Source organism: Mesocricetus auratus, unplaced genomic scaffold, assembly GCF_017639785.1.
Source record: "Mesocricetus auratus isolate SY011 unplaced genomic scaffold, BCM_Maur_2.0 Super-Scaffold_100022, whole genome shotgun sequence".
In the NCBI taxonomy this organism is placed as follows: domain Eukaryota; kingdom Metazoa; phylum Chordata; class Mammalia; order Rodentia; family Cricetidae; genus Mesocricetus; species Mesocricetus auratus.
Window position 1 is genome coordinate 18,267,181 of NW_024429203.1, and position 70,472 is coordinate 18,337,652.

At 38.5% G+C, this 70,472-nt stretch overlaps 3 protein-coding genes and 1 pseudogene across 4 annotated transcripts; 2 read left to right on the plus strand and 2 right to left on the minus strand.

The window, feature by feature from the left end:
• Window positions 1-13,847: 13,847 nt before the first annotated feature.
• On the minus strand, window positions 13,848-14,783 carry LOC101839012 (olfactory receptor 149-like). The gene has a single exon (XM_005069375.2). It carries the CDS (start codon window positions 14,781-14,783, stop codon window positions 13,848-13,850), a length of 936 nt encoding a protein of 311 aa, XP_005069432.1.
• An 11,657-nt stretch (window positions 14,784-26,440) lies between these two features.
• Window positions 26,441-47,322, minus strand: LOC101823366 (von Willebrand factor A domain-containing protein 5A). Of its 2 annotated transcripts, none has more exons than XM_013113021.3 (20): window positions 47,196-47,322; window positions 46,050-46,125; window positions 42,303-42,358; window positions 41,986-42,188; window positions 41,490-41,712; window positions 41,199-41,374; window positions 40,859-40,973; window positions 37,045-37,214; window positions 36,698-36,786; window positions 36,149-36,293; window positions 35,698-35,777; window positions 34,583-34,697; window positions 33,756-33,920; window positions 33,378-33,478; window positions 32,870-33,123; window positions 31,502-31,600; window positions 31,292-31,396; window positions 30,688-30,818; window positions 27,920-28,046; window positions 26,441-27,399 (listed from the first exon to the last, which is right to left on the minus strand). In XM_013113021.3, exons 3-20 carry the CDS (start codon window positions 42,343-42,345, stop codon window positions 27,314-27,316), a joined length of 2,427 nt encoding a protein of 808 aa, XP_012968475.1. In that variant the 5' UTR covers window positions 42,346-42,358; window positions 46,050-46,125; window positions 47,196-47,322; the 3' UTR covers window positions 26,441-27,313. The 2 variants fall into 2 exon arrangements, with proteins under 2 accessions (XP_012968475.1, XP_005069312.1); XM_005069255.4 differs by lacking the exon at window positions 47,196-47,322 and adding an exon at window positions 46,366-46,484.
• An 11,505-nt stretch (window positions 47,323-58,827) lies between these two features.
• LOC101839278 (olfactory receptor 148) lies at window positions 58,828-59,760 on the plus strand. The gene has a single exon (XM_005069376.3). It carries the CDS (start codon window positions 58,828-58,830, stop codon window positions 59,758-59,760), a length of 933 nt encoding a protein of 310 aa, XP_005069433.2.
• A 5,670-nt stretch (window positions 59,761-65,430) lies between these two features.
• Window positions 65,431-66,366, plus strand: LOC101839550 (annotated as a pseudogene).
• The last annotated feature ends 4,106 nt before the right edge of the window (window positions 66,367-70,472 follow it).

Consider the following 70,472-nt stretch of genomic DNA (forward strand, 5'->3'; position numbering starts at 1 on the left):
AGGATTGGTTCTTTGAGAAAATCAACTGGAAAGATAAACCCTTATCCAAACTAAAAGATGAAAAGAGAATATCCAAATGAACAAAATCATAAACAAAAGGGATACATAAAAACAGATGCCAAAGAAATCCAGAAAAATCATAGACATACTTTAAAAATCTGTACTCTACCAAACTTGAAAACTAAAAGAAATGGATAATGTTCTTAAACAGGTTCCACTTACCAAAGACAAATCAAGACCAGACAAATAATTTAAATAGACATATAACCCCAGAGAAATAGAAGCACTCATTAAAAGTCTCTCAACCAGGGAAGCCCAGGGTCAGATGGTTTAAGTACAGAACTCTACCAGACTTTCAAATAGGAGCAAATGACAATACTCCTAAAATTATTCCGCAAAATAGAAACAGAAGGAGCATTGCCCAATTCACTTGCTGAGGCCCCAGTTACCCTGATACCCAAGCAACATTAAGATTCAACAAAGAGAATTACAGACCAGTTCTCTTACGAGCATAGATGCAAAACACTCAATAAAATACTTGCAGATTGAATTCAAGTACTTATAAAAAAGACCATCCATCATGATCAAGTAGGCTTTACCCCCAGAGTTTCAGGGATAGTTTAATATAGCACTATAAGCCAATGTAGTCGATCATAGACTCAAACTGAAAGGAAGAAATCAACAAACATCCCAATAGATGCAGTAAAAAGCCTTTGACAAAATTCAACACCCCATCATGATGAAGATGCTGGAGAAGGTAGGGACAAAACTGACATACCTAAACATAATAGAGGCAATTTACAGCAAATCAATAGCCAATATCAACATAAATGGAAAGAAACTCAAAGAAATTCCATTAAAATCAGGAATAAGACAAGTTTGTTTACTCTTTCCATAACTATTCAGTGTAGAATGAAGTTTTGGCTAGCACATTAAGACAAATGAATTAGATCAAGATGATACAAATTGGAAAAGAAGAAGTCAAATTATCATAATATAATACATATATAATTTAAAATAAATACAAAATAATATAATTCCTCAAGGCTTTATAAAAGAACCTTGGTGTTATTAGTACCCAACCCTCTCTCTCCTTTTGTAGTTAAACTCTCTAGAAGTAAAATTTTAGGAATCTGCTATCATTTCAAAGAACCCTCACCTCTAGCCCTAGGTACCTACTGACATACAACGTCTTTATGAGTGTTCTTTTCCTAATGTTCATACAAGCAACATATTTTGTGTCAAATTACTTTGCATTAGCATTCTTTTCTGGTTTATCCATTTTGTGGCACCTATCAATTGTCTATTCCATCTGACGATGAATAATATCACATCAAATTGGTACAGTGCTTTGATAATTTATTCATTACTCACAAAGTTAAGGACTCATAAATGGATTGTAATCTTTGGCTATGAATAGCATTTGTAAAAAAATCTATGTGCACATGCTGCCTATGTCTATTCTCTTGGATATACATCCAGAAGTAAAATGCTGCATCTACACTACCCATATATAGCTGGGAGTTTGGCTCAGAAATATAGTGCTTGCTGAACATGCCTAATGCTCTGAGACTGAACCTAAGTCTGAAACAAAGAACAAACTGTGCTGGATGACTAGGTTTATGTCAAATTGACAAAAATGCCTCCATAAAACTGGACTGCAGGCAAGACTCCATGGTCTTTCCTTAATTAGCTATTGATATAGGAGGGCCCAGCCCATTGTGGGTGGTGTCACCCCTAGGATGTTGGCTCTGAGTGATCTAAGAAAGCAGTCTGAGCAAGCTACCAGGAACAAGCCAAGAAGCAGCAGTCCTCCAAGGTTTCTGCACCAGCTCCTGCCTCCAGGTCCCTCCTGGGTTTGTCTTCCTGCCCTAAATTCCCTCAAAGAATTGTGATTCAGGATATGTAAACCAAATAGATCCTATGTTCCACAAGTTACTTTTGAACATGGTGTTTCATATCAGCAATAGTGACCCTTAATAAGACAACAGCAACCAACAACAATGAGAACTATGGACATTTGAATAATATCAAAAGGGAAAACAGGGTGACATGGATTTTCTTACCTGTTATTGTTCTCAGAGGAAACTGAATTTAAGTAAGTCTTGCTCATAACATCTCTTCCATAATAAAACAAAATAAATTAATGAATAAAAAACAACTACAGAACAAATGAAACTCTAATAAAGCACTAATTTGATTGAACAAATTACATTGTTTATAAAAAATCAAATTATACTTGGTAATAAAAGTAGATATTAAATTGAAAGATGTAATAAAATACTTGTGAAGCTTATGTTTTAATTTAAAATTGCCTTTTAAATTTAAAAGGTGTTTTACTGGATATTTAAATTTTGAAGTAAATGCATTCAATTTTGAAGAAGAGCCGTCAATTCAAAATGAGACTATGAGGAGAAAATGCTCCATTGGAGAACGTGGAGACCAGAACAGAGATAGATTAGTCTCAGAAGCCACGGAGGTAGATATGGATGGTATACATTAAATGTGGCTACCTAAGAGTTACAACAGTGCTATCAGTTTCACTACCAGACATCTCTCTGAACCCAGAACATTATTGGGTACTACACAGGAGGAGAATTATGGCTGCCTTAATTATCTTTAATGAACTTGGACAATGATCTGGCCATTGCATTTTTCACTGGCCACATTTCAGCTGACCCCATCTATCCCCTCACGTCTCCTTTCACAAGGCGCCGTGAACCAGCTTTCATCTGCTGCTGATTTACCAGGTCTTCTCAGAAAAGGTATCCATGGAAACCAAATGCACAGACAAAGGGAAGCACACACAGAAATGGATTAACATTAATTTTAAGCCTATCATGTCCTCTTCTTTGGACCTTAACAAGGATTCTAGCACTGCCAATACCAAAGACTTACAAATCTCTCATGTGCTGTAATTTAGGTAAATGATAGAAATATCGTTCCATGATAATATAATAAAGAAAAATTAACACACAGTCACGTGGCATTTCAAAATGAGACATGACCCAGAAAACATAATGAGAGAATTATGTTACTGTGGAAAATCACAGGGTATATTTGTACAAACCTAGATGCAACTCAAAGAAACCATAAACACAAGATGAGTCAGGGCCGTCATCAGCAGAATAGAACATTCTGCTTTACAGAAAATCTCTGTTTTTATAAGTAGAATTGTACTCTGACATATCCATAAATTATATAGTTCTGTAGATATATAAACCAGTAGCACAACTGTTCATGATCAAGGATTATTCACCAAATAATATTGTTTGTGCTGTACATTTATATGAATAGCAAGTAGAGTAGGCTTGTTTACACATGCCCCAATCACAAATGTAACAAAAATATTGTCAGCAGGTGGTGGGAATTTTCCAAACTTTATTATTATCACTTGAAACAGCTTGTAAATTAGTTTTTGTTTCAGGATTTATTCATTTTTATTTTATGTTATGAGTGTTTGTGTGCATGTATGTGTGTGTACCACATGCGCGTCTGGTGCCTGCAGTGGCCCTAAGAGGGTGCCAGGTCCCCTGAAAGTTGATTACTGATGGTTGTGAGCCATCATGTGGGTACTAGGAATGGAACCCAGGTTCTCTAAGAAGGCATCAAGTGCTCCTAACCTCTAAGTAATTGTCTCTCCAGTGCCCCATTATTATCTTATGAAGCCAGCATCAAGTATGATCTGTCATTGACTGAGAATAGTGTATGTGGTATAATATTAAATAGTCTGTATTACAGATTTTAATTATTATACTTTACTTGTTTTTATTCACATATGTGTATGTGCATGCACATGTCACTGAATAATATAAATTTTGGACAACAACTTAGAAGAGATACTTCCTTTCTTACATTACATGGATCCTGGGAATTAAAATCAGACTATCAAGCTACTTGGCAGGTTTCCCTACTTGCTAAAGCATCTTGCTGACTCAGTTTTATGTTTTTGTTTTTGTTTGGTTTGATTTGGCTTTTATTTTTTAATTTGAAGGAAAGAAAAAGGAAACTGAGATGGTTTTGGGGGGTTGTTTTTTTTTTGGTTCTCAATTTCTTATTGATTTATCTGCCTTTACCTCTCCTACATTTGCTCAATTCTCCTCTATTCCTAACTTTTCCAAAATTTCAAATCTTCTCAGCTAATAAACAATGGTTTATATGCCATTCCATTTTTAAGACTTACCTGGCATTCCAGGTCAAATTAATTTCTCTCATGGAGGATCACTTATGTGTAATTTGTTTCATAATTAGCTTCAATGAGACTCTGTCTGAAACATCTTTTTTATTCTCTGTAGTTTTCCACACATTCTTATTAAATCATCAGTAAAAGTGTGCTAGATTAATGTATTAGCTCACTAATATAAGGAGAAATATTCTTAATCTTGAGGCCCCAGGTGAGACACAGAAGTCCTTCACTGTGTAATGGGTTTATGTACAGTCATTTCACTGTGTAATGGGTTTATGTACAGTCATTTCACTGTGTAATGGGTTTATGTACAGTCATTTCACTGTGTAATGGGTTTATGTACAGTCATTTCATTGTGCACATGGACTTATGCACAATCATTTCACTGTGTACACACACAGTCATTTCATTGTGTACATAGGCTTATGCACAGTCATTTCACTGTGTACATGGGTTTATGCACAGTCATTTCACTGTGTACACACACAGTCATTTCACTGTATACATGGGTTTATGCACAGTCATTTCACTGTATACATGGGCTAATGCACAGTCATTTCACTGTGAGGTAATTTCTCCTCATCATTAGAAAGTGTTTTATCACTAGCCATAATGGAGATCCTGTCTAATTGAAATTCCTATTTAAGAGTCAAGAATTAGCCAGGCTGTTGTGGTGCATGCCTTTAATCCCAACACTTGGGAGGCAGAAGCAGGCGGATCTCTGTGAGTTTGAGGCCAGTCTGGTCTACAAAGTGAGTTCAAGGACAGCCTCCAAAGACACAGAGAAACCAGGTCTGGAAAAGCCAAAAAAAAAAAAAAAAAAGAGTCAAGAATTAAAAAGACAATTACAGTGCAGCCATGAGGGTCTGGCCTAAATGTTTCTGTCCAGTTCTGATCACCATTAAATTTCAAGCTCTTAGACATCACTCTAAAATAGTATAATTGGCAAAAGCTGTGGAGCAGCTACACAGAGATATCCAGCTGCATATTACAAATAGCTAAAGACTCTCAACTATGATCAACCTTTCCCCTGAGCCACAGTAGAAAATTGAAGATGGAATTGGCGGCATTAAATGCATGGAGATATGCAGTCCATGTATATTGGATATTTCAATAGATGCAGCAAAAAGATGAACAAGATAATGCAAATTATTTTTCTAAAGCAGGCAGTATACATCTACAGTCATCTAGAGTACTACACTTAAATTCTGAATTTTATAACAAGCCATTCCTCATTTTGCTTTGACTTTTTCTATATTATGTATATTGTTGGACCTCTCAGACTCCTGTTGGATTAGAACATATAAAGTAATGGCTTTACATGATAATTAAAATGCTATTTGTCTCTAAACACTTACTTTAAAAAGGACATAGTGTTCATAAGTCTATCATAATACAAGTTTTTATTATAGATTCTGAATGATTTTACAATGTCATTCAACAATTTCTATTGGGTGTCATGGCTATTATTATAATTAACATTGATTATATTGGTTATATATATATGTTGTATTTATTTCCCTTATTTCCATGAAAATGTCTAAGAACATGAACTAGATCTAAATGTGGATTTTTGGGAGTGGATAATGATATGATATACCTTAAAAGCATGCAGTATTTGAAATAATCAACAACTAGTTACTGAATTCAAACCATGTAAAATGCCATGGTTTTTAGGTTGGGCCTTCTATGAATTCCCTTGAAATTCACCAAGTCAAGTTGCTTACCCTGGTCCTGTTGCTCATTTAAACTGCTTAGTGTTAAATTTGCTTTACGTTATGTGCTGGCCAAAGTCAGTTCTGTCCACTGAAATGTGATTGATAAGTTCCACTGACTTTTTTTCTTAGAGGTGAGAGGAGTCTGCATGGAGAATACTCAACTATTAGGAGCTTTGCTAAAAATTCTGAATGTTCACTATTCTTTTAATTCCAGAAAAACCTATTCAGTGGCACAGTAAGTGGCAAAAGGGAACCTTTATCATTAGTTCCCCTAAAGGAAAGATGTAGTGATCCCTTTGAATGCAGTAGTTTAGAAACAACCAGCATCATTAGAGAAATGCTGACAAAACAATGAACTCATTTGTGAACATGTGGGGGGAGGAAGCTGTGTGTTAGGATATGTGTGTTACATCAAAGAAGGTTTCCTTAGAGAAACATTCCAGACAGAGTCTAAGACATAAACACTTTAACAAGCATTTGTGTTACTTAAGCCAATCCCCAGACCTATTAATGTACCTTGCCTCATGACTCCCTCACACATGAGAATCAAAAACTAGTGGGGGGAAAATCATAGTCATAATGAGCATTAGATGTATCTCACAGGAATGACTCTTGAGATTAATTATTTTTAAAAAGTTCTGTGATCCCTTTTGAGAGACATTACAGGTTTGATGTAAGTGGTAAGAGTAATTTCTGTGTGTTTTCTACTATGAATTTTCAGTTACCTAATTAAAAATAAGGCCTATTATTTCAAGACATGATGGTAACAGACATTATCACAGAGCACACACGTCATCCACTGTACAGGAGAGGCAAGAGAAGAGAGGGAGCATTGGGACTAATACAAACTCATGCTTAATGAGAGCAGGACCATATGAGTAATTCTGAGAAGGATGCCTAGACTGTCAGTCAAAACTTCTAAACTGGGAAACAGGGATAAAGCAGTAGGCACTTATTTCACAGGCTAAGTGTTACAATAAATAAAATATGCATAAAAGAACTCATTACAGCACCTACTTCATTGTAATATTAGCAAAATAATAACAAAATTACCATTTTTATTATCTAAGGATTGTTTATGGCAGCTTTACTCTGATCTATTCTATATAGAGTTAAAATGTTTAACAAGCATGTGGCTTTCTCACCTTATTCAAAAACAATTAATCTTAATATACATTTTAATCTTACAGTTTTGCTACAAGTAGATCACTTTGAGAGATTCTTATTTTCTAAGAGCAGTTACCAGTGAGACTATTTCTTTTTCTGGTATTTAATGAGAATTTGGGGCATATGAAAACAAGGTCCTTTTCTCTAACTTTTGGTTTTTTCAATTAAGCATTTCTATATATCTACTTATAACTTGTTACTTGCTGGTATGACACAAATTTATGCCCTGTGACATAAAAACACAATTTCAAAATTAATTTTTATTACTTTATTGGGTCATGTTTCTGGGTTTGGCCTTTCAGTATCCTTACAGGAAGTAAAAGTAGTAGAATTATAATAGGAAATGTTAGTCCAATTTTTCTTCAATCTAATATATATAAGTACGGACATAATGTATAAAATATTTTATGATTAAGTTTAAATGCTTTATTATATGCAGTTGTAATTAGGATAGTTGATTGTGTGTGTCAGTTGACTGGGTAAACACTATTCTGAATGTAATAGTGAAAGTGTTTTCAATGAGGTTGACATTTCAACCAGTGAACTAAGTAAAAAAGATTGCCCACTCGATGTGGGTAGTTATTCTCAAATTAGTCGAAGGTCTACAGAACAGAAGCACTAGGTAGAAGAAAACTTTGAGGGTATGATTGGCTGAACATGGCCACTTCCCCTGTTCTCAAATTGGAATCTACACACTTGATTTTTCTTGTTCTTAGGCCTTCAAAGTCAAATTCAAATGAGTTTTTAATTATACCTTCAGGCTTACAGCAGCAGACACAGTTTTGTCTGTGAGGAATAGGCCTGAAATGTAAACAGAGAACAGTTGATTACCACTTTAGCAGTCTTGTCACTGTGTACAGTGGACACGTGGTACCTTAAATGATGGAATTGCAGATTGCATAACTCCATGTAACTAATGTCATGAATCCCATCTTCAGTTTTCTACTGTAGGTGAGCACAGAAGGCTGAGAACAGCTAAGAGTCTTTAGTTATTTGTAATAGGAGGGTGGATATCTCATTGTAAGTGATATCCTTGTGGAAATGTCCCACAGCCTTTACCAATTATAGTACTTTGTGATAAATTTCAGCTGTCTTGATGTTGTACAAGTCAACTGTGTTGTTTTGAGTGTAAAAGCCTTGTCATGTCTAGAAGAATGAATTTCACAGAATTCTCCCAGGTCTTGCATCTCTACATCTTTGATGTTTCCTAATCATTGTTGGTAGTAGAATATATTAAAAAAGTTACCTCATTTAGGGCTAAGGACTCAGTCTCTTATTCATAGTATTTAATGATTTGTGCCTCTAAGCATTGACTTCTGTTCCCTAAAATAAGAAGCTTCTCTGGCCCATGTTAATAGATATATAAACACACATCTTGAGAAGACAGTTTGGCAACATGGTCATTTCACAAAATAACAATACCAGATCCTACTTAAAGATCTATGATCTAACAACTCATGAGCTTTTGACTAGGATTACAGACACAAAATTCCCTCCTATGAATTCCAATGAGAAAGAGGTCAGTTTATGTAGTGTTTTCAGTAAGAATTATCTTCTACATGTTATGTATTTGAACACTTGGTTCCATGTTGGTGGTTTGGGAAAGTTAAGGAACTTGTGGAGCCTTGCTGAAGGAAGTATCTCACTAGGAAAGGGTTTCTGAGAGTTTAGAGCCTTGCCTCAGTTCCAGTTCATTCTGTTTTCTGGGTGTTGTTGAAGATGTGACCTCTCAGCTTCTTGCTCCTTCTGCCATGTCTGTTCCTTGCTAATATGCCTCAGCCATAATGGACTAGTCACTCTAGAACCCTACGCCAAAAATAAACTCTTTCTCCTGTAAGTTGTTTTCAGTTACAAAAAGTAACTAACATAGAAGGAGGCACCAGCAGAATGGGGTGTGCTGTGAAGGAACTATTTGTGTTGCTTTTTTTTATAGGAAAGTGGAAGATCTTGAAACTTTAGAAAAGTAATTTAATACTATAAAAATATAAAAAGCTGTTCTAATAAATGCCTGGAAGACCGCAGAGAACAGGGATCTAGCTGAGGGAGGAGGCAGTGTAAAGTTCTCTATTAGGAGCTGCGGAAAAGGCAACTCCTGTGAAATTTTGGCAAGGATTCTGATACCTTCTTCCCATGTTCTAAGAACTGCTTGAGGATAAATTAAAAAGTAGTTGACTCTTTTTTGGTTATGGTAGAAGAAAGTTCAAGACAGCATAAGATTGAGTCTGGGAAAGAGTAACTACAATGGAAAAAAGTAGGACAAAAGAAAATATATTTGTGCAGTTTGGAAAGAGAAAGAGAACTAAGAAAGTCAATGCTGAGCCAGGGGTGGCAATGCATGCCTTTAATCCCAGCACTTGGGAGGCAGCTCTGAGTTCAAGGTCAGCGTGATCCACAGATAGTTCCAAGATGGCCAGGAGTACACCAAAGAAATCCTGTTTCAGAAAAAAAGAAGAAGAAGATGAAGAAGAAGATGATGAACAAGAGGAACAAGAAAAAGAACAAGTTGTTCAAGGCTGGAACCAAGGATATGCTGAAAGAGAAGCTGTAATTATTAAGGAGATTAGCACCATCAATGCCTCCTGCTCTGAGTTGGAACCATGGGAAGGTGAGTTCAAGGTGAGACCCCCACCCAGATAATCTTCCATCTTGTAAAAGGAGAAAGCCTAAGAGGTTGTTGAGTCCTAACAAGCCATTGCACTAAAGTATGAAAGTTGCTGTGACTGTTGTTGAAGGTAACCAGCGTCCATCTAAGGTGGCAGCTGAATTTGGTATTATGTCCTCATAGCAGTGGCTTTGAAGACATGGAAAATGCAATAGTCAGTGGAAGAGTGGGAGGGTCTTCGTTTCTTTCTCTGAGGTTCCCAAGAGATGCTAAGGACAGACATTATATGCCAGTGTTTCAGTTGCTTCAATAAGAAGTCCCTGAAAGGAAATTGTGTGAAACTGTAAAAAAAAAAACCTGGGTTGTGGTGGGGACCTCAAAAACCAGAACACATCCACCAATTGGAGTTATATACAGGAAGTCGAACCAAATCAAATAGTATCTATATGTTGCAGGACTCAAAGCTGAAAAAAAAAGTACAATAATCTAAGCCTTTTGAAGCTAAAATCTCAGACAAGAGACAAGCAGCTTTAGCATTTACCTTATTGATTTTCATTTTATTTTGATCCAGCATTTCCTCATTATGCCAATATTTCTCTTCCTTTGAGAAAGGAAATGTATATTCTGCACTACATATGTTGGAAGCAAATTATTTAATTTGTGATTTTTAACAGAAGCTCAGGGTTAACAGATTGCTTTGAGCCTTAAAAAAAAACCTTTGGATCATGAAGCAGTATTGAGATTGCAAAAGACTGTGGGGACTTTTAAAGTGTGTTTTGCATTTTCATATGGCCATGATCTTTGGAAGACAGGGAATGGTAAGTACTAGCTTGAATGAAACTGTCCCATAGGCTCACATATTCCAACACTTGGCTTCCTGATGGTGATGATTGGAAAGGTTATGTAACCTTTGGACTGTGGAGCTTTGCTGGAAGATGTGTACCAACTGGGTCAGGCATCTTGCCTCACATTTCATTCTCTCTGGTTTCTACATATGGCTGAAAAATATGATTTCCATGTTTTCAGCTTCTTGCTCCTGCAGCCACGCTTTTTTGTCACATGTCACTGTGCATTTCTAGCATAATGGACTCTTATCCCATTGCTGTCACCTCTTCCATAGGTTAATTTTGATCACGGTGCTTTATCACAGCAACAAAATGTAACTAATACATCTAACCCATATTTGTAATGCCACGCTTGAATTAGTGAACACCTCACTAGAATATATCTGCATTACTTTAGCCTATTTCCAAGTTTCTGTTCATAGAGTGTCTGAATACTGAGGAACGTCCATACCCTATACGTGAGAATAATTTCTGACAATAAGAGTCTTCAGTCAACATACACATAAAATAGTTTAAAATGTCAGATGATTATCACTCCAATATGCACTCACTAAAAATTTGGGGAAGTAGAGCAGCTTGCTGATTATTTTCAACCGTCTCCCAGCAGATCCCTAATGAGGTTGAGATGCAGTTTCCCACATAGTTAAGTCACAGACATTTGCTTAAGTGACTATCCCCTCTTATCTTAATTTTCTGCTTCCTTACTCTGCGTCCTGGGTGAATCTTCCAAATGAACTCCCTATACCTAAATTCCATGTCAGTGTAAGTTATTGGAAAATTTAAATGAAATAAAATGATAAATTTTCCTTCTTCCTAGTGAAAGCAATTCTGTAAGAAGAGGTTGAAGATGGATTTTTCATGGCTTGTGTGTACACAGGAAAAGCATTAATAACTTACCAAAATAGTATGGCAATTCCAAACAAAGGACTCTTTAGATTTTCAAACTTTATGCATATTTATTTATGAGTAATATGAACAAATACTGATATAGTCATATAATGGTATATCACACAGAAACAAAGTTGGAATAACTTTGAGCTATCACATTTTGGTAATAGAAAGTAATTTCAGACATATACAAATACATAGGAATTAAAACAGGAACACTATATAAAAAAAGAAATTTTCAATAGAATTATAACAAAGCCTTGTAATATTACATTTAGGGACACAAACATATATGATAAAACTAAAAATATTAGAGTGAGAATGATAACTTCCAGAGAAAATTAAGGTTATGAGTGAAATTCACTAGAATTACATTCATTTACCTTTGTAGGTAGAGGACTACATATGTTATAATAGTTCTTTATACTTAACATACTTTTCATTGACATTATTTCCTGTATTTTTAGTATCTGAAAAAATATAGTTTGGAAAGATGTCTATCAGGGTAGTGACTTGATTACATTTAGAGGCAGCTTACATTCTCCATGGAGACATGAGAGCTTCAGGCAAGTTTCAGAACAACTGAGCTAAAGAGAATTTGGGTTGCTTAAGGAGGCAGTCATCTTGGAAAATCCTTTCCTCCAATCCTACAAAAAGAGACTGAGTTGCATATGAGCTTAGCAAACAGAAGGTATATAATGGAGTTCATCTTCTTGTAGAAGATACTCTGTTTTAGGTAACAAACAGTTAAGGTATGCCAACTCAAGGAATTAACTCTAATTTACACTCCAAAACATGTTGGTGCTCAGTGCATAGAATTTTTAGCCATTACTCACTTGTGGCAAGCAAACAAAGTGTAACCATTAGCTCCCTTTCTTTGAAACTATTTCCTCTTCCCCACCCTCCCCCTAGGGGAGCTGGAGGGATTTATTTCTTTGGCTTTATTTTCTACCCAGGTCACAATATTATTCTTGGACTTTTTGTTAGTTGCATGTATGTTTTTACTTTTTAACTTGCAGATTTTTACTACCAGCAGGCAGAATTAGAATCCTCACCTCTGCATCTCCATGTCTTAGCAGAATCACTTGTGACATGGAATTCAAATGAGTGAAAACAAAAAGTGAACAGGACTCCATTTTTTTTATCCCGACAGACAGCCCTGCCTCTCTAAGAAACTCTAGCCAGAAAATGAGGAAAGGGAAGGATGGATCCCCAACAAGTCTGGGAAGGGTTTGACATGCAGTGAACATGAAATAATCTAACACGTATATCCAGATTGTTCTTTTAAAAATTATTTTAGTTATATGTGTGAGTGTGTGTCTATGTGGGTGTATGTGCACCTGATTGCAGGCTCCCTTAAAGACCAGAGTCACTGAATCTCCCTAGAGCTGGAGTTACAGGAGGTTATGATCCGCCTGAAGTAGGTTCTGGAAACTGAAAGGGTCCTAAATGAACCCTAAGTGGTGACAATCTATATTAACTTCTGAGCAATCTCATGAGCTGCTCCAGATTCCTTGTTGGGCTCTCTTTTCTGTTTTTTATTTAAACTTCTCATTCATATGCCAAATGTTCTAGTCAATACCACTTTCCAGGCTTCAAGCCACCTAGCATGGTTTGCTAAGTCATAAGTCACCCTAACATGCTTGGCTAGATCCATCTTCAGGACATGGCCAGAAGCTTTTCTCTATATAGAATTTTATATGGTTCATAAATAACAAGATGATATCTGAAGCCACAAGAATGTGCCTCTTTTCATTAACTAGAAATTTTAAGATAGTTTATCTAGCCGGGCATTGGTGGCACACACCTTTAATCCCAGCATTCGGGAGGCAGAGGCAGGCCAACCTGGTCTACAAAGCAAGTTCCAGGACAGCCTCCAAGATAATACAGAGAAACCCTGTCTCGACAAAACAAAAAACAAACAAATAAAAAGATGTTTTATCTAATGCAGAGACTTGAGGAAATCATTCACTACACCATCGTTGAAAAAAATCATCACACAAAGAGGACAATAGAAAGGAGGAGGGGTAGAAAAAAGAAAATTAAGATGGACAAACATAGAATAGAGTCAGGAGGAAGATATGGGGGGGCTGAAAGGAAGAAAAGGAAAGTTTTGTGATTCAAATACAACTCAAAAATAAAAAGAAACAACAGAGAAAATATGGACAATCAGAAGGCACAGGCTACTCTGCTTGCTGAATGGGGTACCCTTCCACCTTTATCAATAGTGTAATATCCATGAGAGTACGGTTTTTAGAGACACAAACCCTGAAGTCTCCCTTCTGTTTATTCCCTTGTCATCCTTTGAAAACTCATTTCAGGCCCGTCACTTAGTCCTTCACATAGTAAAATTGGGATAATTTCAAAAATATTTGTGAAACCAAATAAAAACATTACATCTCCCAGGATGTAAGAATAAACTCTTCATGACTGGTCTTTCTTTACAGCTGCTCAGGAAGGAAGTCAGGGTTATGTAGGAACTTCCACAGAGAAGATTTCACCTCCTTATTCCTAAGGCTGTAGATCAATGGGTTTAGCATAGGGGTGACCAGATTATTTAAGACCTGAACAGTTGCATCCAGCCAAGGACTTGGTGTTGGTCTTAAGTATATGAGGACGACTGGCATGTAGAAAAGCAAGATGGCCGTGAGGTGGGCACTGCAGGTGGAGAAGGCTCTACGGCGTCCCTCGGCAGAGCGGATCTGCAGAATAGCGCAGACTATGAAGCTGTAGGAGGTGAGGATGAGGAGGAAGCAGCTGAGGGGCATCAGGCCCACACTGATGAATCCCACCATCTCCAAGGCTGATGTGTCTGCACAGGCCAGCTTCAGCATCACAGGAATATCACAGAAGTAATAGTCCACCTCATTGGGACCACAGTAGGGCAACTGGAAGGTGAGAGTAGTTAGAAAAGTAGCCTGGATACAGCCAAAAAATGATGTCCCTGTGGCCAGGATGGCACATACTCTATGACTCATGATGACTGAGTAACGTAAAGGGTAGCATATTGCCACAAAGCGGTCATAGGCCATGACTGTGTACAGGAAACACTCTGTAAAACCCAGGAAATGGTAGAAGAAGAGCTGGCACACACAGCCTGCATAGGAGATGGCTCGGCTGTTTCCTGAGAGGTAGAACAGCATCTTGGGAGAACTCACTGAAGGGAAAAATATGTCAAAAATAGACAGCTTACATAGGAAGAAGTACATGGGGGTGTGAAGACGAGTGGAGGAGATAATGGCCAGTAAGATTAACAAGTTTCCCATCAGGGTGAAGATGTAGAAAGACAAAAACAGGACGAAGAGCATGGTCTCCAGACCCTCTGTGTTCGGGATGCCCAGCAGGATGAACTGAGTCACTGCAGAGAGATTCCTCATTGCTTTAGAACTTTTGCTGAGAGCCTTGAGTGTGCTTAATACAGGCCAGTTTTCTTTCCTAACAATAGATAGACAGCAACCTGATCTATGTACACATATCAAATGTTACAATTGCCTCACTTGTTCTACTTTCTTCTCAGAAGGAATACTCTCTGTGGCGAAATGATTATCTTCTTTGCCAAGAGCAGCAGTTTAGAGACATATTAAAAACTTTTTCAGGTTAGAAATATTTTTGATGACATTTACTCTGACCATATTTATATTTTGAGACATGATGCTATCTTTAAGTAACATACTCTTACTTTGCATTTCTTTCTGCAAAATAACAAAAAGGAGTATATTATAAATCACAACAACTAAAGCCAATCCTAACTCCAGTTCTTATTAGTTTTATTAGTTGAAACGATTTATACAATACCTCATGGACATCTGTAAAGTAAACTTCCCAATTTTTTTATGGAATCAGTATCAAACAAACTCTGTCACTACAATAGTGTTATTTAACACCTGTGAATGTACCTAGAAAAACTGTAAATTCTAATTAAAATCTTTTATCATTTTATATATCTGAAACCTACTTCCATAAGTGCCTTAACTTGATATTAGTATTTTGTGATTTCTTGCAAATAAATATTTGTTAAATAACATTATTAAGAACATTTATTTATATATTCATATATTTATCTTAAAGCCAAGGAAAATTGTTTTAACTTTTATTCTTCTCTCATAGATTATATCCAGCAGTTTCCTCTCCCTCCACTGCTCCCAGTCCCTCCTCGCAACCATCTCTCTCCCCAAGACGAACTCCTCCTGTTTCTCTTTAAACAAACAAAAAGAGCGGGCTTCCCAAGGACAGCTACCTAACATGCATTAACAAAATAGAATAAGGCTGGGCACAAACCCTCATATTACTGCTGGACACGGAAACCCAGTAGGAGAAAAGGGAACCTAAGCACAGCCAATAGAGCAGAGACATTGTTGGGAGTTCCATAAAAACATCAGGCTACACAACCATAATGTATATGCAGGAGACCTAGCTCAGACCAACACACTTATTAGATAACATTTTAAAGTCAATTAGTACCTCATCTCTTCAAATTACATCCCTTTAGAATTGAGAGTGTCCAAATGCCCAGGTCTGTCATAGCTATGTCTCTGATTATTCTGACCATTTAATTCTAAGTGGACAGAGTCAACTCAGAAACATTAGCCAAGACAAACAGCAGCAAAAAAGACATCAAATACAGGTTACCATGACAAAGTGACAAAAATGTTTAAAGTGACCCACATAGAAGCAGAATAACAGCAAGAAACACAACTACTGAGGTTAATTATACTCTAAGTGGAGTATCTGATGTCTGAGGATACAGAGGCCTCTTTTCTTGATTCACCTACTATTAGTTACATTAACAATAATACCAGCAGGACGATGCCTGCCTTCTTTCTTCCCTTCCTTCTTTTCTTCCCTTCTTTCCTTCCTACCTTCTCTTCCTTCTTTCCTCCTCTTCCTTCCTTCTCTTCCTTCCTTCTCTTCCCTCTCTTCCTTCCTTCTTTTCCTTCCTTCCCTCTCTTCCTTCTTTCCTTCATTTATTTACACAAAAATTAATGAATACTTATTTTGTTCCAAAGATAGAAATATCATGTAAAAATATGATTATTTTCAAAAATACACCTATGGAAGTAGCAATTTATATCATTAATCAGACCTACAGATTATAAATTGAAATCCAGGTACATTAGTATATGGCAGACCTATTGTGTTCCATCTTTTGTACCCATAAACTTTTGAGAAATCTCTTCTCTGTCCTACACCTCTCTCTCTCAAAGAACTTGATCCAGTGCTAGACAACAACCTTGAAAGTGGATTCTCACAGTTGCTTTACTTGAATGTTGGAACAATTTCATGCATTACTTCTTCCAGGTTAATTACACTTATTTAAAATCTCATCTGGTTTTAGAAACCATACAACAGCCTTTTTTATACTTTTAAAGACTAAATTTAGTATTATCTCTAAGACAGGAACTTTTTGGTCTTAGGCAAACAAGATAGTTGTTTCCCCACAAAAAATATTCATTCTGAGAACTAAGTAGACTTACCCTTATGTAGGCCATTGTAGAATTTGACATATGTACATAGGACAGGCTGCTGCCTATACTATGAAAGATTAAAAGCACACTCAAAGATTTCCTTGCCAAGTTTTGTAACCTGACATATGTGTTCTGACTGGTAAGTTTGTATCTCTTAAAAGTCATGACAATCAGTATGGGAGTTCAGATCAAATGCTGTAATAAATGCCCCTAAATTCCCTCTCTAAAAATAACCTGAGCCATTCTGTGTTCCCCAGCCTCACGCTCCAGCTGGATATAATGAAGACAGTAAAATGAGAAGCAGAGGCATTATTGGTCTGGGAGTGAATGCCTGCTCCTTGGTAGCAATTCTAGCCACACCTAAGAAGTATCTGTAAACAAGTCAAGTTCGTGTGTATTTTTCTTCTCTCCTCAGAGCCATCTAGTTGTTGCTTATGCTCAGAAACCACGACATTCTGATTCTATAATCTCATTTTCTTTTAAGTCCATTAGAAGAAATGGGTGTCCCAGAGACAAGGAAGGGCCCTTGCATGGCTCCCCTAGAGCATGAGGGAGTCAAGAGTATATAGACCTGGACAGAGCAGGAGTACTCACACCACCCTCCAGAGAACATGGTTCATGTTTTTCTCACTGGAATAGCAACGCCTGACATTTATGTTCCTTATCAGAGCCAAACACACTACAGACAAAGGAGTTCCCTTTGCCCTTTTAATAAAGAAGAAAGTCTCATGGGACTTATACAACCATAAGAACATTCTCCATAAACTGCTTTCTGGAAAGTGTCTGGCAGATCCCCTTAAGGCCTCTTTTTTTAGCTAGGGATAGCTCTGAGGGGGCAATTACTTTGTCATCTTCATTTGTCATTCGAACATGAAATAACAGTGATGATATTATTGCAATGAGATGCTCTAAAGTAGAAAAGTTCGTGTGTAGCTGAATAGGCTCCAGATCTAACAGTCACCTGCAGTGGTATAGCAACATAATTGGATGCTGGACATGGTGGTTTTCACCTTTGTTTCCAGTACTCAGATGGCAGATGCAGACAGAGCTCTATGAGTTTAATGTTAGTCAGGCTTACATAGTTACCTCTAGGCAAGTCAAGGCTACATAGTGAGATCCTGCCTGAAACAAAGAAACAAACAAAAACCATAAAGAAGTATAATTGGTATCCTCATGTTATGAATCAAGGTATCACTGCTCAGACTTTCAAAGACAATTAAGTTTGCACTGTACTATAATGAGTTGGGGATTTGAGCTTTGCAGTGAAAACAAAAAGGTATAATATAATCTTCAAATATTTGCAGAGACATGGTGTGAGTTATTCCATGAGAATTTTTATAATTGTGCTGCATGATACTTATGTTCAAATTAGAGAGGATTTATTACAAAATGAAATTAAAACAAATAATCTCAAAATGTATTTATATGCTTGCTATTGTGTGTACTTAACAAATAAACATGGCCATCTTTAATAAATGCCATTGAGGACATTCATTATATAAAGGCAAGCTACAACAAGTTCTTTCTCACTTTGAAATAATTTGATTTTATTTATACTGTAAATCTATTTAATGTTCCCAAACTAATTAAAAAATAAAAGAGCTTTGGATTAATAATTATAATTAAATTTAGCTTCCAGGACATACAAAAGTAAAAAAAATGATCATTGTAATTACAAAAGTAACATTGGGTAGTAATACAACTTAGTTACCATCGGACTATCTATAGAGAATACTACTTCTGTCACTGAAGTTGTGAGAAACAGACCGGATATGAGGGTGGTTTTTGAAGACAAGGGTTCTCTGTGTAGCCCTAGCTGTTCTGAAAGATCAGGCTAACCTCAAACTCAGAGATCTGTCTGCCTATGCTCCTAAGTACCACAATTAAAGGTGCCCACCACCACTACTCAGCAGAGAAGCCTTAGCTACTAGGCTGCAGTATTACAGCTAGTATTGCCAGTGCCTTTATAATTATTGGATCTGTATGGTGGATACCCTAGACATTATAACTCAAAATTTACCATAAAGTTATATCATTCAAGTATTATCTCATTTTTTCCATTTTATTTTGTGTGTATAGGTGTTTTGCCGACATGTATGTCTGTGCACCACCCACGTGTAATGCCAGTAAAGGCAGATGGTTGTGAACTTCTATGTGGGTGCTTGGAATTGAACACAGGTCCTCTAGAAGAGCAGTCATTTCTTGTCCTAACTGTGCAGTCATCTATGAGACTTATATCTCATTTGTTTTTATAGTAGAAGTGACTTTACCAGTCTTATGCAGTTGTTGGAGTTGTTGGAGTTTCCCAATGCACTTTCACATTGTCTGAATTATTTTCAACAATTGTGTAATATGGGTCATGTTAACCTCATTTAATAAATAAAGGGCACTGGAACTCAAAACAGTTACAGTGTTCCTAAAGATAGACTGTAGGAGATCCCAGATATTGCCAGGCTTAGCTCACTTTCCACTACGTCATTGCTGATTCCTAAAATGACTTCAAGCAGAAAGCAGCTGTCCTGGTGAGAATGGGAAGTTATTAATAGATCTAATAAGTTCATTGTAGAGATCCTGCAACTTCAAATTACTGAAAAATACTAGAATTTGATAGCATATGTACTATATTTGTCTACTGAAATACATTAGTCTTTTACAATCATCTGCCTTTTCTCAAAATTAGTGATAGTAATAGTAAGATATTTGTAAAGTAACTCTTATGCTTTATGTAAATATGAAGAAATAATACTACCTAAGTGTGGGAATAACAGACCTTAGCTGGAGGCCTACTTCTCCATCAATGGTTACTAAAAACATGCTTACTAAAAACAATACGGTGCCTGTAAGAAATGTTTACCAGAGCAATAAGTGCCTGATAAGGGCTCACCCATGGGAACACCCTGACCTTGGCCTTTTCCAATAACTAACCTCTTCCTGATCCCCCATCGCTGCCTCAGGTGTCAGGGCATATAATAACCAGCCAGGGTAAGAATAAAGTGGAGCCTTCTTGAGAAAACCTTCTAGAAGCCTTCTTGAAGCTTTCTTTGTACCACTGACTGGTCTCTGTGTCATCAATTCAGACACCCTCCGCACATTCTCAGATACAGGCTGCTCAGCGGGCAGCACCTAAGTGCACATTTTTTTAAAAAATTGACATTTTACCAAAAGACTTGGCATTATGTAAGATAAATTCCTGGTTCTCTGGACATAATCTTTACTTTTGAAGTTAGTTGTGATATGGTATCTCAAAATAGAATTAAAAAACCTGCTCTAGCGTAGACACACAAGCTAAAATAATGCCCTATTATATATTGTGACAAGAATAGATTCTTGCTAAGTGTAAGCAAATAAGCATGTTGCCATGAAGACAATACTGTGAAACAAGGCTGGGTGTGGTGGCCAAAACAATGCTAGCACTCTGGAGGCTGAAGCAGGCATGTTTCTGTGCTTTCAAGGCTAGCCTGGTGTATATAGTAAGTTTAAGGTCAGGCAAGGCTGTATAGAGAGGCTCTGTTTAAAAGCAAACAAAACAAAAACAAAAACTATGTTATCAGAGTTTTAAATTCTGAAAGAACCTGAGAGAACACAGGTAAATATACTAATAAAAGACTTCATAAAATTGCAAAAAAAATGCAGTTTGAATAGACGGAATGTTGCAAAATTATAGATATCCTTACTCTAAGAATCACAGATGATATGCAATATTTTGTAATACATCTTCATATAAACATTTACATAGAAAAAATGAGACCTGTAGTTGACAATGCTGCCATGAATTAAATGTATCAAATATGTCTAGATAATTCAACCTTTTTTCTTTTGGAATTTCTAGGAGCATTTGGAGAAGTCTTAATTTTGAATTTAAGTTAGCATGTTAATTTAGGAGGGTAATTTTGACATGTCTATCAAAAACACAGAATGTTTAAAATATTTGACTTAGTATGATTTTTAGATAATTATGAAATAACAATTATTTAACCAAAGAGGGAATATGACATCTGTATCTCCATAAAAGGAAAATATGTCACTTAGCTTTTAAAAACTAATAAAAATGACACTTAAGGCTTGCTTATATGAAAGTATGAATTTTCTTGCAGAGCGTGAAGCACAAGAAATCCTCCCATCAAGATAAATGTTATTTTCTATGCAGATTATTTAATAGATAAAGGTAAATCCCTTCCTTGTCTCAGCATAAATAAATCACCCAAGACAATGCTGCTCCTCTCTTCACAGAAGGAATGCCAATTTCTAGTTTTGTCATAGTGCATCATTGAATTCACTTAGGGAAAATGTACAAAGGAGCTTAGTCTTTTGTCCAAACATGGGATCCCTGTGACACAGAGCTAATTTTCTAATCCATGTGGTAAGTTTTACTCTGCTCTTTCTAACTTTCACATGTAGCTACTTCCTTTAATTAATTATTTTGCAGAGGGTCTTACTGGATATCCCAGTTGATCTTGCGTTTACTACTTTCTTAACTCGAGTTCAGAAATGCTGGAATTGCAGTGTTTTACTTAATTTTGTATTGCTGTGATAAAACACTAAGACCAAGGCAATTTTAAAAAGTAAGTGTTTAAATTGACTTATGATTCTTTAGTGTTAGAGTCCTTGATGGTTGAGGGAAGATATGGTGGCAGGAGCAGTTGAGAGCTCACATCTCAAATGGCAATCAGGAGGCAAAGAACACATTTGGAATGGCATGTATCTTTTTGAAATCTCAAAAACTAACCTCAGTGGTATACCTTTTTCAACAAGGCACACATTCAAATTCTTCCCAAGCAGTACTAACAACTGGGGATCAAGTATTTAAACGTATAAACCAATGGGGGCATTGACATTTAAACTACCACAAGTGGGTGCCACCATGTTCAACTTCTCTAATAGTTTAAAAACATATATATTAATGATATTTAAATTTTTCCTTTTATTATTTTATGTGTATTGGTGTTGTGTCTCTTTGTGTATCTGTATACATGTGGGCATTCTTGGTGCCTGGGGAGGTGAGAAGAGGGCATCAGATATTCTAGAATTGGAGTTACAGAAAGTTGTGAACTACCCTGTGGGTGCTGAGAATTGGATACGGGTCCTCAGGAAGAGCATCGATTGCTTTTAATTGTCGAGCCTCTTATCTAGTCCCAATAATATTTTTAAGACTTTAATCAATTTTCTTTTTAGTGGAAAGAAGGAAATGCAATGGTCACATGAATATATGCTTCCTTATTGTGTGTATGTGTGTGTGTTGACACAGGATATGTATACTATAGATTTTAGTCAGCAGGATGGGATGTTTTTTGATTATATGTGAACAGAAATCACCAAAAGACAAAGAGGACATCCATAGTGTTGGTATTCTATGACTCTGATTCCTAAAGAGACATACTCATAGCTATTCAGTAAGAACAGAATATTACAGTTTTGAAACCCAGAATCTGGGATTTACAGTTTGCTCACTATAAGAAACTTATGGGTTTGGACCAACCATTCTCCTAAAATAATGGCATCTAGTTTAACCCCTAGATCTTCCCTACATGAGCAATGCCAGTACTCACAGCCAGTTGCAGATCCAACAGCTTGGTTGCTAAGACTCTGCCTTCTCAGAATGACTGATATAGTACTTGAGAATTTCAGCACGTAGGGCTTGACAGTCCCTTTTCTAGCAATCAGGAACTAGAGTCCCTTGTCACATGTATATCTTACCATAATTCATCATCTGGCCCTGGCCTTACTACCTCTACCTCTAGTAACTTTTACTAGAGCCTTCACTCCTTAATTAGTGTTACTCTCTTGCTACCACTGTCTGCCTGATACCATTTCTCATTGCCAGCTCAGATTGTCCTACTTACAGAAAAGAAGAATATAAGTAAAAAAATAATAAAAGTAGGCAAGTTTGCTTGTACCACAGTCCCTCATGCAAATGAAGGTTAGCACTAGTCATGTGCCTTCTCTTGAGCCAATAGGAGAAATGAGACCCCTGTGGACTGAATGAAAATGAATATAGGTTTTCTAGCAGTCATCAAGTCTTGGCTTTCATCAAGTTTAGTTTTCATTGTGTCTCAAGTGGTCACAAGTCAAATATATTTTCAACCAGAATTATAGCAGTGACAACAGTTGCAACATCAGTGCTGGGCCCCAACCACACAGGGTCTCTGTGAGTTGCTTGCTGGTCAGCCTTGTTTTCCAGTCCATGTGCTTCCTGTTTTCTAGTCCTGGGTTACTGCCCCAGCCTTGACCCTCTGACATCAACAAGAGGGTGACTGAAGAGTTCTAGGTAGTGACCAGGGTTGAAACAAAAGGAAGCACACAGAGTGGTGACAATGAGGGTGAAGGAAATATAGAGCATGCAGAAAAGGGTAGACTCAAGTCTGAGTAAAATATCTAGGAAGAGACAGCAACAACAACAACCAAATAATTCTATATGGAACAAGGGTTTTCATCCTGCACTCAGTTTTAGTGGTAGAATCTTGAGGGAAGAGTGGATTTCCTTTTTCTTGTGGTCAACTTTGCAGCAGACAGAAAACAAATCCAGGCTAATGGGAACACATAGGAAACAAGAAGGGCTCTTATTAGAGCACACATGGTTCTTTAATGTTCAGGATACATAAAAATGCCATCCATGAAAGAATGTTTCAACCAACAGAACAAAGAAACGTTTCTTAAATATTTATTCCTGTATTTAATTATGCACAAGTGTGTATGTCTGTGAGGGTATGTGAATGTGAGTACAGTTGCTAGTGTAAACATGAAGAGGGCATTAGATCCCTTGGAGCTAGTGCTACAGGCAGTTGTGAGATACCTGATATGCATCATGGGAACTGAACTCTGGTCCTCTACAAGAGTAGCATATACTCTACACCACTTGAACCATCTCTCCACTTCTAGCAAATAGTAAATAATTGTGAAAATTCACATTTGAAGTTGGTTTTGTTTGCTTGCTTACTTGTTTCAGACAGGGTCTCAGACTGTTCTGGAACTCACTCTGTAAACCAGATTGGCCTAACACTCACAGAGATCTTCCATGAAGCCTCTGAGTGCTGGTATTAAAGGTACGCACCACCATGTCTGGCCTGCATATATATTTTTTTAATTTTGTGCATGCCTATGCATCTCTGTAGGAATATATGCAATTGTCAACAAGACCAAAAGAAGGTTCTTAATACTCTAGAGCTCAAACAACTTGGATACTGGGAACTGAACCTGGGTCCTCTGGAAAACTATCAGACTTTTAATGACAAAACCATCTCTCCAGCCCCTAGGCCTGATGACAGTACAATTTATGCACTGTTTCTTCACAGGGAAACAGAGGAAGAAAAAATAATAATAAAGTAAACAAACTGCTTAAAATTTGTGACTACTTGAGCAGTCCAACAGTGAAAATAAAGCATGATTATTTTGTCCTGTTGGTTTGCAGTAGGAGATCCTACACTAAATCCCCAAGCTCTGCCATCACCTAGGAGTTGAGAGGTGAAAAAAGGCCACATAAATTCTTTATAGAACATCCTTCTGTAAATGTCATGTTCCTTAGGAAACCATCTATTTCAATTTTTAAATATATTCAGGTTACACAGATAGGAGACATGCTGCATAAAATATTATAAAAACATTATAAAAAGCTCTTTTCAGAATTTAATAGGCATACAGACTAACTGGTGATCTTTGTTGCTGGTTTTTTCTTAGTCTTTACTCTTTTGGCTCTTGTAGGGGGCCTGCTACCCAGTAAATACACACAGACACTTTTTCTTATTTATAAAAAAAACAGCCTTAGCTTGGCTTATTTCTAGGTAGTTTTCTTAACTTGAATTATCCTATCGACCTTTTGCCTGTGGGGTTTTTTTACTTCTCTTACTTCTGTATATCTTACTTTCACTCTTACTCTGTAGCTGGCTGGGTGACTGGGTATCTGGCCCCTGAAGTCATCTTCTCCTTGTTCTATTTTTTCTTCTTCTTCCAAATTTATCCTATTTATTCTCTCTGTCTACAAGCCCTGATAATCCTTTCTCCTTCCTTGCTATTGGCTGTTCAGCTCTTTATTAGACCATCAGGTGTTTTAGACAAGCAAAGAATCACAGATCCATAGAGTTAAACAAATGCAACATAAAAGAATGTAACATATCTTTGCATCATTAAAACAAATGTTCCACAGCAAAAACAAGTGTAACACACCTTAAAATAATATCCTCCAACAGATTTATGTTAAAATGTCCACCTCAGTATAGTCATTTTTTGTGGTGCTTGAAATGTACATTTCAAAACCAAATTCAAAACACCCATAGATTACAATAGCCCTGTTTCATAGTCACATTGAAACATAAGACTATTTATCAGAAGAGTTCTAAGAAACTAGATTTTATGGTAAAGGCAATGTTTTCTTCTTGGTTTCCCATGTGAAGAACATGGGAAGTTACAACTGATTATCCTTCCATTTTTTCAAATCGAGGTCCTGAATAGATGGCTAAGTACATGCAGTTCTTCCAGAAGATGCAAGTTCATGCAGACCAGGAGCATGAAAGCTGTAAGTTCTGGTACGATAGTATACTGGTTTAATGCCTTGACTTCACAAATGAGATATTAATCACCTACAGGGTAATACAGACATCATCTTATAACCATTTAGCTGTATATCTCAGATTCTACAAGTGGTCTTGTAGCAAATGTTATAATATTACATCATATGAAATAATAAATCAGGGATCGGAGATGGTCCAATGGTTGAAAGCACTTGCTGTTCTTACAGTAGGCCAGGGCTTGATTCAGAGGACCTGCAACTCTAACTCCAGTTCCAGAAAATTCAGCCACCACTTTGGGCCTCTGTAGCTATCAAGTACACATTTGGCACACATACATGCATGCAAGCAAAACATTCATGCACATAACATAAAAAAGTAGCTTTTAAAGGAAAAAAGACAGTCTGCCAACAGAGGACATAGTGACAGTGGAACCGGTCTGGCAGAAATGGAGATTTGTAAAAGAGACACATATATCTACCAATCTGAATGTCAGACTAACGAACAATGGATCCCAAAGAAATGGGAATTGACCTAGAAATCTTATGCTGAGAGAAGGAAAAGGCCACAGCTAGAGTGGAAGATTGTATCTAGGAAAGAGGTCTCATTTTTCTAACAACATGTCAGACCACCTTACAAGGTTGATTGAAACCCAAACAATGATGGTTCAATCATGGTCACCACCCCACCTTGACAAGGACTGCTTAGATGTGCATATGGTTGGCCCTGTATTTCAGTCTTAACTCTTCTTCAGGACACTTCAGATAATGGACTTGGGAAACTCTTGGGTTAGTTGGGCTTGGAGGATCTTTAGCTCTCTTCGTCCCTCTTCTCAGTGTAACTGCATTGAATACATATTTTATTCTTTGTACCATTACTTTAGCTCTTTAAATTGATTTATTGAGGACAGGTGGTCAAATCTGGCTTAAGGAACAAACTGTGCCTACCCCCAGTGCAGCATGAACAAAACACTGTATGAAAAGTGGACCCATCCAAAATGTTGGTGCTGAAAATGGGATAATAAGACTAGTTCATGTTGGCTGAATCAAACAAAAGACCAATACAGCAAAGTCATACTACAAATAGACATTTTAATATTGGTAACAGAGTAATCTGAGAGAATAAGGTCATTTACTAGGATAGGATATGTGAAAAGTGAGTGTCTCAGTGATCAGCAGACCCCATTCTTCATGGGCTGAAGAAAAACATGTTCAGGTCTCAACACAACCTACATTAATTCTGAGTACACCAGGCCACAACCAGACTCATGAGTCTAGTCAGTTAAAGCTAATCCTAAGGATTTCATTACCAACCTCTTACAGAATGATTAATGGTTAAGGACAACAACTATTTACAAATACAACTAGACTCAAATCACTTAGACAGAAAAGAGAGTTACGAGTTACAGAACATAGGTACGGGGGGGGGGGCATCAAGAATGGCCCCAATGCTAACAAATGAGCAAAATAGAAACCTTGAATCTCTGTGATCTTGAAGAATGTTTACACATTACCTCCAACTTCTTTCGAGAATGGAAAAGTTCAAATCATCTTTGAGTATATAATGTGCATAATGATAAGTATACAGAATGAGAGGAGGGTAGAAAACAGAGAAAGAGGACAATTATTGAATCCGGGCATTCTCTAGCAGCAGTCCTTAGACAGAGTGTAATCTGTTTTTAAAAGCTGAGAGAAATATTACTACATGCACATGTTGTCTACTACTCCAAGATAGGGAAATAGCTTCTATGACTACCAGCACTTCTGAAAGGGGATACACAGACACCAAAACTAGCCAGAATAGATAGTCAAAGCAGTGTGCTCATCCTTCATGTTTATAGTAAGATACAGGCTGTAAGGTACTCAAGACAAAATTCATCTTAGCAGAAGAGAAGGTAAAGGACTTAGCAGGAGGCAGAAACAAAAGACTTCCTTCTTCCGGGCATCAGTCTTTTAAGGTGAAGATGGAGGAACTCACAGATGTCTTCAACAACTTATTGGCAGTACGCATGAGATTGGTGAAGCCACGGACTGTGAGGATGAGATCAAGAGTCAGGATTTGGGGATAGCAGATAGCAAGGAAGCTCCTCTCTTTACCTCTCTCTACCTTCATCCCTACTCTGTCTTTCCTCCTGACTTTTCCATTCTGTGTGCCCCGACATGCCTTTAATCCACTCTGATTCAAAGCTTTCATCAGCCTGGAGACAATGAATGCCCCAGGAGTGCTTGTTCTCAGTCCAGTATTACTGAATGTTACTGGGACTGAGCTCAGTACTGAGAAAGGACAGTTACTGCTATACTATGTCCTTGCCATCTCCCCATCTGTGTCCCTTCCACTTTATTCATCTATTTCCACCCCAACTACACATTTCAACCATATTCTGCCACTAAGACAAGCTAAGGGAACAGAAGAGCTGAGTCAGCATGGGGTAGGGGCATGTGGGCACTCTCAGGTACTAACTCTCTGCCACATGCCCTTTGTCCATGCTGACTCAGCACAGTAGCTGGCTTATTAAAGGACAAAGAAAGGGCACAGGGATTGTTCTCCTACCTGCATTGTTGTGAAGCCACACCACAGCCTTTCTTTCCAGAAGTTCCCACTCACACTTCAAGTCTTTGCCATTGGCATGAAGCCAGATCACAGCCAGCATTGTAGCCCAAGCTGAGGGTTCCAGCACCTGCACAGAAAGTGAATTCTCTGATGCCCAGGACAGAGCAAGAAGTCTCTCAGGATGACACATAGAAATCATAGGAACCCATCAAACACCTCTGAAGAGCATGGTCCCATGGTGCCCAGAGAAGAACACACATAGATTAACGTCTTTATAAAATACTTTTGGTTGCATGAATCCTCTTCCCCCATTCCCCTCTGGAAAGGGGAAACAGGAAAAAATAATGTCAATAGTTACAAGAAAATAATAATAAAACAACAAAAACAAACAAACAAACAAAAAACAAAGGTAAAATGGTTTGCCCAGTGTTCTCCTGTAGTGAATGATAGAGGTGGAACTGAAGACCAAATGAGTTTTTACTAATTATATTGTTGAATTGAAGCCTTGAATAAAATGATATCACCCATGAGTTTTTACTCACTGTTTCTTTCTTTTTTTCTTTTTTTGGTTTTTCAAGACATGGTTTCTCTGTGATTTTGGAGGCTGTCCTGGAACTAGCTCTTGTAGGCTGGTCTCGAACTCACAGAGATCCGCCTGCCTCTGCCTCCAGAGTGCTAGGATTCAAGGTTTGAGCCACCACGCTCAGCTTTGCTCACTGTTTCTTAGCATCTCAGTTTTCAGACTCAGCAGAACAATGGACATTACCACTTTAGAGCGTGTCTCCCCACATTCAAAAACAGCTATCTTGTCCCCTTTGAATGATGTCATTTCAGTACCTTCTCGTCTTTCCTATAAAAGCTGCTCAGAAAAGAATAAGTCCTCCGGGCTTGCTCTCCTCTAAGAGAGCACAGCAGTTTTCAAAATATATCCTGAAATGGTCACACCCAGAAGGAAACATAATTGTGAATTTTACTGGCCACAGTCCAAGCTTTTGGCTTTACAGGACAGCCTGTGATCTTCACCAACTGTCCAACCTGTTGCTTCTTGCTGAGAGTCGGTCAGCTGAAATATCTGGTTTCCCAAGTAACTTCTTGTAAGACATTGTGTCTTTCTTCTACTTGTATAGATGTGAATTTAGAGACAACAACTATACTTGCTTTTAGTTATACTAGGCGCTGTAGTCATTTTATAAAATAAAATCCAGATTATCTTATCTGACTATTTGACCAGCCTTTATATAACCTTGCACATCAAGATTCTATTGCATGGCTTATCTCTTAGTTCTGTCATACATCCACAAGAACATTTGGGCTTACATGTTCACCAGAATCCTCACTGGAAATACTGACCTACAAAAAAGGCAGAACTTGGTGGATTTAAAAGACATTCAAATAAAATATCCAAATACTTAAAAAATAATAAAATTTAAAACACATTCACTGTTTGGTGCTATGGATTTCCAGTGAGTTAGTACTTGACCCAGATAATATGTTTTTTGCAATAAAATCCTTTTTTCTCAAATATTATACAACAGGTATCTTAATTTCTTCATTCTGTTGGCTTGGTGGCCATCTTCAAAAAGGGAATGTTCATCTCATATGTGTTGCACTTAATCAATTGCTGCTAAAATTTCATGATCCCTAATATTTCCTTTCCAATTTTTGTACATTATCCTTTTGATTCTTTGTTCTCAAACAGCATTTTCATATAAAAACACAAAGCTGACACATATCCTTTGAAAGCTTCCAATACCCACACTTTTAAAAGTAAAAAGAAAGCATGATAATTTCGGTAATCTGTTGTTGTTGATTCTAAGGCTTCAGATTACAGGGCCTTGGACTTGTCCAGCATGAGCTGTAAATACCTGTGAACTGTATCCTCGGGTTCTTGTGTATTTAACTCCACACACTACAAATCAGCAGTTTAACATGTAATCCAGACCAAGTAAGTTCTGTAATGTGTTTTGGGGACAACACTTTGAAACAGCTATGTACTAAACACACTGCACTTCAGTTTAAACTGGGCTTCTTTTTTCATTAGTCACAATCTAGAGGTACAATAGCCAAATGCCACTAGTGGATACTGTATTGGGCATTATGGCTAGACAATAAGGGAAGTTTATTGCATCACATTCCAGGTTTAGAAATTATTCAGAATAAAATTTTCCCTTCATTTTTTTGTAATTTGTCCTATATTCCAAGAATTTCTTACCAGTTAGATGATTTGTCAAGTTATCTTAAAATTTTCAGTGTAATTTATTCACATTGCCATAATTCAATACATTGGAAGTAAATGGTCAGCCTATTGTGACTTTAATAAACTTTGAGTAGAGTGTAGGCCATATTCTTTGATTAAAAGTAAAGCCATAATGGGACTGATATTAGGGGTTCTTAAGACACAGGCCTAGCATTTAAGGCAGTTCTACCCATCACTGGTACACAGGGTTTGTAACATGCACCTTCTTCATCAATAAGTGGCAACTAAGATAACTGAAATAGAATATAAATGAGGTTAAGGAGGATTTGAGATTTTCATTTGTCATCCATTACCTTCAGAATTAATGTAATATGAATATTAGTTCATTCTCACTCTTACAGTTCCATTATAATCACAAAACTATCAATCTCTATCTACTAGATGTTAATCTAGTCCATATCACCCTCATATTATCCTATCTTAAGTAGACCCTGATTCACACAAAATTTTGCTACTAACAAAATAATCTCCCAAAAAAATACCAATCTCTTTGATAGTCTTTGGATTTTACCTCAGTAGGGTGTGCAGCCTTCATGTCTTCAAAACTAGTACCTAGAACCTTGGCTAAATCCTCATTCATGTCCCAGGAACCATTTGCATTTTGGAGAAGGATCAGTTGTGCAACAGTGTGCTCCATACTCCCTTTGAGAAGAGGAGAAAATGTCAAGTGGTGGGAAATGATGTCACTATTGTATTTTGGCCTGCCTGAGTGGCTTTCTGAATTCAGAGCCATGCAATAGCAAGAGTGATGTAGAAAGGAGGCCTCCAGGCATCCTCATGATGTATCTTCACTCCCAATATGAAGGGATAGCCGGGGTAGAATGAGCCAAATTAAGGTGTCCGCTCAGTTCTGTAGGCCCTGACTACATGGAGTGCATGCAGGAAGAGATGGCAAAGAGGGATTTGTTATTCTAAAACACACCCCAGAGCCCATTAGAGGTTTATAGATCCTATATTGTAGTCCAAATGGAGCTGGGTTGACCCTGGAAAGTACAGGTGCTGAACCAATCTCACTTGCTATCAAGTGCTCCCATGTAGATTTCCAGGTAGGGAGATTTGGAAGACTGGTTCTTCCATCCCCATAGATCAAAGAAATGAACTAAGGTCCATCTTACCTTTTTCATAAGTGTGCAATTTGCGTATGTTGGGGAGGTCGGGGGGCGAATCTGTGTGAATCACGCATTTCATCCTCTGGTTGTAATATCTCTCTTGGTGTGAGCCTAGATGGATATGAGAGATAAACCTTGGTAAGACAATATCCCTGAAAAAATGCTCACTGAGAGTGTAGGGACCAGCATGATACACTGAATTTAAAGGAGTCTCACCCTCTGGCATGCGTGCCATGATGGCACAGTAACTCATCTGCATATTCCTTGGAGGCTGAGATACAGGGGCACCGGAGCAAGGTAAAACCATGGGTAAAACTGAAAGACACCAGTACAAACATTTACATTGCAGCATCCAGGCTCTCCAAAGCTGAAGACAGTGAAATCTGCCCATGTGAGACTTAAGCAATCCCATCTCCCTCAGCTGTAGTTGGCACCTATGTATTTCACTCTTTTCCCATTTGCTGCCTTCTTGTGCACTCTGACCTTCCATCTGGCTTCATATTTCAGCCTTCTTTGTTACTTCCTATGATCCACTGAACTATCTGAATCTCAAGCTACTGACTCCTGCTCCATTCTAACCTCTGCCATCAAGTTGAGAATTCTGACACCCTTGTGGGTAGCACATGCAACATCCTAATAGAAATGTCCCTGACTTCCTCAGATTCAGGGACTTTGTCTCTATTCTGTGTTAGCTCCAACCCCACCCCCCAGTGATGACAAACTTGTCATCTTTCAGCATTGTTCTATTCTTCAAAAATTAATTAGCATTAATATATATTCAGTGTGTCTAGAGTTTTAACTTAAAGGCTATTATATTTGGTCTCTGCCTACATTTGAGACTGCATAAATCCTTTTTTCTTCTATTTACTATCAAGTTCCTCCCTCCCATCTTTGTTCTTTATTCAAATCAATACTTTGCACAAACCAATTACTTAAATTCCTTACCAGTCATGTCCTTTTCATTATACTTATCTGGCAAAAATCTTAATTTGGAAAGGAAACCAAAGCTCTAGCCATTTAATTTTTATTCAGAAATTAATGAGTATCGCTAAAATGAGTGCCCCAGACCATGATTATCTTTAGCTGTTTTAAAGATATCCTTATCCTTAACACATGATTATATTTCTCTCTGAGCATTCGACTTTACAACTGTTGCCAGTGGCCCTTCAAAATCTTCTCCTGCTCAGTGTTTCTTCTTCTTCTTCTTCATGTTTCAGACTGGCTCAGTCATTAGTCATTGTTGTGCTCCTTAACAATCTAGTCATCTAAACCACAAATCACCTTCAGCTTTTAACTTCTGATTATTCAAGTGTTATACGCATTTTGACATTTTATATTTTCTTTGTTTCATTTCCCAATCCCTGGTTTCAAATATCTTTCCCAACACACACACACACACACACACACACACACACACACACACACACACACACACACACATTTCCTTGGAAGAGAGAAGTTTAAAACTTGCCATGAATCCTGTATGTGGAGGGACAAGAAAAACCATGGAACTTTTCTTTACATAGTAAAGAATTCTATGTAAAGAATAATGAGAAAAAACTCATTTTTTGGGATAAAACATACCATCAGAAGAATTTCTTGGCCTTGCAGAAGAGCCACCCAAGAGAATAGGTCTTGGAATATCCCTGTGAAGCAGGGGGCCCTGGACTGGCTCATTGAGCTCCTTGTTGATGGCAACAAAGGCTGTGAAGGAGCTCATGACTCCAGACTCTAGGCTGATGTCCAGCACATCTCTTTTAAATATCATTGTTGTCTCTCTGAAGCCAAAGTCTTTGGCCTGGATCATGGACTTCGCAGCAAGACGATGAATGGTGAGGCTGAAAGAAAAAAAAAACTTTCTGAAAGTAAGAGGAAAACCCACATGCCTTTTTTTTTGGGGGGAGCTGTTAAAATTTACACATCACAAAGGTAAGGGAATAGGAGAGAAAAGGGAGGAAATATGTGAGTGGGTAAGAAACAAAACATGATTGTAGAGACACAATTAGGTTCGAGGTCAAGGGAAGGAATTCAGCCATCAAAGAGCACAGGGATAAGGAAAGAAGGAAGGGGGAACAGAATCCAGAATTCTCACTTGTCATCAGGCTTGGGTTGTAGAGAAAATGTCACCTTTTCCTCATAACTTTTCCCGTGAAGGGTGTACTGGAGACATACTTCACCTGTAGCCTCTTCTTGCTATAAATTAGAGAATAAAAGTAAAAGAGAGAAATCGGTAGGAAGATGGTGAGGTTGTAAACTGCAGCCCCCTCCACCCCCAGCTTAATATTTTCAAGTTTCTATCCAGAAACCATTTGTTCAAGGAGACAGAAACCTGGCTTGATGAGAAGAATGCTTGGCCAGTTCCAGTTATCAAATACTATAATCTGCTGAGATTCAAAACTATCTATTTTATTTAATGAATCTACCAGGGCAGTATTTGCACCAAGAAGAGAGACTAATATTGTGTACTCACCGGTATCTGTCCAACCAGTAGGGAATAGATGATTAACCTTTGACCCCTAAAGATAACAGTTTGCTCTGGGGACAGCATGTGTGCAAACAGATTAGGAGGCAAACTCCAGCTCAGAGAGATATCCTCTACTACAGACTGCAAAGAGCGTCTCAGGGACCTAAGAGCCTGCAGGAGGAGAAAGGGCAGTCAGTATAAGCAAGTAATGATAGTGACTGCTATCATCTATGACTTACTGTACACAGGGATCATGAGCCATAATGAATATTACGCCTAATTCCTATTGTTATACAGAGAGACGACCTTATTGCTCTTCCTTTGCAGCCTAAAGTTAAGAGATTTAACACAAAAATGTGAGAGATGTAAGAAAGATGATACCAGTTAGACAGAAGCTTAGGCGATGTCTAAGAAGGCTTTTCTTTGTAAATACTAATAAAATGGCACATCTGTTTGAAGTCACATTGATTTTATTATATATAGCACATTTGATCCTTCTTCTTTGCCTGTATCCTTTGCAGTGATGGTTAGATATAACACTAGAAGATGTCCTGAAGTACATACTTAGATACTTAGGCATGACAATGAAAACTCTTAGTCTGTCTCTGGTCAACATAAAATCCTCAACTCTCAGCAACGTATATCTGAGCTTATGCTTAAAAAGACGATAAGATATTGGACCCTCTTTCTACAGACTGGAATTTCTCCCACTATATTTGTAAGTTAAATATTGAAGACATCAAGAAATGTGTTCTATGGGTAAGCTGGACCCCTACCCTTGAAGAAATGCCTCCTATTATTGATTTTTTTTTCATACACAGTGGCCCCCCCACCTTGGACTGCATCCGGTCGTTTCCTGTAATAAACTCTGCAGTGCCCCCTGACACCCGGGCAAGGCTCTTTATTAAGCTGGTAGAGGCCCCTTCTCCAATGCCAAATGAGAAACATCTGTGAAAGTAAGAGAATGGAGGTTAAAGGCAAAAGTGATTGGAATTATCAAATTAATGCATCCATTATCAGATATTATTTGAACACAATGTACTACAGAATAACTCTCATTTACACAATATGTTCTATTTCATTTTTCACATGAAAATCTGGAGCTCAAAATCAAATAAGTTAATATCACCAGCACCTTCACGACACTGCATACTGTTTGCCCTGGCCGGGAGAATGCCGGGATGAGGAGTGTGCCTCCTGCGCTTCTAAGGGGAAGCTCTCCTTCTGTCCATGTCTATGCACAGCAAGCAGTGTTTTATCCATGGTTTAATTTCCCAGGAAAAACAGTATACACACAGATAGTATATTATTGGTAAAACAAACAAGCATTCTAGATGGCATAAAACAGTTTTTATTGTAAACCAGCACACTGCAACTTGGGAATATCTATTGGTCTTTTTAGATTGGGTTAGTATAAATCACAGCTCCCAGTGATATCAGTTTTAAGATTAATTCCCCAAAACATGCATGAATCAGGACCAACTCTTAATTACAGAAAGCTGACTTGACTAACAATAAAGTTAGGAACAAATTGTAATAAATAACAAATCATACTCCGAGGAACAGTAGATTTTATTCTAGCTCTAGAGCCACACAGGAGTTACACAGTGTGTTCACATGGACTCATTTGCCCTTGTACTTGTGGTATGGGTGGATTTTATAAGAAATGTTTATTTCTTATAAAACATTTAGAGTCAGAAAACAAAGTAAAGAGTAAAATGACCCATTGATCTATTTAGCGGCATTAAAGAAAATACGGCAAATTAGTTTTCTATGTAATTGATGTTATTTAGAATATTACTTTTTTTTGAAAGAAAAAAGGAAACACAATCACTTAGTAAGTCTCAAAATGTTCAATCATTGTCAAAACTACCTAGTAACAGGCAATACATAGCTACATTTGGCCTTACTAAAAGTTTCCCCAGAAGAAATGAGCATGTCCTCATACCTGTGCCTTTTGCTGTGGAACTTAACTTCTCTGATGACATTAAAAGTTTCTGCAACTTCTCCATCTGTGAAGACAAAGATCTGCACAAAACAAACATGAGAACACCCATCAGGCCTCTGACAAATTCAAACTAAAAGAAGAGTTTAACTGGAAACAATTCACCTAATTTACATTAAGGTCTCTGGTGCCTCTTTAAACAGGCAGGAGATTTCTAATCTCAGTGTTTTTTGGTCATTTACAATGTTTATAGTGGGGAGTGCAGAACCCTTGGGACTGTCAGTGATTACCCACATTAGGTTTGGTTTAGCTAAGAAGACAAATTCCTCTTATCTTCGTTTCCCTCTCCCATCTAGTAGAAGCCAGAAGCACATACAGTATTTCCATAGTTTTGAATTAACATTCAAGGACACAGAGTCTTGAGAATTTTCATCCCCTCCACCCTTTCTGTTACCTGTAAGGGATGCCCTGGAATGGGGGGTTTCCTAAAAACTTTGCGGAGTGGTGTTAAAATTTCTGTCCCTCCTAGATCTGCCAGCATAAGCTTCACTTTCTCCACGGCTTTCTCCATGGTTTCCTGAGTGTACTTCACACTCATCCTGAAAGAAGCAAGTAGATGTGGTCACGTGATAGTGGCATCAAGCTGCCCGGACTGAGAAACCCCGTCAAAGAATAATCCTTTCTGAAGTCCCCCAAGCCCAGGGGAAACTTCACCAACCTTTTCAACACTGCAGTTCCTCCCTTTAAAATATATTTTCATATGATTTTACAATATTTTGTGTATATTCGTGCGCACTTATGCTTGCACACCCATGTGCTAGATAGCACAAATGTGCCAGGTCAGAAGACTACTTGTGGGAACTGATTCTCTCCATCCACCATGGGAGTCCTGGGGATCAAACTTGGCTTGCCAAGCTGGGTATCGAGTATTCCAACTTACTGAATTCCTACCCATCTTGTATGCTCTCCTATATCTTCTTGGCCTCTCTTTCTAGAAACTTACGGGAAAAACGCCTCATGGGTGGATCCAAATCCATAGATATTGAAATAGCAGCCCATGGGCAAACTCTTCAGTAGCAGAATCAGTGTTTCCTGGAGATGGCAAAGCAGGGTGAGGAGAGTAATTTGGCATACACACACACACACACACACACAGAGAGAGATGCAACATACACACACACAACTGTGGAGGTTGTGGGCTGTCCTACCATGTTATTCTACTTTATACTCTAAGGAAAATCTAAGAATTCAGACAAGAAACATATCTCCATCTCAAACACACCCTAACTAAACCCCTCAGATTCATCCTCTGTGAGCATATTATTCATGGGAAAGAAAAGCTGGTTTTACCTTGGCAGCATCTATTCTCAGCTGAGACCTGTTCTGGCCACTCATGGGGCTCTTCATACTTCTTGAACGGTCCATAAGGAACACAAATTCTCCACATTTTGTTGAGGTTTCCACTTCTGGTATATTTGGATAGAAACTCACCATTGCAGAAGGTGCTCCCATTAAACTATCTATAGAGAAAGATAATGACCTTGTAAGACAAATAGAAACTCAAGAATCCTAAATCCCAAGAATACTATGCTAATACAGGCTTGAAATCTCAGTGACTTGAGATACTAATCCAGAAAAATTGCAAGTTTAAAGTAATCTAAGCTACAGAATGAGTCCAAGGCCAACCTGGGCTATATAATAAAGTTCTTTCTCAAGGAAAAACAAAAGGGTTAAAAAGAGTGCTGGGGACAGATCTCAGCTACAGTGTTTACCTAACATGTGAAAGGCTCTGGATCCACTACCCAGTACACACACGTACACATACACACACACACACACACACACACACACACACACACAAACACACACCACAGATACACACAGTCCCCCTAAATCAACTATGAACAGAACCAAGCCAAAATCCTAATTTTTGTTTGTTTCTTTCTTTCTTTCTTCCTTCTTTTATTTTTTATGGATAGTCTACTCACAAAGGGCTGGAGGTGAGTTACAGACATTCAAAACAAAGAAGTAGAAGAGATATGATAATGAGTATGGGGGTTGGCATGCACAGGTAACAGTGGCAGTGCTGTCAGTGCTGCAGCATACTCACTCATTTCCTGGCACCTCACTAAATTGGTGAGACACTCTAGGTTAGCATTTGCCAAAATCAGCCATGGAATTTGAATGTCCTAAACAAATCAGAGCCCTGGGGATTTATTTCATTGGTCATTAAGACTTTAATTGCAAGACCCAAGAGATGGCTTGGCAGGTAAATCTACCTGCTGCCAAGCCTGATGACCTGAGTTTGCTCTTCTGAACCCACGTGGTGGAAGGAAAGTTTGACTCTTAGAAGACATCCTCTGGCCTCTGAATGTACACACACAACACTGTGGTACACAAGCCTACATGTTCAACCACACACAAAGTAAATGCAGTTGTAAAATGATGACATGCTATTTCTTAGGTTGACAAATTATAAGGGCGTTGATAAGAATTATGTATGCCAGTAAAAGTCTATGCGCTTTATGATGATGTGCTCACCGATAGTCCACAGATAAAAGGGATGCCTTGAGATTGGTGGTAAACTCTAAGCATTTTATTGAAACAATAGTGTGAAGGAGACTACCCTATATGTGTACATTGTTGACGTCGTAGGCGAATTTTTATTTAAAAGCTAATGAAAATTGATTCTGGGATTGGAAATCCAGTTATCAAGATTTAAGTTCTTTGAGAAGGGCAGGGTTATTGCAACCCCAAAACAACTGTTTAGAGAGTATACAAGGTTACAGAATTATATTGTATTATCATTACAAAATGAAACTGGGATGGAAAGTCTGAATTCTTATTAGGCCTGTGGTTCAGTGTGACCATAGATCTGGGCTCAGTTTATTCTCTTATCCATCATATAATCAAAAACTGGATGAATTACATCATAAAGTAGGTATTACCTAGGAAGGATTTGATGGGATATTATTGCAAATATAATTTTTACAGAATCCAAATATAGGATATACAATCTATAATGCAGCAATAGCTTTTTGTTTAATGTATGGGAAATTGATTACTTTTCTGGATAAGACGAGTTCACTGATGGAGTATTTCAAGGCTATTAAAGAAAGAGTTCATTAAAATCATAGGAAAGGATCAACTAAAGGACAAGCAAAGAATGGAACTCCATGGGAAAGGAATTGCTGTTTGTAATTGTCTTGGGAACCTCAACATAGACAGCAAGCTCTGTGGAAAAATGACTGCAAAGGTTATTACAGATTAAATCCCAGAGGCTCATATTGGTGAATTTAAGTGTGAAGTTATATTGGACAAATACTAGCAATGGGAGACTGAGATGGCATTAAATTGAGTCTAACACTTGGGCTGCACATGGCCAATAACAACTAAGAATGTGGCCAATACAGACATGAAAATCAAGTTTATGGCTCTTGAAGGTCAATTTTATAGAAGATGATGCCATGTCACATTGTCAAGGCTGATTAAAACATGCTTGGAAAACGATTGTCAGTAATACACCTTTAAAGCATTTGTAAAGGAGCATGGTCATCATCCCAGTCATTACTGTGATTATCACTGTCCCCAAAGACACAGAATTACACCAACATGGAAAATATCCCAGAAGCAACATGATCACTGAACCAGCAGCACCATGAATGGTGGCTTAGGAAGGTCCATGATTACAAAAGGTTGACATGTGCTATGCCAGATAGAGTTACAAGGAAATGCACACACACACACACACACACACACACACACACACACCACACTTACTTGAAATTTGGAAAAAGACATTAAATAAAGAGAGTAAATCTATTAGGAAGCTAATTAGAAATTTACATACTATATTTGAGAAACAAAGAAAAAAGAGGAAAACAAACCATTCAGAGATAGATAGTGACAATTTAATTAATAACCAGGTGGACCCAGAACTTGGCATGTAAGGCAGTTAAAATGCTAAAATTTGATGTTTATATTTATCTTGATATGAAAAATACTGAGCTTCACATGAGATTCCATATAGATATGATCAACTGATAAAAGTTATTCATTGGATTTAAAAAGACAAGTAGCTAAAATGTCCCTAACTAACCACAGTAAGTGCTTTCATATTTTCTACATTACAAATGACTCTTTCTAATGTACCTATTTTATATGGTAATGTCTTATTTCTGAATACTTTTCCCTTACTTTCCAGTTTTAAAGGATTTTTATTCTAAATTATTGCAACTTGTCAGTGAGTATTATTTTAATAAGTATACATTAAAGCATGTTGTTGGAGCCATAGTAAATTGTATCCCTTTGATATTTTATATCCTAATATTTTTTATTACTAAAATGCTGGGACCATTCTCTGCCAGATTTATTCATATCTATATTTGTTTCCTTAAGACTCCAAAAATTAGAATTGTCTAAAATTTCATGAATGTTAACACATCTGATTCAAATTCTCCTGAAATGCCACATTATCTTGGTGCTGACTTTGAAACCAGCAAATTTCATTATATGTATACTTCCATTTATATTTGATAACTTTACATATCTTTAGTGGTATCTTGTTCCACCAATAGATTTGAGGTACTGGCCTTAGGGTGGGGCTTCTGTGTGTGGATGTGATCTCCTATAAGGAAGAGGAGGGGCCTCGACCTCTCTCTTGGGTTGCAGCCTGAGCATCCTACATCACAGCATCCTGAACTTCCAGGGGCAGAAGACCACAGCATCTATTTACCTTCATTGTGTGAGTGCTCCCCAAGTAAATATCTAAATATCTGATATTCTTTATTTAGGCGTACAGGGACTTCCTTACTCCACCTTCACTTGGCAGCACAACACATGTATATATAACAAATCCTAGTCACATTCTCCATTGCACCCCTCTCTTATATCCCCCCACACCAAACACCTCCTGTTCTACTACAAATCCCATCCCAGAATCATGTTTTGTTTTGTTTTTTATGGACCCTGAATTTCCTCAGGGCTCTCCTCATGTGCCTGGATGTTTCAACACACTTTCTAGAAGTTCAAGGGCTTTCAGCATTTCGTACTGATAATGTTTTCCTGGCCACTTGGCAGAGCTATCAGAAGTGACAATTTTTGAAGGCAGTTTTAAGACAGAGTGTCCTTCTAGGAGGAGACTTAGAAGTGAGGAAGAAAATACCTGATTCCCTTTCGGGCATCCCCATCTCCACAGCTACACTGGGGCTGTGCACCTTCCGGTAGAAAATTAGGAGTTCTACATCCCGGTCAAACTTGTGTCCTTCAGCCAAGGAAAACTGTGTAGGGGACCAGCAGAGAAGCCACATTAGAACTGCCACTGATCGCTTCCCGAGGTTGAAATCAGATCTAGGACTATCAGGTTCCATAAGTAGCACGGGAAGAGAACAAGTAGGTAAAAAAGGTAGTAAGTAGTTCAGAAAGTGAGGAGGATCCAGGAAGGCTGACTTAGGACCAGGTCAATAGTTAAGACACAGAGGACTGACAACTCCGACACTATTTACCTGAGCAGAGGTCCTGCTCTCTCCATTGTAGTTGATGGAACTCAGGGCACAGTTGGATTGGATTGTCCTGATACCAAGCTGGGAGCTGATGGTGGCAACCATGCTCAGTGTGTAGGGCAGGTCCTCCAAAGGTACTATTGGGGTCTTCAGATCCAGGCAACTCTCCTCAGATTGATCTACAGGAAGAACCTTAATTCTGTTCCTTGTCAACACATCTAGCACTCCAAAACCTTGTGGTGCTTACCCAACATATGCTACCGCAGACAGGTATCAAAATGGAGAGGTACTCACCAGAGAGATGGTATCTAGGATTCAGGATTGCTGGGAGCACATAACGCAGGGCCCCATCATCTTCCAGTGGAAGCTCTTGCACATATTTCAGGGTGAGTGCCACCTTTGACCCTGGCTGCAGGTTCCCCACATTGCAACGGAAGACATCCCTGGAGCACTTGTCTTCTTCTAATAAGTATGCCTGATATCCCCCAGCTAGGGCCTCTTCGTACCTTTTGTGGGCCTATAGGAATAAGATGAAGATGACACCGATGAATGGACAGGATGTACATAAAACCCAGACAGTTTTGGAAGGATTTTGATAGGTGTTATAACTGGTAGAACTATACACTAGGTGACTAATTATCTATGTCTCAAATAATTTTAGGCAAATGGATTAGGGGTAAATGAAGGAAAGAACATTTGGTACTAGAATTTTTAAGTTGCTGCATTTGATAAAGTCTAAAGAGAAAGTCCCATGGAAATAAGAAGGGGATGGTGAACTCATCCCTCAGACCTGATACTTGTCCTGTAATTCTGCCACAATTTTCCTCCCATCCACCAAGGCCTCAAAGCTGTAGACAGCAGAGTCTTCATCCATGGGGAACACAAAGAAGGCCTCCAAGGGGACTTTCTCCTCGTTCTCATAATTTAAGGTTGCAGACACACCAGCCACAAAGTCATTAATGGACAGAGTCACAGCAATGCTCTTCAGTGCCACTGGGGAAACATCAGGGTTTAGTAGTTCAGGAAGATTTGCTAGAGTCAGACCCACCCACTAGAACCATCTGGGGTCTAAAGAATTTGGAATTAAGAGTCTTGACTCTTGCTTACCTGGATCCTTAACACCAGTGAGTAAGCCACTAGAACGCACCATGTTGATACTGTTTCTGTGAAAAGACATATTATCCACTATAGTAAATGGTTCAAGGCAACCATTCAAATACCAACATTTTCAGCTGGGTGTTGGTGGCGCATGCCTTTAATCCCAGCACTTAGGAGGCAGAGGCAGGCAGATCTCTGTGAGTTCGAGACCAGCCTGGACTACCAAGCGAGGTCCAGGACAGCCTCCAAAGCCACAGAGAAACCCTGTCTCGAAAAACCAAAAAAAAAAAAAAAAAAAAAAAAAAACCCAAATACCAGCACCTTATGTCTCTCTGGCAGAATACAAACAGACATGCAGAGGGGCCCTTTTAGAGCTAGGAAGAGGGGATGTGGAATAAAGGAGACAGAAATGTCAAAGGTTAAGTTTCTATTAAAGGGCACCTCCCCCCACATAACCCTGTGAAAAGATGCAGAAATCCTGTGGTAACCACAAACAGGAACTCTGTGAGGTCACTTTACACATCAATTCCATTTTCTTTCATTTTTTTTAAGATTCTTTTTTCTTTTATTTAAATTAGACACCAGCTTGTTTTACATGTCAATCCCAGTCCCCTCTCCATCCTCTCCTCCCCTGCTCCCCACCAACCCCATATCTTATCCCATTTCTGCTCTCCATGAGGGTGAAGCCTTCCACGGGGGTTCTTCAAAGTCTGTCACATCATTTGGGCAGGTCCTAGGCCCTCCCCCATGTATCTAGGCTGAGAGAGTATTCCTCTATGGGAAATAGGGTCTCATGTCTATTCCTATACCAGGATAAATATTGATCCACTACCAGAGGCCCCATAGACTGCTCAGGCCTCCTAACTGGCACCCAAATTCAGGGGATCTGGGTCAGTCCTATGCTGATTTCCCAGCTATCAATTTCATTTTCTCTGAAGTGCGAGTAATATACTATGTTTATATTAGCTGTGAACTCTGCTTTTCTGCCCTGGCTCTCTCTCCAGACCCTGCCTTTAAAAAACCTGACAAGTGGTGGTTCCTCCCCTAGGACCACTCAAGACCACACCTACAGTGTATTTAAACTGCCTCCTAGAGAAGGCCACTTGGGGTTTTCTGGCCTCCTCTCCTTGTCTCATCTCTGGGGGTTGGGAAGATCATTTGGGAATATTTTTCCCAATAAACTTGATCTCTTACTTTTAATTCAACTTGATTTGGGTTACTGTGTCAGCACAGTGACTTAGTATGAGGGTACTGAAACCTTTCCCATACTGAACAGGTACCATAAGTGTAAGCCTTTTGAACACCAGGATTCCCTTTTTAAGATAAGAACAACGACATCAGCATACGAATGTGTCAATCCATATGGATGAGCTTCCTAGACTAGGGGAAGATTCTTTTTTTCTTAATTTATTTAAATTAGAAACAAGCTTGCTTCACATGTCAATCTCAGCTCCCTCTCCCTCCCTTCCTCCCCTGCCCTCCCCACCAGACCCCCAGGCCCTCCATGGAGGATCTCCAGAGTCTGTCAATTCTTTCAGGGCAGGGCCTAGGCCCTTCTTAGAAGGCATTCTTCAATGATGACAGATGTTATCAGTGCTTCTGTTGTTATGTTCTCTATTTTTCAATAAACATCTGCTCTTTATTATTTCATTAATATTACTCAGAAACCTGTGAGTGAGTAGCTGAGTAATCCAAGGGATGCCTGCATTTAGATAGACTCCTTGTTGGTGAGTAGCTTTGAAGGTCAGAACACAAGTACACCACCGATTTTCAGTTCTAGCTTTTTAAAAAATAAACATAAACATATTATAAATGCAACATAGCCTCAATTTAAAACTAATGCATCCTGCTGGGTGTGGTGGTGCACACTTTAATCCCAGAACTAGGGAAGCAGAGGCAGGAGGATCTGTATGATTTCAAGGCTAGCCTGGTATACAAGACAGCCATGGCTATCACACAGAAAAACCCTGCCTCAAACACACACACACACACACACACACACACACACACACACACACACACACAAAGAAAAAAACCCTAGAATATTCTAATTTTATTTCTGCAATATGGTAACATTTTAAAAAGATAGCCAATGCTATGTTTTAAAAATATGGACAGAGTACATGCTTCCAGGTTATGGTTTACATGATGACCTCATCACATAGTCTATAGATTGTGTCTCTGGGTTTGGTAACTACCCACTCATTAAGGATAGACCCTTTCCCAATGGCTGGCTATGGACCTCACATGCTGGTAACATTAAAAAGGGAAACATGATATTGGCCCCACTTTGAAATTGAGAATACATATGGTATGACAAGATTGAGGTATTAGGGCTTTATTGGGAGCCATTAAATGAAAGATTCTTTATTCAGATCAAAAGAATAAAATCTGAGTTCTACCTTTGGCCCTGGGTAGGGCCATACATACTCTTTCCTTAAGGGTTAATCCAGGTGGGCCTGTCAATCACCTGGCCAGGAACCTCTCCAGAATACTGACAGCTAAGGATGGGAGGAACAACTGTCTTCTTAGTGAGATAATAAATTTACCACCCCCTTAGCCCTCCCACAGCATGGGGTTGACAGAGATACTATCTATCACACAGGCCTCCAATGCCTGATGGCTTATGTGAATATTAATCAAAAGTTTTCATTTTTTCCTTTAACTTACTTCGTGTCTTTCTCATATACCGACCCAAAGCCAAAGCATGCTTTTCTTGGCACTACAGCCTTTCTAAATGTTTCCATAAAGGCCTACCTCTCCTTTCTATAGCCACTACGTGCATGACTTGCAAGGTACCAATGGCGTCTTTTTGTGTCTCTCTCCAACTCTAATATAACTGTCCTTGAAAGTCTGCTTCTAAATTTTTTTTTATTAAAGAGACTACAAAATCATGAAAAAGAACCTCACTAACAAGGGGCTTAAATTTTTCCATGAGAGCTTTCTGTACCTGATCATCCCCTAGCTTTCCTTCCCCAGCCGTGACAAAATGCAACCTGCACTGTCATGACAGGCACTAGGGAGGGTACTTTTCACTGGGGCTGAAGTGTCACTGCCTGGAGCAGGCAGCATGCTCAGGAAAACTGACTCTTTGATGTTGACACAATGGTGCCAGCACCATTGATTCCTGTACCTCCCTTTCCCAGAGACCTACAAGCCATGGAAACAAGGGCTCCTGAGAGGTCAGTTTTTCTTTGTGATACAACCCCAACTGCTTGATTCCGAAGCACTTGACAGTGATTTTCTTCTTCCTGGGCCAGCTATCCTCATTTAAATTGCAATTTCAAATAGATTCTGAGTTGTGATGTGTCTTAATGACACAGCATTTGCGTAACATACGGAGCTCGCACACACACACACACACACACACAGAGAGAGAGAGAGAGAGAGAGAGAGAGAGAGAGAGAGAGAGAGAGAGAGAGAGAGAGAGAGAGCACAAAATCTCCATGCTGATCACACATCTGATACACCCAGCCCCACTCCCGCAAATCCACAGCTATGAATCTGGCTCATGTCTCCACGTTCATTATTTTTCAGCAACTGGGAAATAAATTCTGGCTGTTAAAATGGTATGCCGCTGGACAGCAAAATAAGAATTGCAACAGATGAGGGTATATGGAAACACAGAGCGGCTGGGAAAGCATTCTGAGAAAGGAGGCTTCCTTTAAATGAGACTAAATGAGACAGAGAGGGGCCTGAGGCCGGGGAAACGATTTTCTAATAAGAGCAACAGGAAGCTTAGAGCAGGAGACTCACCCAGGAGCAAGTCAGCAGAAGGATGGACTCTGTCTGGCAGCGGAGACTGCAGGCTGGCAGTGACCACTGCAGGAGGCTGAGAGAGGAGAGAGGCAGACCACAGTCACGGATGATGGAAAACACCCCCCCCCTTTTTTTTTCCTGCAGCCAACCTCGGAGTAAATTTCCCTCACCGAGGGATTGCATCCTCCCTCCCACCCCTTCTCATATAAACAGTCAGTTGTGGCAGTTATGTCTCTCAGAAAGAAACTGAGAGAGGTGCCTCTAAGTACTCAGTGGGGAGAGTATCCGCAGGTGTGACCATCGAAGCGCTGACCCTGTTGCTGCTGGAGGATGGAGGGCTTCTCACTGAGTAGGGATCTGCTCTGGTGCGGACCCTCAGAGCAGAGCAACTGCAGAGGCAGAGGTGGGAGTGAGAAGAAACAGCTGGCCACACCCCCTCAGCTGGCTGATGGGAAATCCAGAAGCTAGAAGCTGACCATGGAGGAAACTTGGAATGGGGAACATAGCTTGCAAACAAACAAACAAACAAAACAAAACAAAAAACAGGCGGGGAGAGGGATTTCAACTTTAAATTATCTGCCCTCGATTTTTCAGTACCCTAGAATTTATTTAAAAGGTCAGTTTTCCTGAGGTTTTGTTTGTTTGTTTGTTGTGTTTTGTCTAAGGCCTTAAGGGCTCCAAGCAGTTTGTGAGGTCACAGGCTTCAAACTTCGCTTCCACAGCACGATCTTACATCACACTGATAACTTAGTTGCCTGAAAAGAAAGGAATTTTAAAGTTGAAAAAAGGAATGGAAAGAGTTAAGGAAGTAGAGAGAAAAAGAGAAGGGAAGAAACATAATACAGAAAAACAGGCAGACAAACCTACAGAAGACAGGAAGAGGGGCTTGCTTGAGGCTATTCCATGGTTAAAAGATTCTTACAGCAGGCTGAGTTTTCCCTACACTTCCAATGGCGCAGAAATCTCCCACAAGCACTCAAGTCCTGCAGTATGAATAAGCCCTTAAAGAGGATGGGCCTCCAAGTGGAGAGGGGGGAAGGGAAGGCAGTCTTTAGGCGAGGGGTGGGGTAGGGTGGGGGTAGGTGGGTGTTTGTAGAACAGGGACCTGGATTTGGTCCCAGAGCCTGCAACACTGTCACTTACCTTCCCCAGAAACCCTGGTGCTGCGTGTCAAGAAAAGTGAAAACAGCTGCAGATTAATTTTCCTGGAAGACACGCCCACTTCTCTGGCTCTGTTGTAACATAGCAACTGCAGAGAAGAGAATCCCTTTTGAATTTCAAAGCTAGCTGCTTACCTCTGCCTGCCTTCTGCAGAGGCAGGACCAGGGAGCAGGCAGGGAAAGCAATTTGTTTTTCAAGTGAAAATGCTGTAGAATTACAAAGCGAAACAAAAAACAACAACAAAAGCAGTGTGAAAACTGGCTTTACATCACTGCTTCTAGTTTTGAAATTAAGGCTTCCACCCCCAGGAAGCCATTGGTCTAGGGCAAACACAGTGCCTCACAAGAGGGGCAGCATCTGTGTAGAACCCACCCACATGTGATGTGGTTGCTCAGTGTTGGCTGGCTGGAGTATCCAGCAGCAAAAGTCAGAAGCTGGCAAAGCAAGCATAGTTCTCCCTCCAGCCTGGTGGAATAAGACTCAAGTCTTCTGCAGAGCAGATGTGACAAATAATGTTGTAAGAAGCAGAATTGGGAAACACTTATGGAACAATACATACAAATAGATAGGCCTCTAGAATTCACCATAAATCCAAATGTGATTTTTAAACAACGAATGATTTCATCTTTCCATATGAAATTTTTAATGAGTCCAGTGATCAAGGCTTTAAGGAGAAACATGTTATTTTATGTACATATATATTATATGTATATATTTAAATATATATGGAAGGCAATGTTGTGTGCATCTGTGTCTTGTCAATAATAAAAGACAGAAGTGATGTTACCCAACTGTACTAGCTAAGTTTTGTATCAACTTAACACAAGCTAAAGAGCCATTTGGGAAGAAACCTTAATTGAGAAATAGGCCCCAAAATTGGTCAGTGAGCAGTCCTTTTGGGTCATCTCTGTGTTTTGAAAAGAACACACTTTTCCTTAGTTGTGAGTGCTAGACACTGGTGTAGTGATATATTGTTTATGATATAATATAGTCTGCCTAGAGGTTAGATTGCAATGCCAACCACAGGTATAGAGGCCAGGCAGTGATGGTACGTACCTTTAATTCCAGCAGTCAAACTACTTTGCCATAGGAGCTGGACGGTGATGCTGAACGTCTTTAATATAGAGTATATAATCTCCATGCACTACAGAAGTATATAAGACAGAAGCAGGGTCCCAGAGCTGGTAATTAGTCTCCAGTCACGTTGAGAATAGGATCACCCCAGCCTTGGTAGAGGTAAGATTTCTCTGGTAGCTTCGCTGCTTGATATTCTGATCTTTACCTTGAACCCCAATATCTGTCTCTGGGTTTTGTTATTCCTGTTACACCCTTGCCCTGATATTTAACATTTTTACATTTTCCCCCACATGTTTCTGTCTTCGTTTTTTTTTTTTTTTACTTTCTTTATCATTACCATTGTTTTTCTCTTTTTTTCTTTTTCAGTTATGGTATTGTTTTTCTCACTCTTTTTTCCATCTCTCCTAGTTCAGAATCCCCAAACTCTGTTCCTTCCAGCGGCACTCTGAGTAATCACAAGTCCCTTCAACTGTTAAAGCTTAGGTGAAAGAGTACTCACCCATTCCCTAAGGAACTCAGAGACCTCAGGTTGCTTTCACAGGGATCACTTCTTGTCCAGCTGAAATCATGTCCTGGGCTTTTTCTAAACACCATGCAGAGGGGTTGCTTTGCACAGTCACTGGGCTTCAGATCAGCCCTTGCTTCCTGGCTTGCTCAGCACTTTTTTTTTTTTTTTTATGAGACAAGGTTTCTCTGTATTGTTTTGGAGGCTGTTGTTCCAGCCTGGCCTCCAACTCACAGAGATCCACCTGCCTCTGCCTCCCGAGTGCTGGGATTAAAGGTGTGCGCCACCACCGCCTGGCCGCTCAGCATTTTATAATTTCAGAATATTGCACCTTCCTGATGACGTTTTCTCTTTCTTGACACACTCTTTGATGGAATCCCTCCACAGATTTCCGTTGTGGAAAAGCTTCTGTAATTTGTCTAAAAACATTTTTGTTCTCCCCAACCTTTAAAAAGGGAGTGTCTTTTGGATTCAATTCCAGTTTGATTTTTACCATTGTTGTCCCGAGAGAGACATCTGCCTTTGCTAAATGATCATCATTTGTGAGTAAAAGTTTCCATTTTCTTTCTTGCTGTTATTACGTGTGTGTTTGTATGTGTGTGTGTCTGTCTGTCTGTCCATGCGTGCATGCTCTTTCCTTCCACTACAGGGTTTACCATTTGGATTTATTTAATGTTGTTGAATTGGGCATTTGTTGAAACTCTTGAATCTGAGAACAGATGTCTTTATTGTCTCAGAATGCTACCAGCCCTTATCTTTAAATATTACATCTTTTCCATTCTTTACATATTCTCCTTTCTTAACTTTAATCAGACATTTGTGAAACTAATGCTTAAGATGTATTCTTTGTCACTAATTCTCTTCCTGAATATCTAATAGTCTCTAACCTAACACTGAGTTTTCACACTCAGTCATTTTCTTCCCTCCTCCCTTCCTTTCTTCCTTCCTTGCTTGCTTTCTTTTTTAAATAACCAATAAAGACAAAATAAAATATAAGATACAGCAAAGAAAAAAATCACATCAAGACTAGACGAGGCAAACCAACAGAAGGCAAAGAAACCCAAGAGCAGGCACAGGAATCAAGAGATCCACTTGTTCACATACTTAGGAGTCCTATAAAATACTAAACTGAAAGCCATAATATATACACATAGGACCAAGTGCAGACCCATGTAGTCCCCTTACTTGTTGCTTCAGTCTCTGAGAGTTCATATGAGCTTCACTTATGTTGATTTAGAGGGCCTTGTTCTCCTAGTGTTCTTCATATAGCTCTTAAAATCTTACTTCCTCCTCTTCCATGGAATTCATTGAGTTAAGGGGAGTGATTGGAAGAATTCTTCCCATGTAGAGCAGTATGGTCCATATGGTCCAAGGACACACACACACTTTCTCTTTCTCTCTATCTCTGTAATGTCTGGCTATGAGTCTCTGCATCTGTAAGAGGAAGCTTCTCTGACAAGGCATTGATTCTGTAAACTGCCTTTATTGTGTTTAGGTATGTTCTTTGTATCCCTAATTTCTCCAGGACTTTATCATGAAAGGGTGTTAGATTTTGTCAAAAGCATTTTCTACATCTAATGAAATAACATTGCTGCTTTTTTATTTCAGTTTTTTATATAGTAGATTTCACTGAAAGACTTTCATATATTAAATGATCCCTGAATTCCTAAAATGAAGCCTACTTGATCATGGTGGACGATAAATTTGATGTGTTCTTGGATTTGATTTTCAAGTATTTTATTGAGTATATTTGAATCTATGTTCATGAGAGAAACTGACCTATGTTATTCTTTATTTGTTGATTTGTGTGTGTGTGTGTGTAGTTTAGGTATCAGGGAGATTATAGCCTCAAAAAAAAGGATTTGGCAATATTCCTCTCTTTCTAAGTTGTGAAATTATTTGAGGAGTATCGGCTTAAGCTCTTTTAAAAAGTCTATTAGAATGCTGATCTTAAACCGTCTGTCCCTGGGCTTTTTAGGGAGGGTTGGGGAGACTTAATGGCTGCTTCTATTTCCTGGGTGTTTTAGGTATACTTAAATTATTTATCTGATTTTGGTTTAATTTTGGTTAAGTTGTGTCAATTGAGAAAATTATCAAATTTTTTGGATTTTCCAATTTTGTGCAATACAGGTTTATGAAGTATGACCTAATGAGCCTTTGAATTTCTTCAGTGTCTGTTGTTATATCCCCCTTTTCGTTTCTGATTTTGTTAATTTGGATATTTTTCTCTCTTCCTTTTACTTAGTTAGGATAAGGGTTTGTCTATTTTGTTGATTTACTCAAAAAAAAACCCAACTCTTTGTATTACTGATTCTTTGTATTGTTGGACTTTTCTTTCTAGGCTGGATTTATAGATAGATATTGTTATTGACTTTATCATGAAATGTCTTATTTTATCCATCTATGGTAAGTGAGAGTTTTTCTGGTTATAGTAGTATACACTAGCTGGCATTTGTGGTACCTCAGAGTCTGAAACACATCTGTCCAGGCCCTTCTGGTTTTAGAGTCTCCATTGAGAAGTCCAGTCAGCCTTTATATGTTGCTTGACCATTTTTCCTTGCAGCTTATAATATACTTTCTTAGATATATATATTTATATATATATACATATACATATATATATATGTGGGTCTCTTCTCCTTCTATTATATTATTCTTAGGTTTAGTCTTTTCATAGTGACCCAGATTTCTTGGATGTTTTGGTCAGGAGTTTTTTAGATTTACTACTTTCTTTGACCTATATATCCATTTCTTCTACTGTATCTTCAATGCCTGAGAGTCTCTCTTGCATCTCTTGCATTCTGATGGTGAAGCACTCCTTTGTAGTTTTTGTTCAAATTCCTAAGTCTTTCATTTTCAGAATTCCACCAGTTTTGATTTTCTTTGTGATTTTCTATTTCCAGTTTCAGGTCCTGGATAGTTTTATTTATTCCTTTACATTATTTGTGCCGTTGTCCTGGATTTCTTTAGGGGATCTATTTATTTTCTCTTTAAAGACCTCTATCATATTCATAAAAGTTGCTTTAAGATTTTTTTCATGTGCTTCAGTTACGTTGGAATATTTTGGGTGGGATAGCTGAGCCCTGGTGAAGATGTATTACCCTGGCTATTGTTAGTTGTGTTTTTATAATGGTCTAGGCATCTGGCTTTGGGTGATTAAAGATCTAGATGTCCGTTTATTAATTTATCTTTGTTGGGTGGGTGTTTTGTTCCTTGGCTTATGTTTCCCCTCTGTATTTTCAGAGAGTGTGATTGCTGTGATGGTTTGTGCAATCTATAGAAGATGTGGGCAGGGCTTAAAGAAGGCTGGGGCTGATATTCTTCTGCAGTGTTAAGGACAAGACTGGAGTCTTGGGTCTGGGGTAACAAAAGGTTTGTGGACAGCCTACCTGGGTTTCTTGCAGGTATGACCTGTGGTTTGTAGGACATATTTTTAATAAGTGATTGATGTGGGAGGGTCTACCCCATTGTGGGTGGTGCCACTCTTGGACAGGTGGCCTATGTGTATCAGAAAGCAGAATGAATGGACCATGGTGAGCAAGTCAGTATTTAGCACTCCTCCATGGCCTCTATAGCCTTTCATACCTAAAGTTCCTGTGCCGACTTCTCTGCATTGGAGACAGTGAATATGATATGTCAACCAAATAAGCTATTCCTCCCCAAGTTCCTTTTCACTGGTGTGTTTATCACAGCGTCAGACATGTAACAAAACCACCAAATAAACGTTATACTGTAAAGGGATAAAATAAATGAGGGGCTGCAAAGATGACCCAGCAGGTAAAGGCACATCTTGCAAAGACTCCCTACCCAAATTCAATCCCCAGATCCAAATGGTGGAAGGTAGTACCCAACTCCACAAAATTTTCTTCTAACTCCACAGTCACACCTTGGCAGACAAATAAAACGTAATAAAAATAAATTCATGAAAAAGAAAATATTTGGTAGTGAAATGGTTGAAGAAAACAAAATACCTGGACCTTAATTTCCAGATATAGTCTGAAAAATAGGTCCTTTAAAAGTTGTTCTAGAACCTTGTGTATTTTAACAACTCAGTTACTATCACTCCTTTACTTGTCATGGGGTCTTGGCAGTGGAAAGAACCAGTAAATGAAAGGTGTATGAATCTACTGATGGCATACTCTTTCCCCAGTATGCTTAGTGTTCATATAAATAAAAATAGTGCAGTCTAGATTAATGACAAATGTATGATAATATATAAGATAGCAATAAAGCGGTTATTACACTAGTAAGTATTACCCATTTTAAAAAGTGTATGCACTAAACACGTATATGACTGCAATAGAGAAGGTTTCTTTATCACCAGAACAAATAGGAAACACATTGTTCTATGATTTTTTTATTTCTATGACATCACTAGGTAATAGGAATTGTTCATTGTTCAACTCCATAATAATTTCCTGCAACTCTTCTCACAGGTGTTGTCTGGTTGGTGGTTGTTAGAATTATGTTTATTCTGCAAATGACTATAGTATAATAGAGAACAAACCAAGGCTATTTCAGATTTGATATCTCAACCTGAAAAATCTGTCCTTCTAAAGTATATGGTTGTTGAAATAAAAGCATTTCCCTGCCTCCATTAAACTGGTACATCCTTGTGAATTATTTCTGATTAGTTTGACACAAGAAGTGACAAGAGATAAGAGAGCAGGCAGAGACTGGAAACAAGAGTGACTGAGCAGGTAAAGTCTGTGGAGAACACTAAGAGTCAAAGAATACTTGCCCCAGATTAAAAAAAAAAAAACAAACCAACAACAAAGGTCTGGAGGGATTCACACTGAGTCCCACTTCCTTTAATTTTACCTTGATTATTGTGAAATTCTTAATACTGAATTTAATTGCTCTTTATGCTCAGAGGGTTTAGGCTCCCTGAGACTTAGGAAAGATTGGGGCTGAGCCTCCACAGGGATCCAGACATCACTGAAGTTCCATAGAAGTAAGATAATTACACTTCCACCAAGGACATCACCCCAGGTGCCAGCAGATATGCAGCACCTTCTTGGTGTGATTCTGAATGAAAACCACTCAGGTTCTGAATCTGCAGAGTAGATGAACAATTCTATGGGAAAGGAAAAGTTTGGGATGGAGAGCTCACAACTACCTGGAAGAAACTGACAACAGAAGGAGGGGAATCTGTTTTACTTCCTTGAGTCATTCATGATCCCTAATCCCTGTAAGTGCCCACTGCTTCTTTGCTGTTTCTCTCATTTAGTGGAGTTATGACTGTAGAGGCTTCCTTCTTTAGAGGATGGCCAGACTATTTTCCCCATTTTGTCTCACATACAACATTACGGATGCAGCTCTTTATTATTTGTTGCCTGTTAGCTCAACATCTGCTGTGTTCCAAGAATCATAAAGTGACTTATGAATAAAAACTAGTTGGATGTGTTCTTTCCTTATGAGAAAAAGATATATAAAGACAGTCCCCTGACTCCCCAAAGAACAAAGCATGAAAGTGTGGCTCATTTTCTTTCATCTGTTCCTACAGTGTAGTTTTCTAAGAGCTGTATGTCAGTCCTGTTTAGTCCTGGCCAAACTCTGCTTCTCTGAATGATCCCATTTGGAGTTAGCAAGTTCTGACTTCATGCAGATATCTTCTCTAAATCTCTAGCACAAAGCTGCCTATAATAACTGTAATCACAGTAAATGAATAGATAACATCATACTGTGTGTCAGCACTTTCCAAAACCATTACCATAAGCAATCTTTACAGTGACTTTGTGAAGCAGCTATTATCAGCTAGCCAAAACCAAGCATACTGTGGTCCCTACTCTATACCAAGCACAACTATGGCAACATGCTGTGTGTTCATGAGCACTTATAATGTCAGTTGCTGAAATACAAGTGTCTTAGATAAAAATGAAAACAGAAGCAAATGAGGCATGGGAGGAACTTTCCTATTTTATCCTATTTTTTGCCTTTACTGAAAATGCTCATTTCATCATGTAAACTGCTGGATAATAAGATTTAGTTAAAATGAGGCGACTACTGTGAGAAATTCTTTCAGTTTCTTTAACAATAAGAAACCCAGTTTCAGAGATTTAACCACTCTTAGTCCTATCAGCAGAAACCAAACCTTGAAAGTAGGTCTTTAGATCTATAGACCAAGTTCTATGAGTGTGCCATTGCTATCTTACTCTTCAATACAACTGAATTTGACTTCAGTCTTCTAGACAAGATGCATACACCTCCATTATGGATCAACTAGTTGTTATTCTTTTTGTTTTGTATTTCAAAACAGGGCTTCTTTATGTAGCAGCCCTTGCTGTCCCGGAACTCTCTTTGTAGACTGTGCCGGCCTCAAACTCACAGTGATCCACCTGCCTCAGTCTTCTGAGTGCTGGGATTAAAGGTAAAGGTTTGCACCACTATGAAATTGTTATCCTTGAGTCCATGTATCTATGATGTCTACAAAAATAGCTAGTGATGGATAGAAAAAGGTGATATACATTAATCTGTAGGATTTCAAAAAAATAACATTTGAAAAAATTGATTTTATTCAAAAATTTTCACTCCATTTCATTTGTTTAATTTTGTGTGCACGTGTGCATGCATTGAGGTACATACCTAACACAGTATTCTTGCAGAAGTCACAGCACAATCTGAATAAGTCATTTAGACCTGGGGATTTATTTCAGATTCTCAGGCCTGAGGTCATTTGTCTTGATCCACTGAGCCACTTCATTGCCTCTAAATTATGTTTAAATGATGAAAAATAATCTCAGGCTGCATTGAGATGAATTTCATGAGCTGTATCTCATAGGCTTCCTTGTTGGAGATTTTAATGTTTCTGGGAATCAGACATGTGCTGCTTCAGAGGCTGTAGCATTTTGAGTCATGCAACGGCTTCTATTGTACACCACTGATCAGATGTAGTGTGTGCTTCATATTTGTGCTCTGTTATGAATGGTTTGGAAGAGAGCTTACATATGGACAGTAAATGATTCAGTTAAGCCTTAAATCATGGTTTTCAAACTTTTCCATTGCATATGTTAGTTTTCTCTTTTTAAAAACTAAGCAGGCTTGATGGGAGTTCAGGAGTATGTTATAAATACTTCTGATTCTTTGTTTTGTAGAGTTCATGATGTTTATGTGACTATCAAGCCATGTGTTTTAAGATAATCCTTCCTTGCTATCGCCTTTGTCTTTTGTTTCTGGAGATAGAACTTAAATTATTGCAGATGCTAGGCAAGGGCTTTTGCTTGCCTGCAGGGATAGCTCAGCTCTTAAAGGCTAGGCTCACAATGAAAAATATAAGAACATCTCTGTTCCCCTAGATTGAGGAAGTAGATAGCATTTGCTAAGCTTGTACAGACCTTAGACATCTTGTTATTGCGGGACCTCGTTTGGTCTAATAGTGGGGGAGGGGAAGCACAGTGTAAATCTATCCTTATTTCAGAGATTAGAAGCTGGAGGTATACAAAAGGCATGAATTCAATAACCAAGAGCCATCCCAGACAAACATCTTAAAGCCCTTGTGTTTTAGTATTTCTACTCTCATGTTCTCCTCTCCCAGAAGATAGCAATAGAATTTTCTATCACTCTCCAAGTTATTTTATGAATATTGTCAAACTTAAACTTGGCACTCCCAGGATGAGGATATTTTATGAGTTTATCAATAATGAATATTTAGTGAGGAACTAATGTAGTAAACACAATTAGAGGAACATCTCACAGTTACAAATCTATGCTTTCAACCAATTCATATTGATTTCTGACTGCAGAAATATTACTTTAATTTATTCTTTATGCTTTCACAGTTTTAAGGACACACCACATCCCAAAGTTTTTTGGACCACATGCTTAGATGTATTTACCTAGAAATATGTTCAAATACTAAACACATGCATGGCAGTTGTTTGGTGTGCACTATTCTCAACTAAGCTCAGTTGCAGTTGATCTGAAACCTTCCAGGAGACTGTGCTGAGAGATCTATAGCATGAGAGCCACCCAGTGGCCATTGTGACCTCAATCACTTTCCAAGTTAGGAGCATCTGGCCTCAAATGTACCATCATTGAAATAGAGGACTGTAAGAAACAAAAATGAAGAAAACTGGCTTCTTTCCAACAAAAAACACAAAAGGACAGACCCTAGACAGAAAGAACTTGATAGGATGAACTGCACATGGACAATATCAAATGACAATAGGGAAATAAACCAAATTGAACTGATTATGTATGTTACATTAGTTATCCCATGACAAAGACACATGACATAAACCCAGTATCTAGGGTTATACACATCAATACACATGACATAAACCCAGTATCTAAGGTTATACACATCATGGTATATAATTCTGCACTAATTCATGTAGTTTTACACTACACATTTCACACTGTTTGTTACAGAAAATATCCAATAACCAAAACTTGACCATTTTTCCTTTGAGCAAAGAACTCCATTTTCTTTCCTTAATTCTTTATTCAAATTTATCATGTGCATTTTATTCAAGAACTTGATAAGCAGTAATCAATGATTATGAAGCTATCATTCAATGACATATGTGTATGTGTGTGTGTGTGTGTGTCTTATATATCTCAATTCATTATATACAGTTCATTCACTATGATTAATTCTGCAGCACCAAGGACTATTCACTTTCCAGGATGATGAACTCAATTACATCAGAATTTCTTCTGTATTGATAGAAAGAATTGTTTTAGTCTTCCAATATTTAGAAATAAATGCATCAATAAGTAACTTAATTATCAAAGAAGAAAAATTCGACAAATTGACCATAAATCAAAGTTAGCAATTGGGACTGTTATGATTTGACAGTTTTCATATACTTGGTAAGTCCAAACTACAGATCATAGAAGTAAAGCTGTAGGTGAAAACATCACCTGTGCTTGAATGACTCACAAGGACCTTTGTATAAGGGCACAACAACAAAGAACCACCACAGAAACCTCAGAAAAGATGACCAATTCTCAGCAGCAGCTTATATCCCTTCTTTGATTCATAGAAAAACACAGAGTTGGACTGTGTTTGCCAGGAGTAGGATAAGGGGAAAAGTATAACCGTTTGCTCTAACAAAGCTATGGTACTCATGTCCACATTTGGTAAATGTGTGGGGTGTTTGATGAGCACTTTGAATAACTCTACAGATGCTTTGAAAATTAGTCAGAAACTTGTGCTTTCAGGTCATTTTGTTAAATATCATCTATGTTATACAGATGGTTAAGGACATTTAGCATGTGTTTCTGTTTAGAACTGTGCTGCATTTTCTGAGGCACTCCTTATTTAGCAGTGTTCAATTTTAACTTAGCTTGTATTAATAATTAGGGACAACTATAGTGTCTTCCTATATGGACACATACATATACTTTACTAATCCCAAAGTATTTCTAGGAAAATGCCTAGTATTCAATTTCAACATCATCTGTAATGATTAGACACATCTAATAAACCTAACGTTTAAATTTAATATTTATAGTTAATCTTTTGAAAATAATTCATTACATTTAGTGTGTGTGCGAATGTTTGTGTGTGAGGGTGTGTGTGTGTGAGTTTGTGTGTCTGTGTATGTTTGCCTGTGTGTAGTCTCCCCTTTGAAGTATGCAGAGATAGAACTAAGTCATAGGTATGGAGAGGTTGACACTTTCCTGGAGTAGTTAACTAATGGGCTATTGGGTTCTCTCTCCAGTAAATCCCTTTAAAAACCCTATTTTGTGCTTTTTCTTTTGGTTAATCCTATTCCCAAAGTGAGGCCATTTACTGCCCTCAGACTCAACAGGTAATCCTCATTTAGAAGACCCTAACCAGATGTGCCCTTGTTAAACATACTCCTGCAGAAATGTGAATGAATCAAGCACTTACTCTGCATGGTGTATCCAGTCTTGAATACCATTAGATAATGTTTCATAACCATGAACAGACCATGAGACCAATTCTAGATTTTAGCGAAAATGATGAGTGATGGATTAGTGTTGCATTAATTATAATTGCTCTATTTCCTTGCTTTGGGATTTAGTTGAAAAGTATTTCAACCAAGACTACCTTTGAAGATAATGAAGAACTACACACTACTCAATGAATTCATCCTACTGGGAATACCTCAAACACAAGGACTGGAGACTCTGCTCTTTGTTGTGTTCTTATTCATCTACTTCTTCACATTGCTTGGAAATTTGCTCATCTTTACAGCAATAGTTTCTTCACCTACCCTTCACACCCCTATGTATTTTTTCTTGGGACTTCTATCCATTTTTGACATGCTATTCCCATCAGTAACTTGTCCCAAGATGCTTCTTTATCTCTCTGGTCAGAGTTCAGCCATCTCCTACAAAGGCTGTGCTGCCCAGCTCTTCTTCTATCACCTTCTGGGTTCTACTGAAGGATGCCTCTATTCTGTGATGGCTTATGATCGTTATGTCGCCATCTGTCACCCACTGAGATACATGCTCATCATGAGACCTGGAGTGTGTGTGAGCTTAGTAACAACAGCTTGTGCAGTGGGATGTCTTCATGCCACCATTCTGACCTCTTTTACCTTTCAATTAGTCTACTGTTCATCCAATCAAGTGGACTATTTCTTCTGCGACCTTCCTGCAGTTTTACCCCTTGCTTGCACTGATAGTAAACTGGCTCAGAAGGTGGGTTCCATCAATGTTGGCTTTCTGGCTCTGATGCTTCTCTTCAGTGTTTGTGTCTCTTATGCACACATTGGGATTGCCATTCTGAGAATCCGTTCAGCAGAAGGCAGGCAGAAAGCATTCTCCACCTGCAGTGCCCACCTCACTGCCATCCTCTGTGCCTATGGACCCGTAATCATCATCTACCTACAGCGCACACCAAACCCCCTGCTTGGTGCTGTGGTGCAAATATTAAATAACATTGTCTCACCCATGCTGAACTCTTTAATCTATTCCCTGAGGAACAAGGAAGTGAAGAGATCCTTGAGGAGAGTTTTCCAGAGTGTAATGCTTCATGTTCACAAATGAAATGTGGGTATAATAATATTATTTAAAACTTTGTTTCTTGGGTTCCTCTAGCAGAAAGTGGGGATAAATACAGAGGCCCACAGCCAGGAATTATGCTGGGAGTGAAAGACTTGAAATACTCAGCCCTAAACAGGATGTTTCCATCAAATTCTTACCCGTAGAGCTCAGGGAACCCCAAGGAACAAGAGGCAAAATGATTGTTAACAGCCATACGGAATGAACAGCACCAAGGAAACAAGGACCTCCAAATCAACATGAGCGAAGCTCATAGAAACTCACAGAGAATGTAGCAGGCAGCACAGGGCTGACAGGGGTCTGCACCAGGTCTTTTGTATGTAGTATGTCTTCCATTTTAGTGTTTTACTGGAATTTCTAAATGTGTGGACTAATGGGCCTCTGTTTCATATGCCTTGTATTAGGCTCTTTTCTTTGTCTTTGTATGTTTGTCTAATTACAAAGTCCTACTTGTTGTTTTATTGTATAATATGTTATTTTATTACAAAAACAGAAATGACCTCACCATTTTGCTACATTATAGTTTATGGCCAAATAATATGGACCAAATTACATTAAACTCCCTGTAAATATAAATTAAATTTGTCTTGTATATTGGTTTATTGTTGTGAATTGATACATAGTAGTTGTATTTTCACTCCTGATTATAAAACTCTCAAGGAAAATAATTATCAAAGAATGTAGAGCCATTAAAGGACAGCAAAATCTCAGAAAACCTCTCTTATTATAAAGTTTTGTCTCATCCTATAAATCTTCAATTTTCTGATTTTAAATAATAAATAAATAAATAAACACACAATGGCATATCTGAATACACGTGATATGCCTATAACATTTTCTGTGTTATTCTGCATCTACTATCCTTAAGTCTTCCTAAATAACTATAGCCAACTACATGGGTAACTAGATGTGAAGTCTGGAAAAAGAATTCAAAGGACATAGTAAGCAACAATGGAGAGATTTCCTATATCTATAATCCTCAGCTTGAACATAGCTCCTGGTTGAAGATTGGAGACAGCTGTGACCTTATTCATCCCTTCCCAGTGTCAAATAAATATCACTTCACACTGCTGCTTTGCTTCAAATGGGTTTACTCTCTTTTTCTGGTTCCAAGCACTCCAGTTCCCCTATATCACAAAAAGAATTTGAGATGTTTATAAGGCATGATATTTATAAGGTATCACTGTGATGCCCTTCTCATGACAATTATCTCCATACATGTACACACCTGTTCTATAAAATAAACCTTTACCATTTCTATGTGAGACTTCTTAATATTAAAAACATCAAATAATAGATATAGAGTCTAATATGAATTGGCAAGATGACCCACAAACACATAGCTAGTTAGCTAAGCGACTCCTGTTCCTAATTGCTCTCACCTAAAGAACTGCCCTTGTGACCTCTGTGTTGGCATAACACACCTCATCATCTTGACAGAGAACACATAATATTCATGATTGTTCAGGATACAGCTGTGAATATCTCTTGGATATACACTGAGCTCACTGGTACCACTACTTTAATCTCTCCATTTCTCTACCTGTAGTCAAAGCAGTTAGTATCTGGTCCCTGCAACCATCTATTGAGGGCTGAACCTGGTCTGCTCCTAAGTTCCATGCCTCCTTTCTTAATACTGTGTTATTGCCTTGATGCTATCACAACAGGAGCCATACTTTGTTGGTTTTCAGAGCATAACTGATACTGTTAAAAACCTGAATAACAATTGGTGTTTTCAGAGCATAGCTCTTTAAGATTTCACCCTAGTTATGTCATTTTTTAAATCAATTGATCCATGATGATGTCATATCAACTCTGAAATTTCTTAGTCTCTATAATAAAACTATTTTGTGGAGGAAAGCCTTTGGGCTCCCTAAAAATGGCACCAATGGTATAGTGGTGGCTTTTAGGAATTTTCAGTTGGTCACAACAGATACATTCAGTGTCTCTTGGCTGGCCATTTCTCCTGGTAATCAGCTTCTCTGGTGGGTACTCCAGTGGCTTCTTCATGAAGTACCCAGATACCATTGACTCATTTAATTCTGCATTGTCATCCAAGAAAACCCATCACTGTACTTCCATGTAGTACCTGAAATGTTTTCAGATGACGATCAATTTAGAGTCCATCTATTTCTATAACTCTTCCTTGCCATGAATCCAGGACAGTGATGTCATAAGAGAACTTCTACTGTTGAAAGATGGCATGTAGGGCAGCATTCTCAAGATGTGCTGGCATTAACTAGGATACTGTGAGAAGACACAGAGGAGAATGAACTAGGATTGAGAAATATTAAGATTTGATATACTTCATTATGCCTATGTACTGAGTCTCATTGGAGATCACCATCAAATGTCTTTTCCCTGAGTATTTAATATTTCATGACAAAATTTCACCTTTGCATTAGACAAGTTGTGGTGATTCAAATGATACCTCATACCAAGCCAAAGGCAGTGAAGATGATGTTAGCCAAATCATCATTGATGCAGTTTCTGACTGAGTGCCATGTGCATCATTCAAAATGACTTGCCAAGGACCACTTTTTATGGGAGTGTTTCTAAGTGTATTGCCTCTCCATGATCATCTGATTAAAACTGGATACTAATGTATGCTTCTAGAATACAATATAATTCTTTCCACAATCTTTTTGTACAGTGGTCATGTACTTAGTCATAACCATGTCATCCAGGTACTTCTGGCAGATCTATACAAGCATGGAATACTGGGTATCACTGACCCAGCTCCTAGGTTATAGGTGCAGTTCCAAGAAGTAATAGCAGCTCCCACTCCTGCATCTCACTGCCTGCACTGACCCTGATGTTGTCTTCTTAAGCACATCCCTTAGATAACCCAGCAGTTCCTCCATCTTACACTTTAAGGGAAAACCTTCCATCCATCATGGAAATATCCTAATTTCCATGTTGTTGCTCCAAGGAGTTGTTAGCTCCTTCAGCTGGTTCTCCCTATAAGGCCTTTTGTCTTTTCTCATATCCTACAAGAGTGAAAATGAAAATCATTACCCTTTTTTTCAGAATCAGAGGAGCAAGAAGGACGTGTGTTTATTGGGTTACACACACATTTTCCGATACTATTTTCATCTGTAACTTTTGAATTTTACATTTATCATGGACTCCGGATTTGTGAGCTTAATAAAAATCTTCCCTTTATAATTATACTCAAATCCCTGGAATTTTGTTATAGCAATGAAAAATGGATAAAGACACCCTTCAAATTATGATAGATTACATATTTTAGACTGCGACTTACTAAGTTACTCATGAAAAACTTGACTATCATCATCACTCAAGTAGACCTAAATGTGTGATCCTACTTCCTCAGACACTTAAGAAACTAAAACTAGAGGCTCTGACATCCAGGCCCACCTCCTAAATTATTTTAAGGATGTTGAGTTCCTTCCAGTCATGGACAGTGGAAATATCAATGCCTCTCCTGGGAAACTGCTTTGTCTTTCTCTACCCTGTCTGCTGATTCACACTGGCAGATCCCAGCTAAGAGAACATTTCTGACAGAAATTCTCCCATCTTCAGAGAACCCTACCTCACCATAGGTCAGTATGTGACAAATAAGATTTAAGAATAAATAACTTTTAAATTCTTTAGTCACAGGTTAAGTATTGTAGAAAATAGTGAGGTTTCATGAGAAAGGTCTTGAACAGTATTAGTCCATAGGTGTTCGTGAAAGATATTGACATAATCCCCCAGCACCACAACACAATTAAACCAAGGAGTTGATTGGATGCTTTCTAAAAAGACTTCTTCCTCTTGGGATTACTACCAAAAGGAAGATCACAATTATTTAAAATCTCTTGTGTTGTGAATTATTGCAGTTCCTGGAACCAAACAAGAAATTGCTGCCAGGGAGCTGAAGCAAACTACGATGTGTGGCATTCTACTGGAAAGTGATTAAAACAAGGAGGAATTCTCAATTCCCACTTACAGACTGAAGGATGGTGAGACTCTCCTTCTGCAGGTACAAAGGAAAATAGTGCTGAACACCATCCATCACATTAGGCATTCTATCTGCTCAGTAAGTACCTAAATGTCTCCTCATCTTTAACTGAGTGCTCAGTCTTTCAATCACTAGGGGCATAGTATGGGTGAGAAGCGCAGAGTTATAGGCAATAGATTTTATGAGTTAACCTGTATTTTAAGGATTCACTGTGCTGGATAACTAAAATTATATGAAAATCTGTCAGTAAATTTCAAAATATGAAAACTCAAAAGGAATGTTTTCTGTGACCAGCCTTCTCTTTAACTTGAATATGGTTCCATAACTAGACTTTGCAATGAGGTAGAGGCAACAATAGTTTCTTTGTTCCACATGGAATGCCAAGGTCTTTCTTTAGGTAGTCACTCCTTATTGTCCCTCATGATTCAATAATTATGAACAGAGAGTTTAAGGAAGTTGACATAAGATGATACAGTTTTTTTTCGATCACAGATGAACCTATGAAATTGGATGCAATCTTTCATTGTTAAAAGCTGGAAAACTTTGTACCATTCCAGATATCTGTGACTTTATTGCTAGCTATGAAGTCGTTGTGCATGCTGTTCCTTCTATACAATTGTCAATAAAGTACACTTGAAGTTGCTTTTTTGAACTCCACAACCTTAGTTTAACTTTGTTATATATGGGACAAATGTTTTTTTAATATAATACAATATGGTTAATGCAGCTTAGAAAATGGTCTCTCTCTCTCTTCCTCCCTCCCCTCTCTCTATTCATACATATACATGTGAGATATATATTATGTGTGCAGTAGGGTTATGAAGAGATAATTAGAGTAGGCAAAGCTCTGCTATCACACAAGAAAATCCTTTGGAGCCTTCAGTCACTGTGCTATTTTCGATGTTTCTTCATATAAGACATGGTACAATTCAAAGTACAATCACACATCCTCATTATTTGTTAGAAGAAAGAGCAAGCATTCATTCTGTTGAGTAAAAACATGAATAGTGTAATTCATTGAGCTTACAACTCAGTGATGTTCACACTTCAAATTTAAAACTGTGAAGTACATCATTTGCTGTTGTCATTTTGTTGTTAATACCATAGGTTCTGATTTTCATCATCTCAGTCCTAGAACCTGCCTGCTGATGTGATTGGAAAGAGGTAACCTCTCATTAATTAAATTCGTTCCTGGACACTTTCACTTCTGTAAATGATTCATCCTAATTATTCTCACTCCCCATTCTGCTTATCACTCTCCAACCTGACCACTCCCCCTTTCTCCCTAAAAGTCCATTTGTGAAGACTTTTTACTCATTTAAGAATTACAATACAGCATATGGTACAATGGAATAGGGTCATTTATATGAATTTGAGGGGAGCAGAGAGTAGTCTTGGAAGTTACATTTTAGATGAGATTGTTAAGGATACCATCTACAATTTCCCAGTAAGTTACCTTCTGACTCATATTTTTAAGGACCATGATGATATTCAATTAAGAGCCTTAATACAGAAAGATACCCCACTGGCAGGAAGGAAGGGCAATTCCGTCTCGAATATCTCTCTGTAAATACCACTATCTTGTTCTCCTCCACTCTGGTGATTTAAAATCATTTAATCCATATACATAATACATTTTACTAAGAATTTCTCTCCACAGATTCCTAGGAGTTGCTTCTCCCATAAACATGAAAAATAACACTATGGTGACAGAATTCATCTTGCTGGGCATCCCTGAGACAGCAGGCCTGGAGAAGGTCCTGCTTTTCCTGTTCTTAGCATTGTATGCCTGTGCCCTCCTGGGAAACTTCCTCATTCTCACTGCAGTCATCTCCTCCCAGAGACTCCACACACCCATGTACTTTTTCTTGGGAAACCTCTCCATCTTTGACTTGGGTTTTTGTTCTACAACAGCTCCAAAGATGTTGTCTTATCTTTCAGGACAAGGTCGAGGGATTTCTTTCCAGGGCTGTGTGGTACAACATTTCTTCTATCACTGTCTGGGTTGTACATTGTGTTTCCTGTACACAGTGATGGCCTATGACCGCTTTGTTGCCATATGCTTCCCTTTGAGATACACAGTCATCATGAACCACAGAGTGTGCTGTGTCTTGGCCACAGGGACCTGGATGAGTGGCTGTGTGCACTCCATTATCCTAACAACCCTCACTTTCCAGTTGCCCTACTGTGGCCCCAGGGAGGTGGATTATTACTTCTGTGACATGCCTGCTGTGTTACTGCTAGCTTGTGAGGACCCCTCTCTAGCACAGAAGGTAGGCTTTACAAATGTTGGTCTTTTATCTCTCATTTGTTTTTTTCTCATTGTGTGTCTTACACTGGAATCGGGATATGTATCTCAAAAATTCGTTCAACAGAAGGCAGACAAAGAGCGTTCTCCACGTGCAGTGCCCACCTTACTGCCATCATATGCGTTTATGGACCAGTCATCATCATCTACCTCCAGCCCAGTCCCAGTCCATTGTTTAGTGCAATAATTCAAATTTTACACAATCTTGTGACACCCACACTCAATCCAATGATCTACAGTCTAAGGAATATGGAAGTGAAAGCAGCCCTCAGGCATATATTTTTTAAAGAGGTGTCTCAGCCTTGAAAATAAATGAAGATATCTAAATTGTTATTGAATATAGGCTAATTCACCATTTAGTCGGACAGATTTGAATCTGCACCTTATTTCCTAAGACAACTTGACATCCATATCATCTAAGTCACATTAAAATGAAATATGTATTACATAAGTTTACCACTTTCATCCCTGTTTGAATATGCGTCTTTATTTTATATCTCCCTATGTTTTCTAATGAAATATAAGTGACAAAGTCTCTTAGAAGATCCAGAAGATTCTTTCTTTCTTTCTTTCTTTCTTTCTTTCTTTCTTTCTTCCTTCCTTCCTTCCTTCCTTTCTTTCTTTCCTGTTTTTGTGTATATTTTACAGAATTTCTTTGTATATCCTTGGCCATTCTAACTCTGTAGACCAGCCTGCCCTCACAGGCAGAGAACCATCTGCCTCTGTCTTTCAAGGGTTGGGACCAACCAGTCCTCCTGTGTTGATTTTTGTGTTGTGTGGATTCTATCCAAGCACCATTATTCCTCAAGGATTTGTTCATCTTCTAACTCTTTACATGCGATCCCTCACAGTGTAGTTGCTTCTATCTTACATGTGTCCAGAGCATTTACTGTTAATTTTTATCTGGAAAGGATCATCCAGTGCAGTGCCTGATCCTCCAGCAGGTACACATTGGGCACTAGTCTGCTAGGTCCTCTGGCAGGTAGAACTGAGGGAGTGCCAGTGCAGCTGGTCACTCCCTTGTGGTTGAACGGAATGGTGAGTGTCAGTGACCCAGATTCCCACTCCTAGTTACTGAGGAGAACCACACTGAATAGAGAGACTTGGCAAAGCAGGATCTCATTTTATTGCAACAGGCAGGAATTTATATAGGCTTGAGGATGGGAATAGGAATCTTAGGAACGGGTAAGATGATGTGAGGAGTAAGAGCCAATAATATTCCACAAAGCTGGCAGGTGGCTAGGCAGGGGGTAGTGTTACATCAGGCCTGGTTGAGTCACTCTTATGTGGGGTTTATAGGCCAAAGACACGCTGCCAAACTCTAGCCAGCCTCAGGAGGTTACACTGGACCTCATGTCTGAGCCTTTTTAGGTCCAACAGTGCAGGGTTCCTTTTTATTATTAAATGCTAACAACTTGCATATGCTCCCTGATGTGCATATTGTAGTCAAGACAAAATATGGATACAGTGTTTTACAATGCTGGCTACAACGTATAGCATACAGCTGAAGTTAAATTATAATTGTGATTGTATGGCTGTGAGTTCATGATGGCTTCCATTGCCTTATACTGTGAAAGAGTATATCACTATCTTGTGAGAATATCAAAATTCAGACTGTGTAGTAAAGTTTCTATTGACTTTATACAATTGTTATATCATCATGAAGGCAAATGTGCTAAACAAAATGGTTGTGAGTGGGGGACCATATATAGTAGAGTTACCAAATAATGAAGCTCCAACTTAACCGATCATACTTCACTTACTAATTTGGGTTTTACAGAGGACTACTTTTACCCTGAAGAACTCATCTCAATTCTTTCTATAAACACAGCATTGTAGCAAGCTTAGTGAAGCTGATGCCCACCTAGTTGAGCTGTGAGCCTGACTTATGGGAGGAAGTGTCCATAAATAGGCAAAATCTTCATTCAGAGAGACTATCCCTTTTAAGAGAGATGAGAAATACATAAAAGTATAAAGTTTCCCTTGGACTAGTAGACAGCATTTATTTTCCCCTATCAAGTCTGAAACAGTCACTGTAAATGCATATGACTATCTCAAATTTTTAAACGTTTTGGGAAAATGAGAGTAGGGACAGAGGAATGGATGTCAAATGGTAAATAATAATGGGAGAGAAGAATGCTATTTCTTTTCTCCTTGGCATACAATCCTTTTTAACAATCAAATACAAATAAGTTCTCTTACACTTGCCTGGTACTAGCTAGAGTCAAATACTGGATAAAATTCTAGAAAAGAATACTGGTTACATGAATAACAGGATTTTAACTTCTGTGTATGTGTCACTAACAACTTCAGCCTCATCAGTATCAACACTTTAAGGTCACACTTTACCCTGAAGTTTTTTGGGTCTTGCTCTACTAATTTTCTGAATTAGGTGCTATAGGAATAGAAAAATAATGAGCTACCAAGAATTCTTAGAAATTCACCTCAAGGTTCCCATCATCCATCTCTGCCTTTAGCTATGTTTTTGATTGTTGCATTATTTGTCTTTTCATATCTGTGAATACAATATCTGACAGCACAATTAAGGAGGGTGATCAATTTTTTTGCAATGTAGCTACAGAGTCTTCATTGCCAGGTCACTTGATTCTGTATGTCTATGCCTGTAATACAATAGTAAGTAAACCAGGTTGCCAGGAGTATATGGTAGAAGATAATCACTTCATGATGGGTAGAGAGCAGAAGCTGAGAATGGCAGGGCATATTACAAGACACAGACCTTGAAACATGGCCCAGTGAACTGCTTGTTCAAGATAGGTGTGCATCTTAACTTTTCCACCAGGAGTAATAATGTTAATGTAAGAGACTACATATTCCAAATTAACATCATCTCCCTTTCACTCAATGCCTCATTCCCATTTAATAATTCCAAAATCATTTATTTTCTTTCCGTTTTCCTTTTTTTGTTTGTTCTGTTTATTTTATTTTCTTTAGTACTAAAAAATAGATACTTTTCTTATACAATACATCCCAACCACAGTTTCCCATCCTTTCATTCCTCCCAGCTCCCACTGCACCCAGTTTCCTCACTGATCAAAAGTTAAGCCTTTGTCACCATCTGTGTGTTGGCTCCTGGCAGTGTGCCCCTGCAAACCTAAAGCAGCAGAATTCCAATGTACAGTAGCAAAAGGTTAAGCATTCCAATTCCCAAAGGAAAATATGAGAGAACACGGAGGAATGATAGAATGAAACAAGATTGAAACTCAACAGGAAAGCACTAAATCCTGTAGCTAGATGCCCAGTATCTAGGGATCTCACCGATTGTGTATTTGATATTGCCATTTGTGGTCAACATGATCTTTTTTAAAAGTAATTCTTTATTTATTCTTGGGAATTCAATACGTGCACCCTAATGCCACTCACTTCCCATTCCCTCCATAATTGTCCCTCACCCCTGCAGCTCATGTTTCCCATAATTAATTAAAAACAAAACAAGCAAGAAAATAAAAGTCGACCTTTCTCCTCAGTCTTTCCAAGCCCTCTTCATTCATCCCAGTGGCATATGTGTATCAAGAAGTGTACCTTTTTGTCCAATCAACCACATTTGCAAGATGTTCATTCATTGCAATGAGTCATTGATCTGGTTCAAGGCCTCTGGCACACCATCATCACTGGATCCTCATCCAAACTCCTCTTAAATATCCTTCTGTTGCCCTGAGTAATGGAGATGCTGTGGTTAATGGTTATCCTTTGGCAGGACTAGTACATTTAGGCACTCCAGTGGGTCATAGATGGGGAAGATATTAGGGCGGGCCAACCCAAAGCCCATGATGTGGGTCTGGGTGGCAGCAGAGCAAGTCAGTCTGGGCCACCGCCGCCCTCAGGTGAGGGACAGTTCCAGTTCTCTTAGCCCCATGTCATCTGGTCCAGCTCTCCCCTACCAGAGATGAAGAGTAGGGGAATCTCTCAGGATTGCTGGGACCAGCTCTCCTATGGGAACAGAGCCAGCTCTCCTTCTACAGGACTCACTGAGGGGCCGAGTCAGTCATCCCAGGGCAAGTGAGACTGTGACAGTTCACCATGGCCCTTGGGATTTCAAGACACATGCTTTCTATTACCCCTTGTGGTAGCATGGGCCATTAATATCTCCACAGACCCCAGCTACAAAAGAAGCACTGATATCACCCTGGCCAAAGTGGAAGGACAGGCCACCTTGATAAGTATGGGCACACCTACAGAAAGTCCCTCAGACACCAACATGATCTCAGGCAGCTGTCCAAACCTAGGGCATCAGCAGAGTCCCCAACATATGGACACTTTTTAAAGCTGGTTTTACTAGTTCCTATGACTTTCCATGAGAAATGTCCCATATTCTGAACCTATCTAGCATCCTGAGATTGCCATTCTTGCTTAGCTTTGATCATGAGAGTTTCATGACTCACTCTTGTCATGAACTGCCTGCAA

Bases quoted from the DNA above. Each gene is read 5' to 3' on its own strand.
- LOC101839012 (XM_005069375.2), bottom strand. From the start codon at position 14,783: ATGAGGAATCTCTCTGCAGTGACTCAGTTCATCCTGCTGGGCATCCCG.
- LOC101839278 (XM_005069376.3), top strand. From the start codon at position 58,828: ATGAAGAACTACACACTACTCAATGAATTCATCCTACTGGGAATACCT.
- LOC101823366 (XM_013113021.3), bottom strand. From the start codon at position 42,345: ATGGTGCGTTCTAGTGGCTTACTCACTGGTGTTAAGGATCCAG. The intron at 37,215-40,858 runs GTATTTTCTTCC...CTTTCTCTATAG, and splicing joins GATGCCCGAAAGGGAATCAG to ATAGTTTAATGGGAGCACCT. The intron at 33,921-34,582 runs GTGGGGGGGCCA...CTCCTCCTGCAG, and splicing joins ACGACCGGATGCAGTCCAAG to GCTCTTAGGTCCCTGAGACG.